Here is a 71,199-nt window from a genome sequence, read left to right as displayed (position 1 = left end):
TATTTTAGGATAAGATATAAACAAGTCTTACATTTGTCTTTTATGTTTATTTATTTATTTACTTTTTTTCCATAAAACAATGCATTTTATGTGCAGACACATAGAAAAGAGTCGAAGAGAAGTCTCTCTGATTGGCGGTTGCCAGACACCACTGAACAAAAGATGCTTTCTACCTTTGAGCCTCTTGCTTATGGAACTAGCAATGTGGTAGGTATAGTCTATCTTTATTGATAGCCTCCATAACCTTATTAGTATAAAAGAATTATTACTAGTATGGCATATTAAGTTTCTTAAGTTATGCTAGTTGTCTAGTTACCGATGAGAATTTTTTGGTGTCCTGAGCTTATAGTGTTGATCCAAGGCTCTTGATTTGTATGCAAAATTTTGCATCATTTATGTATTAATTGGAATAGCTGATCATTGTACACCAATTTTTTGTAAAACTCCATCCTCTTGTTCCTGGAAACTATTCCAAATTCAGATAATTTGTGCCTGATGGAACAATACATATTTGCAGATTCAAGAAGTTTATAATGAATCTGGAGTTTTGGGTTTCTGGAAGGGTGTGTTGCCGACATTGGTCATGGTACGTCGATAGTGAATCCTTTTTCGCACTAAGGGTAGTTTTGATGATTGGTTGTTATTTATCTCAGGTTAGCAATCCTTCCATACAGTTCATGTTGTACGAAACCTTGTTAGCAAAGTTGAAAAAAGAACATGCTAGCAATGGAGTATCTGCTTTGGAGGTATATTTTCTAATTTCACTTCTGTAGTTGAAATGGCCCTCTCAATTTTTCACTGGCATATTTTCTATTATGTTGGTTTTTAAATTTTTGCAACATTAAAGATTGGTTTGTGTTAACTAGGTATTTCTTCTTGGAGCTTTGGCTAAGCTTGGAGCAACAGTTGTAACCTATCCTCTTCTTGTTGTGAAGGTATATCATACCAGTTTTTGCACTGTGTTGGCTTATATAATAACTGGTTATCAATGATGTATGATTTTAATTCAAATATTAGATAATTATTTGTTCTTATACATATTCAATTGACACTAATCAATATGTCTGGTTTCTTAAATCCATTGTGTCGGCATATCTTTCTTGTTTGTCATGTCTTTGTGTTAAGAACAAAGGGATGAGAGGAGCTGAGAAAAGTAGATGAGGAATGTGCATCCAAAATATTGATCTCATTTTGTTACTTTTGTTGCTATTGCAGGCAAGGCTTCAAGCTAGACAGGTTAAAAATGGAGACAAGAGACACAATTATGAAGGTTTAAGTTGTGACAGTCTTTTCTTATTATACTATGAATATGGTTCACAATCCAATTGCCGTGTGTTTTATCTGTACTTTTTGGTCTGGTTTTCCAAAAGTGATGTTAGGAGCCCTCCATTGCTAATTCATTATAAAACTCATGTGAGGGACAAAATCAAAACTATAGTGATTTAAGGACTAAGTTTGGTAAAAAGTAGCGGACTATGGACAAACTAGCTAATAGAAGATGAACTTACAATGGATAACAGATAAATAGATGACAGCGGATTGAATTTGTTGTGTTGTGGTTGGTAAAATTAGCTGTTGAACTAGCTTATGAATATAAAATGATATCAAAAGATATTTTTTTATTAATATTACATATTTTCAATTAAGATAATAAGGGTAAACCAGAGAAAAAACGCTATTTGAAGTAGCAGATAAATAAATACTATAAGCAAGTAAAAAATCGCTATAAGTGTCCTTAAATCTTAGCTCAACTAGCAAATGCAGATATTGCTAGGTTGAACGTCTTGTCCCGGGTTCAAACTCGGGACCTCACAGTTGTGTGAATTAATTAAGGTAAAATTTATCATCTCTTGTAAGACAAAAAAAATCGCTATAAGTTCGCGGAAAAAAAAAAAAAAAGAATTACTATCAATCATCTCTATTTTGATTATGTGAGCTCATTCATTATAAGCTGTCTGCTATATGCTTGTGATTCGGGCTTGCCAAACAGACTATAATTCGAAACATTATTTGCTTCGTTTCTAAAGTTACATGTTCTTCAAATTCAGGTACATGGGATGCTATTATTAAGATGATCCGATATGAAGGGCTTAATGGATTTTACAAAGGCATGGGAACCAAAATTGTACAAAGTGTTCTAGCTGCAGCCGTTTTGTTCATGGTGAAGGAAGAACTTGTTAAGCAGACTCGTTTCTTGCTTACAAAGCCAAAGCCTCTTTGAATGGGGAATCACTTATTTTAATTTTGCCCATAGATTGATAATTCACGAACCATGTTTATTTGGCATATTCATTCTAGTGATAGGAAATAGATTGTGGCATTGGAAAGCTTGCAACTCATTTAATAGAAGATTAGAATATGGCTTTCACCTTGGATATTATTTTAAGACATGCTCCTAAATGGAATTTCGTGTTTAAAAGTACATGCAAAAAGGCACGTGATTGTCAATTATAATATTTATTTTGAGTTTTATAATAAAAATTTGTGTTCATTATATGAAAGTTGTATTGTTTTTTGTGGCATAAAATTGTATTTAAACGGTGGAGAACAGAATTTCAAAATGAGACTTATTAATAGGTGGAAAACAATCTACCAACAATTTATGAGGGTTATCAATATATGAGTGTTCTTGGTGATTTGGTAGAAATTGCTTAGTTAATTCTATTATTTGTCCGATAACAAACAACTTTCTGATTCCATTAAAATGTCAAACACTTAACACATATCACACGCACATATTAACTACATCCACATAAAAATAATCACAAAGAATCGTATAAAAACAGAGTGCTACGTATAGTATATTTAAATGTATCTATTTGGTATATAAATGTTTTGTTGTATATTAATGTGTTCAACTCTTCAGAAAAAAAAATGTGTTCAACTCTTCAGAAAAAAAAATAAAATGTGTTCAACTCTCATTAGTCATCTCTCGAGATATATTTCATAGCGTTAAGTAGGGAGATATTTAAAAATTATCTAATAATTTAAAATGAGTCTTATATTAAGAGATACATTTTTCTCCAAATAAGATTTTTATATATTAAACTGAATTTATTGAAAGTATCATGATGAAACTCTTGTATATTAGACACATTTATTCATTAGGTTAAGTCTTGAAAGGTAAGTAGTAAATGAAGTGTTTCACCGGTCATTTTTAATATTAATGGTGTGGTGATGATTGCAACCACTTAATTAGTGATTTGAGACACTCTTAATAATAAAAGTATTGTAGTTCGAGAAATGCATGCAAAAACAAAAATAATTAGCTTATGAGTTTAATGGTCATACATTATCGAGAGTAAAATTATTTTATACTAATATCCAATAAAAAAATTATAATATTTCTATGTCATACTATATATTTCAAAATAACATAAAAAGTTGAGCGATGTAGCGAAATAGTAGACTCTTATTGAATGTCAATGTAAATTTTTTTAATTCCTTATCCTAGTACTCAATAATTGTCCAAAAATTAATTATTTGTTTTTATTTTTTAAAATCTTTAAACAGATTATTAATGTTTATGTCCATCATTTAACTCGTTTTGTTTTAAATTTCATTGACCGATCTAAATTGAAAATTATCCTCCTAATATTTACCTATCCGTTTAATTGACAAATTAAATCAAATTTCTATCTAAAAATAAAATACTTTGAAGATCATGTCATTCTCAAATACTCCTTTTGATCCAAATGAAACTCTCATATTCTTCCATATATTTGTTTCCAATAAATATATTTTAAAACAAGTTAACACTGACACCTTGTTACTATACAAATTTTTATTTTTATTTTATTACTTCTCTTTAATTTTCTCTATCTTCCATTCAAATCAACACTTATATATTACATGGATTTTATAATCTTTCTATTATTTAAAAACAGAATTAATAGTTATGTAGTTACAATGTATATTAACACATCAAAACTATTTATAAAGATGATTTTAGAGTTAATTTTAATAAAAATCAAATATATTTAATGATATAATAATTATGATTTATTAATAGTATAAAAACTATTTAAATTAAATTCTTAAAAATATGTTTGACACCTTATTTTAATATAATTTGCAATATTATATTATTTCTCTCTCTTTCTAAATCAAAACAACACTCATTAGATTTATTTTTATACAGAATCACTGATGTACAACTTTTGATGTCCAATATCATTGCTCTTCTATTAGTGTCTAATTTTTGTATCAAAACATAATTTATTTATTGCTTTATATTTTTTGTTCCAATTGGTGACTCGAAGTGGTCATATAGCCAACACCTTATGGAATAAGTTGAACAGACAGAACCAGATTTTTTAATCCTTCCATGGTGGTATACATTTTTAAGTGTTAGGGCTTTTACTCTTTGTTTAGTACCAAAAAAGGCTTTTTAAGTGTTGATTTTGTAAGATTATTATTTATACTTATTTATTATTTTCAAACTTCAATATAATATTAACTATTACTCATTATATTACCAGTTAATAGTCCTAACTAGTATTTACTATAGAGAATTCTTTTGAATAAATAAAAAAAAAACTATCTACTATAAGATAATCGAAAAATATAGTTAGTTTCATTTAACAAAATTTATTTATTGATTTTCTTAAATTGTATAAAACAACCTTGAATGAAATTTAAAAATAAACAAAGTTATTACTTTTTTACAAAATAGTATCAAATAAGAAGCATCCACGTTATTAAATGTTTTCAACTATATTTATTTAAGCTCCTAAAAAACTATATTTATTGAAGCATTTTCCATTTCCTTTTTTTAGTCAAAAAGGTATTTTCCATTTTTACTTTATTGACCATGTAAATAGTATAGTATTCATAAATATTTTCTTAGTATATTTTAATTTATTAAATAAATAAACCATAAAATTTATTATCATTTTAGTTATTTAGTATGTAGTAATTTGTTTTATCGTCATTCTGACTTAGAGGAACGTGAAAATAGCTTTAAATAGTACATAATAATTTTAAATAATACAAAATTCGATTGAGAGAGACGTAAAATGAATTTAATTTAGATATCATGAGTGTAAATATTTTTTATACAATCAATTAATCATAATTATTATGGTGTTAATTATTTTTTTTATTATAATTATTTATAAAATAATTCACATGATTTGTTAAAATTTGACGACTGTGTAAAACTTTTTACATTCAATTAAAATTTAATAAAATATTATTTAAATCAGAATTTAAAATTCAAATTCCATCAAATGAATAATTCTTAATTAAAATTTATTAATCAATCAAATTAAATTACTAATTTAATTAGAAATTTAGATTAGATGCAATCATACTCATCTGGATCATCCACTTCAAGATCAAACAGAGTCCAAATTAAAATCTAGACCATTAGATATTAACTTTATTTTTTTAAAGATATCATCACATCATCATTTTTCATTTTTGTTTTCCTAATTAAGCGATTGTACAACCTGTCAAAAAGAAATTATCCGATTGGACAGCATGACAATATTTACTCATTCTTACACTAATGAATCGAAGAGTTGGATAATTTAATCCAATTAAAAAAAATGTATAAAAGTGGAGGAGTGCGCAATACGCACACAACAGAGGTTTAATACAGTGTGTGCACCACTACCAATTCAGTTACTGTTATAAATTTCTTAATTCTTCAGCGTTCTTGTTTGGGTCAATTGAAGTCTTTCAAAGATTTTGAAGAAATTCGGACAATGGCATCCAAATCACAGAAGAAAGCCAATCTGTTAGATCACAACTCCATCAAACACATCCTCGATGAGTCTGTTTCTGAGGTTTGTTAAACCCTAACCCTCTCTCATTTCCCCCTTTTCGATCTTGTTTATATTGGACCAATTTTCTCTTCTTTTGTGTTTGATTATGTTTTATCTTTAGTGATTGTGATTGAAGTGGTTCGAATTTTTTGATTGTAGGTTGTAACGAGTCGTGGATATGTTGAAAACGTGAAATTGAGCAATGTGAGGTTGTTGATTGGGTCTGTTATCATCATCATTGCTCTTTTCGCTCAGTTTTATAAGAAGAAGTTTCCTGAGAATAGGGATTTTCTCATTGCCTGCATCGCCTTATATCCTTTATATACATTTTATTTATTTATTTATTTATTTATTTATTTATTGTTTTGTTTAATTAAAAAAATATGATTGATGATATATTGATAATGTCTAGTTAGGAAAAATTTGGGTTGTTTAGGTTATAGTTTGGATGGGATATGGACACCGTCAGAAACGACAAAGACACAAACACTACACTGAAATGAATTAATTGAATGTAATCAATTCGATGTGTCATGTCAGGCACTGAGACACGTCTTGGATTAGAGGTGTATGTGCTTCAAAGAGTAAACATCTAAAATTAAGGATATTTCAAAATAGGAACCTTTTGTTTTGGGTGTAGCAGGGTGTGTGTTCAAATTGGAAGTAGTGTGTATTGAAAATGAAATATACGGGAATTAACTCATTGAAGTAGAGTGGGATGTGGGAATTGTTCAAATTTGAAAGTTGATGTTTGACCAAAAATAAATAAATTGATGAGGTTCCTGGCTAAATGAATTTGATGCTTTATGTGGAAAGGAAAAAAGGGGTTGTATGTGTTTACATGTTTTACTCATTCTTCTGATTGATTGCTGTTTGATCCTTGACTCTCCTACGTATGTAATCTTCAACGGGTTGTTGCAGCTGATCATATACTTTAAGGAGAAGAACGCCATTTTGTTTACTTATCCTCTGGCTGTAAGTTTCTGTAAACATGGCTGAGACACCTCCTTTTAATTATTATAAGCTATATTTATATTTTGCGTAAAAAAAAGTTATATTTATATATGGAGAGTAGATGCTTTGTTTGACTTGCATTGCATTGGTGACTTGTCCTCCTAAGTTTCTTAAATTCGAGGCTTCGTCTACCTCCCTCCAAGAGGGGATACCTAATTTATATATCATTCTATTGCATTGGTGTTGGATATAAAAATCGTAGAATACTTTTGGAACACATAATCTATACTACCACTCACTCCTTTGCATAATGTTTAATGTGTGGTGATGTTTTATGACCCTTTGGTTTCAATTAGTAAAGGTTATAGAGTACTAGTATCTGTTTTAGAATATTTTAGATGTATATTCAATTTTGGAAAAAAAATCTAGATTTTTACAGCCCCCTGTTTTGTGCACTGATTAAACTATTAAATCATTGTTTTCATTTGACCATTTTAATCCACTTTCCAATAAATAAATTGAAATAACATTTAACAATTGTATGATATATCTATAATCTATTTTTGTGTCACTGTGTGTCTGTTAGAGACTAGAGAGAGGGAGTGAGAGAGAGAGAGGAGTATATTCTTTACTTACTGTTTCAATTGGCAAGTTTCTTTTGGTCTTTCTGAGAGGACAAATAACGTTTATGTTTTTGTATGGTTAGTTTTATTAGGATTGTGCAATAGTAAGGCCCAATAATACATACAAATACAATAATTTAAACATGACTGTTTCAGCTCAATAGCCATGATAGAGATGAAGCAGAACACTTGTGTGTTAAACGGGGCATACACAGTTTTTTTTTACTAAGGGGCATACACAAAGTTGACAAAAAGATGAAACTAATCTTTGTTTGACAAGCAAGTAATATTTATCTGATGTTTAGTGTTATGAAACTGTTGCATTGAACATTTGTCATTTTATTATGTACTGGTAAATGTAACCTGGTATCATTGTATCATATTCTCTCTATCCTTTTGTCGGATTTCAATAGTTGATAAAGTTGCTGCAGGATAGTTTTTTCACATGCATTGGGTTAAATAAGGCAAACTAGCTCAGTATGCAGACTATGGCGTGTTCATAAGTTGAAAATTTGACCATGATAGTGCCTTTATCTCTGTTATTCTAACTTTCATTCATTTTCATCTTGAATTTGAGTTGACCAAACTGCTAAAATTCTTTAGGGTTTTAGTTGCTTTGAATCTTAATTTGGATGTTGCTTCATTTTTCAATAGTGAAATAAAGAGAGCAAGTCATGATATCTGTCGATAAGTTTCCCATGTAATGATATTATTATATGTTTACTTTTTTCGTGGACTAAAGGTCTAGACTGTAAATATTTCTTGTTTGTCTTTATAGTGGCTGTGCCAGAATATGTTATTTTCATTTATCTAAATTGATTTAGGTTTGTCTTTGAACTGTGTCATCAAATCAAGTAATGCTTTTGATGTTATTCTCTTAGCAGAAGTTTAAGACATAGACGATACTTAGCTTTTGATGTTTTGTTTTATAAAATTGAATTTGAGTATCGTCTATTATAACTTGGATTTTATTTATTTATTTTTTACAGGGATCCTTTACCAGTACCGGTTTGGAAGTTTCCTCCAAACTGCCTAGATTTTCTGACTTGTACACACTTACCATAGCAAGTGCAGATCCAAAATCAATTTCTGCAAATGAACCAGTACATCTTACCAAAAGTGTTACTGAGTGGTATTTCTCTCTTTCCTAGCATCCCTTATATGCATGTTCGCAAACTGACACCAGACCTATGAATCATTATTCATGCAGTCTATTTTTGTTTGGATTGCAGGTTTACTAAGGATGGAGTCTTAGTTGAGGGCCTCCTCTGGAAGGACGTCGAAGCTCTGATAGCTCAATATACAAAAGAACCAAAGAAGAGCAAGTGATAAGGAGACTACTTGGTTCTGCCGATAGCTTTTTTGAGGACAAACATGTATTTGGATATGGTTTACATTTTTCTATACATTTTAAACACCTAAAATGAAATTGAGTTAATCAAGCTTTCACTAAATTTAGAACACAATTTATTCTCATTTTTCTTCTTAGTTTATTTTACAGGAAAAGGTTCCTAAAACCATTTGATGGTTCTCTTTCTCTATATTCTTTTATTTTTAGACTTTGGTAGAAAAATAAATTTAATTAGCGAAGCTTAGTATATAGGAAGAGGGATGAATTCGAGGTGGACCATCCTCGAGGGTGGTCCATTGGTAAGATACATTATCAAGTTATTAATCGGTTTACATTAATCCTAAAGGTTGTGTTGGGTGGCTAGTTTAACCAAGTGTTCTCATGTTGGGTAATTTAGGATCTCAACTTATTGTGGGTAATTTTGTGCTCTCGATCCACTCTTTGCTTCAAGGTTTAATTAGAGTACATCAAAGGTGGTGGTGCAATTTAGTCCGTCGTATTTGTGAGCTTATGCATTTAAACTGGCAGGTCCAGGCGAGCCATATTTGGCGTGAAGACAGTTGTAGCGTGGATTAGCTAGCAAATATTAGTTTTTTCTTGAATTTTTTTGATGTTCTAGTTATAGAGGCTAGAGAGACTGAATAGTGAGTTGCTGAGTCTATTTTTTGATGACATATCTGGTGTTTGTATGTCTTGAAATATTTTTTTTTCACCTTGGACTTTGCCCTATTTTATTACCAAAAAAAGACTATATCATTTTTGCATCAGAGGAGTTCCACCCATGAGTTTTAATCTGGCCATGGTGTCGACCAAAGTCCAAAGGTGCTGTCTTTTTTGCACACCATCAATCTAACACTACTTCTCTTGATAAAACTACTTGCTCTATGCAAGTGCCAACGTCAAAGGGAAATTGTGTTTAGGCAAGTAGCATTAGAGGGACCTACATAGAAGACCCGTGAAAACGATGACCCGTGCATAAGTCATCAATGGTTCTCTGATTTATTCGAGCCAGTCCCTACCACAATAATTTAGCTCATAAAAATGAAGTGCATTGCATAACCATCCACAAGAAAAATAAGTGAAACGAAAATTAATAAGGAGGAGCCGAATGACTTTAAACCATTAATCATATTGATCATCTGAGATGAACAATTGCTTAATATGAATTGATCATCTCCAACTTGATGAACATGTACTGTCTTTTTTATCTAATTTCTTGTAAATATTAGTTCATCTCATTTTGGTAAATACTCATCTAATTAAAATATTAGTTCATCTAAACACTCATCTAATTAAAAATTCATTTTTTTTTATTGTCTTATACTTTATTAAATGAAATGAATTTGTAGGTGAGTTTTACGTTAGACCGTCTTGATAAGTTGTCCATTGTAGATTAATATTTAAAAATTATAAGAAATTTTAATAACTGTCGATGATACACTTTACAAATAATAGTTTATGACAATCCTCGTGTTTATGGTAAGACAATGTCCTAATTGATGTCGATTAAATACGAGATAATATTGTCACAACTTAAGAATTAACTGAAGCATCAACTAATATCTCTCAATTGTGATTTTCTTTTCTGCAAATGATTGCAGTGAGGAAATAAATGTTACTTAGCCATGAGTCCATTAACTACTTCATAGAATATTAAGTTTTGAGTGTTTTTAAACTACTAAACTAATAAATACATAAAAAGTAAAACAGAACGATAAAAGGGATAAAAATGTGTAACATCCTAAAATTATAGACTAAAAATAATTAAAATTTTAAAATCTAAAATAATTTAAATTATAAATTATTATTCTTATTATTAAAAATTGTAACAAACAAGCATATTATTATACAGCAGACTATTTGAGGGGAGTTTTGTTTGTTCCTACATATGTGGCTCATATTGTAACAAGTCTATTATTATAGAAAATACAAAATACCTTAAATATCAAAATTATTAGGAGCTGAAATGTTACATATAGATACTCTTAGTACACTAAAAATACACTAACACTATCAAATAAAATATGCTCCACCATCATTCCCACGGAAAAAAGATTGAAAAGAACAACACATCAGGGCTACAATAAGTGAATTAATAAAAAGAGTACCAATCAATTTCAATTCAGTTTTGACTCAACAGGTGAGTAATTACATTATTTAATCACTATTTTGAGAATTTTGGATGAAAAAGAGTTAGGTGTTTTGAAATATATTTTTTATAAAATATATTTTGTCGAAAATTTAACTCTATTAAAATTGAGATTTTATGAAATATAATCTTAAATTATGAACTGATTTATTTATTATTTTGTTTGTTAAATTGTCGTTTATTTTAATGATTGTTTGAATATGTATTTTTTTAAAGATTGTTTTATGATGTGTTTTTGAATGATTGTTGTAATTATATATTTAAAGAAATGTTATATTCTAAATATGATTTTATAAAAACGAATCTTATATTCCACTTGAGTTGAGTTTCCACATGGATGAATATTGTACCACACTATGAGTTAGATGTTCCATATAATGAGAAATTACTCACTTCATAAGAGTAATACATCTCCATATAACGATTGAACCTAATTGAATTTATTTATTTATTTTCTGCATAATAAACAAGTGTATTTGATTATTGTAGATGTGAATATTGTAAATTTAAGTAGTTGAGTTTTATATTAATAATTAAAAGTAATTGGTTGTTATAGAAATATTATTTATGTTTCTAAAGAATATTTTTTTGGAAGAATGCAAATGTCATGATTATTTTTTCAGTTACCGTGTCAACTGAGAACAATATTTATTTTAAAATTGTGTTTATTATTCACTTATATTTAATATCTTATTAAAATATTGTTTTAAGATACTGAGACGGTTAAGGGGACGTCGAAAGTTGAGAAGTCCTACCTCACTTGAGAAGAATAATTTTATTAGATTATATTAGTAGATAAAAAATAAATAGACATAGTGTGTACATCATATTTTATTTTAGGATTAGTTATTAAATGTTCAATTTTAAATATTTGATTATTACATTATTTTCCGACATAAAGATTTATTTTAAGAATTTTATAATATTATTTCTTTCAGACAATAAATTCTATACTATTAGTACTTTAATATCAAAGTTTTTCGTCATTATCTCATAAACTTATTTGATTGATTGTTTGTCTTTGAATTTTTTTACAAGTATTTGTAATTACCAACGAATGTTAATCCTATTGGTCATAATATTGTATCCTACAGAAATAATGTGCCACTACTCCTAATAAAAATTTATGACGCTCCATAACTATACTTATCTATTTTCCTTCGTTTGATTTTAGAGAATTCAATTAATCATAAATTTAATTGTTTGTCTATTCTAATTAATAAATTATTTATTTTTAAGTATAAATAAATACATATATTTTTTTTATTGAATCAATATCATTTCAATAATTTTCTTAATTATTGAAATGAAAATGAAAATAATAATTAACATATAGTTTTAAAAGATTATGAATGTAATAGTTGAAAATTTAAAATATTGATAATATTGATTCCAATATATATTATAATTTTTTGATAATAGTATATTATTATTACAAAAATGATATTATATAAAGAAAACTTCTTTAATTCAAATCTAAATTTTTTCAAAAACTCTCATTTTTTATTTGAATTAACTAATTGAGAGTGTAGTTTATGTATACGTTGAAATTGATTAGTGAAAACATGTAATTTTATTTATGATAATAGGATAAACAAATGTTTTGCGAAGGTTAGAAACGCCTTAAAAAATTTCTTAGGGTGGACCCACCGATCACTATCACCGTCCTTACGCTGTCGTTTTCAAGACCTAATCAGTTAGAAGGTCGGCCCTAGCATCCTACGTGGCACAACTTCAATCTGACGTGGAAACGAGACCCCACCAACTAGTACGTCCGGAACTCAAACAAATACCCAAAACTCATTCTATAATTCATTTCACGTCCGCCACGTCACCCTAATTCGCCTACTATTTATGGAACAACTCGTCCGTTTTATATCTGTTTCGGACATTGCTTATTACCACCTGTTGCAGATATTATTTCTCTCTCTAAAACCGTTTATTTCTCTCTCTAAAACCCTTTACAACGCTATCTTCATTTCTTTTCAATCTTTCTCGTGTAATTGTGTGATTTCTCGATAACGATTCGAGGCATTGGATTCCGATTTTGTGACAAAAGCTAGGGTTACGGATTTTCCTAATTTTCTTCGGATTAATTTTTCGGATAATTGTCTTGACATGGCGAATCGTAGAGAACGAGATTTGATTCAAGGCGATGGAAAAGATCCAGTGGAATCATCGAACGGTGAGGATTTCAATTTCGACGATTCTTCGTCTGTGGAAAGTGGATCCGGCGCGAGTAGTTCTTCGCCAGGAGAAGACGGTAGTTCGAGGAGTGAGGTTGGTTTGACGGAGCGTTTGACGGATATTATTGTTGATGAAGGCGACGGTGATCTGCTGATTCAGCAGACTTATTGTGAAGACCGGCTGTTGCAGTGGCTTCAAGCTCTTGATATGCAAGTTATGGGAGCGTGTCGCGCCGATGAGCGGTTGAAACCTTTGCTGAAGATGAACACTGTCTCTGGCGTTTCTGAAGATCCTTTATTGACTCAATTAATTCAGGTGAGCTTCGTCTCGAGGCTTTGGTTTGATGAATCGTTCGTTGTCATCGTGGTGATTATGATTACTATCTTCGAGTTCTGTGTTAGAAATAACACGATGATAGAGTTGAGGACTTTAAAGAACGAAACTAACACAGACACAACACCACTGACTCTAATTTAAGAAAATGAATTAATTGAATGCAATCAAGATGTCAACGTCATGTCAGACACTGGAACACCTCTTCAATCAATAGTATCGTGCTACTGCTGTTGAAGATGGGTCTTATCAATGAGTTTGACAGAGGAAATAATTCCTTAGGATTCATATTGATAAAAGATAAAGAAATGAATACAATGAGTTTTCTATGTATAGAGAAACTAAGTAATAACTAACTCAGAGCACTAACTCTAACAATCTAATTGAATCATTATTCAATTTGAACAAACTAATCCAAACAATATTCTTAACATTTTGTGCAGCATTTTGAGCTGTCCGAGGTTGGTATGTTAGCTAGATGCTTCTGCTTGCCCCTTGTTTCCATCCGTGTTGGGAAGATCAATAAGGAAGGCACTCGATTGTGTCCTACTGCCAATAGGTAATAATGTCATGTGAAACTTGTGTGGAAATCTACCTATTGTTTTCCCTCTTTGAAGGGTACACATTTTTTCAACTCTAAAATTTTGATATTATGCTGTTCGATTAGCAACTTATTTGTGTTATGCATTAATAGGATTGAGTATATGTTATTACTTAGTCATGCAATAGCGCATTGGTGTCATGCAATATTGACATTAGTATATTCATCTTTGTTTGTTTTTTGCATGATTAATTCTTTCAGCCAAGGTAATTGAAAAAAATTACGATTATTAAAATTTATTAATATAAATAGCCTTAGTAACCGATGTACAAGATGGCCACAACTGGAAGTTCCTGTGAGTGGTGACTACTAGTTGCTGGCACCTTCAGCCAAATAGGGAGTGGTTTCCCTTTTCTGGCAGCGAGAAAACAAATGCTGGCTCCACAGTCGACACCATAATGGGAAATGAAATATGGGACCATAGCCTCCTATCTATGGTAGTAGCTATTGCAGCAAGAGAGCTTATGGAAACAACTTGTGACATGATCATAAGTTGTTTTCAGCTGATTCTGATTATGTAAACAGTTATAGCTTATATAAAAGTTGTTTGATCACATTTTCTCTTTGACTATAAAGTTAGCTTATATATAAGTGCTTACATAAGCTGTTTATCCAAATTGCCTGGAACAATTTTTGCTGTTAATTGCTGGTACATGCAGAGAGAAGCTCTTTCTCTTATGCAAAGTTGTTCCTGCATCTGAAACTCTGTTTCAACTTCCAAAAATAAATTATGTATAAATTTTCTTTTACCTGGCCTCCACATATGTGAAGATAAGCTCTTCCTTTAATGAAAACCCGTCCAGCCTTTGTGGGTGTAGTGTGTGCGTTTTACAATCACAGCATTGATGCTGAGCCACGGCATGATCTGTTAGTAAGGAAGAACAGAGTTTGCAGCCATAAGTCTGTAGCTGTTCGAGTTAGGGCACTCAGGGCCTTCTGGTTCTGGAAGAGAAAAATGGTCAGAAGTAGGCCTGATTAGTGCAATCCTTATTTTATAGATCTAGTTTTTTATATCAATCAGGTTGAATGAGTTTATTTACACTTAATCCATTGCCCAACAGCCATTAATTAATATACTTGCTCTGTTCTATCTGTGATATATATATATGTATATGTATATATATATTTAATCAAGTGATTGAGCTCAAGTGATTAATGAGCTTCAATTAAGGACAAATCGTTTGGAAGAACCCGAGTTCGCATCCTGGTTGGAACAATTATTGACCAGACTTTACTTACTTCCCAGATGAACTCTGGATTACTAGGGTCCCATTCCCCTAGGAACCAAAGCGTTAAAACAAAAACAAAAAATATTTTTGTTTTTATTGTTTCCTTAAGTTTTAGAAGTTAAGATTTAATAATGTTGTTTTCCTTGTAGATTATTCCTTACCACTGAATTTAATTGACTTGTGCACGATTTCATTTATGGCTATCTGGCTAATTCTTAACTGTAATTGTTTATCTACTTGTTATAGCCAATTACTTGTGCATTTTGTTTTGCTATGTTGCTGTTCTGAAGATTGAATTAGAATTTACCTGTCTGCCACATGCCAACTAAGATGTCTATTATATAGCAATTTTGCTTTCCATTTCTTCTTACTAGCTGTCTGCAGCACAAGTTTGCTTTGTATTTTTCTTTACTTGCAGTAATATAAACCTATTGAAATATGTAGATTTTTTAAATAATCCTTAATAATTACTAGAGTCTGTAGTTTAGTTCATTGATGGTCATATGTTTGTTCTTCCAAGTAAAAATGTCTTTTGACTTGTAGGTAACTGGGCGTATTCTATTATGATCTCTGAAATAAGAGGAAGTAAAGGTAGTTTCATGATCCTATATTATATATACTACTGCTGGTTGGATTTTTAGATCACTTCACTATAGGTTTGAAGCTTTTGTATGGGATGAAGTAACTCATTGACTAGGGTATATGCAAATTAGTAAATTGTCATTTATCTGCATATTTGTACACAGTGATTTTCCGTATTTGATACTCCATGTATTCTGTGCCTTTCTGTGTATATTTGATATTCCATGTTATACGTTGAGATGCTTAGCATGTTATTTCTTGTGAACTCCTGCCTCCCTAAGTTTTGCATCAATGTGATTGCTTAGGCAAAGATTGTCTGTATTAGCCAGATTTGATATGGATTTTGTTTGGCATATGGTTCTTTTTTTCTTTAATGTTTGTTCTAAAGTCTAAACTGAACTTCGAAAAATATTTAGTAGAAAGTGTTTAGAATTATCTTTCTTTGAGGAACATTTTCTGTATTTACAATGGTGAAAAGGGTTCAATTTGTTTGTCAGAAAGGTTGACCAGTTTTTGATGTGGCTGCATTTCTATCTGAAATATACCTTCTGGTCACTGATTATGAGTTTTCAGTTGGAAGCAAATGGCTGTGTCCTTAACTGTTGTGTTTAGTATTCTATTACAAATTAGAAAATACTTGCGCCTTGAAAGATACCAATGATTTTCAACTTCTATGTATTAGGAACTGTATACCTTGGTTAAGGTATACTTATTGGAAGGAAAATAGTGGGGGCACAATAATTTTGACAAATTCATTTGGTTTCTATACCTGATTTAGCTTACATATCAGAAAACGTTTTGATTGTATTTTACGTTCCTAGTGACGAAAACATAGTATGTGCCTGTGTTGGGAGGAAGGATTATTGGTATATCTTCGTTGTTTTAATTTATGTTTATTACATGAACTTACATGGTTTATTGGAAGGTTTTTTTAATAAAAAAATTGTCAGCTAAGGTTTTGGACTGTGAAGGCTCTGCATAACAATTGCTTGATGTAAATTTGATAATGTTATTTCTTGTTAGTTATCTTTTTAATTATAGTTTTGTAAGGTAACATCTAGCCTTGACGTGTTCACAGGGGTAACTTGACACTTGTTCTACTTCCAAGTTCTGATCTTCGTCTCTCATTCATTGGGGATGATGGTAAAACAGAGAGATTATTCCCTCTTTCCAGCGAATCTCAATCTTCTGCTGTTGTGGTTGAGGGAATCCCTACTGACAGTTCTGGTCGATCCTTCTATGTGACAACTCCTGATAACAGAACTTTTTTCTTCTGGTGCTCTGAAAAATCTAAGCTGTTGGGAGTTGAATTACTTGCAAAGGTAATTTTTGGTAGTCTTAGCTTTTAATTAGTGCATGGTGTTAGATATGAAAAGTAGTCTGCATTCTTCCTGGTTTCTTGTTATTTTTGGTAATGTTTTGAATATTTCCTATTATTTATATTTTGTTACAAACTCATTTTCCAATAAATCAGATGAATGATTTACTCAAGAGGAAACCATCAATTGCTGAATTGAGTGGCATTAGCAAGTCGCGGCTTGATTGTTTTGCGACTCAGCTTCGTGCTTTCCTTGTGGGGTCAACTGGGGGAAGTAGTCATGATAGTTCAGCCTGTGCTTCAACCTCTGCTAATTCCACAACATACAGTGATGTTGCTTTTGAAAATACACACAGTTCATCATCAAAATTTCCACGATCTCGACATATTGTACAGACAGCCAAGGGAGATTCAATGCTTTACCCGAGTATTCTTAGTCCAAGGTCAAGTTCTTTTAAAGAGGTTCCCCCAAGAAACTTGTCTTCCCACAGGATTGCTGCTAGGGAGAAGATTAAGCGCCGTGGTGAGAACCAGCAGCCAGCAGTTGACAATTTGGATTCATCATCAACCTCTGATCACGACAAAGCTTCAGAAGTTACAAAATCTCTTGCATTCTCACCAAGTTTTATGGGATCAATGGGAAAGCTGACTGTTCCATTCAGCCTTGGACCGGGTGGGGAATCCCCCCTTGTGGTGCCCCCTCTTTTTTCTCCCTACTATTGTTGGTGTCCTCCTGGGATTTCTACCTTTCCATCCATCGCAACACTTCCACAATCTCCCGACTCATTTGCTTATTCACAGCCTCTTGCCTCTGGCGCCTCTCTATTACCCAACAGCTTCTCAGCTAGCCTGTTTCAACCAATACAGCCTCTCAATCTTGGTTCCTCAATGGACTTTCCTCCATTTTTTCCTGAACCATTAGTCAGAATGTCATTACCAACTTCTCAACAGATTCCCACTTTTACACCACTAATGTGTGATCCAATTGTTCACGTCCCAGTAATTGATGTCTGTTCTTCGGGGCAGGGCTATCTTGTGAGTGCTGGTCCTGCAATGTCAACTAGTATTCCACCACTACATCCAAATCTTGTGAATCCACTGATTTCTGAATCTGATGCTGTGGTGAAAGGTGCAAGAGAGACTCTAAGGTTGCTGATTAGTGGTTCAAACCAGGGTAACCAACAGGTTATGATGGACCCTTTACCAGCAATTTTAACCAATATGGATGAAAAACAAAACAATGTACTTGTCACTGGCAGCCGTGGTCTTTACACAGGAACCAGAGATATAAATGTTATCGCAAATAGCATTGCTGCTATGGGATTAGTATCATTATCTTCTGGGGTATCCAAGGGAGACAATGAAGGTGATTCGGAGGTGTGTGGCGGCAACTATGGGATTTTGGAAACAATGAAGAAATCCAATGATACAGGTGGTGCCTTTTCGGATGAGGGCGGGCCTTCTTTGGATTCCTAGTAGTAATAGTCTGGAATGCAAATTATGTTTTTCCATTTGTTGTTCTCTCGTCCAAAAAATGTAGATATGTGCTGTAGTTAAGCCCTTTTGAATGGAATTAGTACAAATTTCACGATTCTTAAGCCGCGATTCCATGTAGTATGCCTTTATTGATCTTTAATTGATTAGAAATTGATGATTACTCTCTGGCCTTCGTTAGTCAAATCAAGATTTCACTTAGAATTACATTGATTATAATTGTAGGATCGTTATATATTCTTTTTGTCGTAAAAGAATAGTAGGATTGTAATATGGATGGAATAATCTTTTACAAAATTATAAATTATACAAAAGGTTTCAGATGGGTTTTGAATTTTGAACTACTTGAATTTGAAAATTGAGATCAAAGGAGCTACACGGATAAGATAAGCATCTCTAACCCTCCTCAGGAGATGAAATTATGTTGTGTAAAAGGAGTTGAAATGCAAAATTACAGGGCACTTAATTCCTTGTAATATTTGATGATAGCCTTGAATCTCTTAATTCCGTAGCAACAACAACATAGTTCGTCTTGGCTCTTGAATTTTATTTCAAATCTCAAATATGGCTGTTTCGAGAAATTCAGTTCGTCTCAAAATAGAATCCTAGTTGTTCACTATTATTTCTTTCAATTATTTAGTAATCTCACTGAACTCAATACATTATTGTAAGAACTTTATGAATACAGACTGCCAGTGGTCATAGTTTTTTTTTAAACGAATAGACTAGTCATTAATTACTTCATTGTCTTAAAAAGGATGGAATGAAAATGAAAATTGAAAAATGTGACATGTGCTTTTTAGTGTGCGTTTGATGCATATTTTCGTAAAATAATAATGTAAAAAGAAAAAAACACTTTTTAATGTATCATTTTGTTTATAGTTTTTTTAAAACCGAAAAGTTTACTGTTTAATTTGAAAATAATATATAAACTGTTTAAATTGAGCAACTGTTTTTAATTTTAATTTTAATTTTTGTTATAATAAACAAACGTAAAATAACTTCACATTTTCTTAAAAGTATTTTAAAATAACCTCTAAATTATAAAATATCAAAATAATTTTTTTAAAATCACTTTTTTTAATTACACAATGGTAGGTTAACATTAGGCTATTACGTGAGAAATTGATCATCCACCTCTTGGTGCAACTTTTGGGCCAAATGGAATAACCATTTGTCAGAAATTAGGGGTCATACTGTCAGGGACCACGTTACCAATCCGGTATAAATATGTACCCTTTATCAAGTTGCAGATTTATTTTTGACAAATATCATGTTGCAATGAATTTATTTTTCAAAGCATACAATAGCTTTTTTTTTTTTAAAGTGTAGACATTATGATAAAAAGAGATAACGTTTATCATTTATGAAAAATAAATGATGAAAATAAATTGAAAAGAGATAAAAATCAAAATAGATATTAAATAAAAGATAAAATAAGAAGAAAAAAATTATTTAAACCAAATTATTATTATGGTGCATATACATGTTCACTTTTCCATCATATAATTAATTGTCCATTAATTTATTCAGAACCATTTTTGTGTTTAACATTACGTGTACCAGTGTGTTTCCTCCTTTGGGCTTTTATTGTCCACCTTTCTTCAACAAGTTGACCACAAGTTGCCAAAAAATATATATTTGTTGAGATAATAAATTTTATTATAATCAACTTTCAAAATTGTCAATTAAACTAAAACTTAAAAATCAAACAAAACTATATTTAATGGTCAAAATATTAATCTTTTTTGTATTTTTTTGCATATGAAAGTTTGGCCACGCAATTTCTAAAATCAGCATGTATTGATACATTATAAAAGACCTAAATTCCTTACTCATAGTTGTTTTATAAACTAAACACGTCAAAGTATATAACTTGAGTTTAACTATTTTTTATAATCATATAAATTTTTTAAAGAAACTAAAATTCATTAAATTATCAATTAAGTATAAGATGAATCAAAATAATATTAAATTAGTCGATGCGAATACAACTAAATCACATATGAATGGAGAAATAAACTCTAACAAAATAAATTGAAAACAAATAAAATTCTTAACTTAGTAAAAAATAAAATTATGTTTTTTTAAAACTCTTTAAAATAAAAAAGCACTACTAGGGTTTTATTTTATTTTAATAGCTCAATTTAAAATAAAAAATTATCAATATACTCTATTTTAAAAATTATATATTAAAGCGTATTTTTTATTGACTTAGTTATCTTTTATCTTTTATTTTTGTTTTTTTTTCGATATGCTTTAGAAAGTCATTATTTCAAAAAGTGACTTCTATTATCTTTAAAAAGTCCGCATTTTAAATGACGTTTTAAGAAGAAAAAAAATAAATTAGGAAGTCATCATTGCAAACTCGACCTTATTTAAAAAATTCGTCTTTACAAATAACGAATTCTAACTAAATAAAAAATTAAGATAGTTTGGTATATAATATTTAAAAGAGAATATATTTATAATTTAAAAAAAAAATTGAAGTATTAAAAAAAAAAAAAAAACGCATTATTACCAAAACACTCAAAAGACTCGTTGAAATTTGTCGACAATTGATTAAATTCCAAAAACCCTTTGTGATGCGCTTTTATCCGCCATCAAACTTGCAATTTAATTCTATAACAAATAACAAAAAGCTTCAAAGAACTAACATTTTAATTAAAGACAATTGTTACGATCCTTTCAAATTGTCCAAATATAAATTAGTCAAATAACATTAAGAATGTCACATTAAGAATTTCACATAATTAATACAAAAAAACTCATCTACTTTGTTGATGGTTAAATTCATTTGAAAATTTAGTCAATCACTTTTAAAGAGTCTTTTCTCTCCAGCTACTAATAATGCTAGTTGAATAGAGGATCAAAATTAATTTCGAGTTGATTTTATTTATTTAATTTAAAAATAAAAAATTGGAGTTATGCTAACAAAGCTACAAACACCCACAAAAATTAATCGACCATTAAGCAAAGTTAGTTCTTAAAAGTCGCCAATGTTTTAGCAAATTAAAAATCAGACACTCCTTCCTCAAAGATAATATTGTTATGCATCAACTATAACGACCAAACAACCACCAACAAATAATATGTTTAACATCCTATGTTTCTTACCCTTAAACAGCATCACAACACCTCATTTTGCACAAGTGGTATATAAAGCAATCACCAAACATGAAACAACCACCAACAAATAATAGATTTTATTAAATTATTCTTTTTTATTATTATAAATATAAAATAGAATTTATATTTTGAAAATTATGTAGAAAGTAATAATAATTGAAAGCCACAAATTAAAAAAATAATAATTAATGACATTGAAAATGACTAATTATAAAATAATATTTTTTTATTAAATGACGTTGATTTACCACTAAAAGAGTATAGTGAGATATAAAAGTCTATAATGATACGAGGGTGTTCTCTAAGTGGAGGACCACTTCCTCACACATTCATAAGCAATCTGTTTTTATTCCATTAATGGCCACCCAGCTGTTGGATGTTGCATATGTTGGATCTATTTGGCATATAGATTAGTTTCTTCTTTCACAGAATATAGATTAATTTCATTATTTCTAAATTATTTATATCATTAATAAAAGTTTTTTTTTCTAGTTTAGAAAATTTGACCGGAACTCATATATATATCAATAAATAAACGTATTTTGAGTTTGAATTCACCTTCCACTTATCAAATATTTATACAGTTATTTTCTGACTACTCACGATATTAATAATTTTTTTCTTTTTAAAAAGTATATTTGAAAATTAATCTATTTTAATGTTTTAAGGAATAGATGATGTTTTTAAACAAAATGTATTTCGTAGTCATTTAAACTGGACATATATATATATATATATGTATAATTAAAATTTAACTCCTAGCCACATATTTTAAAATTTTGAGATTTCCTTAACTCATCAATAGTTAATTTTATTATCTGAATTTCTGAAGTCAAGAACCCTACACAATAAGAACATATACTTTTATTATCATTTGGTTCCTTTTAATATTTTTTCCAATTAATCTGCTATAACCCATACTTTTATATTTTAGTTTTCTAAACCAAAACTAGTTGTTAGTTTATTTGGATTGTAAATCTGAGCTATAATTGGATTTATATCAAACTATTATCATATGAATAAAATAGCAGAAATTTTTGAAAAAAAATGCTTATAGACAGATCAAGCGAAAGATTTCCAACATTAATTAATACATTATCGTTATGTATCTCTCCAGTTGATCAAGTAATGGGCCCACCTCGGACCATTATAGACACAACAAAAGCATATATTATTTTCGGATTAGACTCCTCATAACAAAATCCTTGAAATTGAGCAAATTACTGTAGATTAAATAATAAAATAAATAATATTAATTATCAAAGAATAAATAAATAATTAATATTATGATCAATTATAAAGTGATTATAATATCAATTATTATTTCATTCATACATTACCGATTTCTAACTTTAAAGAAATCAAATTCACTATTTTTTATAATAAATATAAATAGTTCATGTTGCCGAAGTCATAATTATAACAAGGATATTAATAATATGATTATATATTTTATTTACTACTTTACATTTTTTTTATATAAAAAGTGATATTTATTCATTCTATCAAAAACAATACAATTTAAAGTCGTTGAAATTGAAAATGATGAATAAACTCATAGCGTCTAGGTTAATAGTATAAGACGATATAATATCTACAAAAGTGACAATGCTTACAAATATGATAAAATTGAAGTGTTTGGAATACTCGTGTCTCCAGAGTTTTAACGTCGAAGATACCAAAGTCATTGACTGGATCTGTATTGGTACTGGATCGAAGTTTGATCTAGCAATCTAATTCAAAGGAACATCACAACAAGACGAGAAAACAAACAACACCAGAACAAGAAGAAAAAACAAACAAACCTCGTACTAAGACAATGAACTTACAAATGAAGCACGTAAGAAAATTAAATGTGTAAAAATTATTAATTTAAATTAAAAGAGAGAACAAAATGGTTTAGATGAATGATTTTGGATCAAACAATGAACCTAGCTAAACCACCCCATCTTTCAATATAGGAAGAAGAACAACAAAAGTGGGCGACTAGGTTTTACTTTCTCTATGTTATATTAAAGAGAATAAAAAATGTGTTTAAATCTTAGCTCAACTGACAAATGTCGATATTGTTAAATTGAACATTATGTCCTACATCGGGATCTCGCAATTGTGACATATGGTGGTAATTATATCATGTCACCTATAGACTAAAAAAAAAGAGATTAATAGCTATGCATTTTCGGTGTAAAATTATTTTACTCCGAAAGTTAATGAAACCATTCATAGTGTACTTATTGTTTCAAGCAGTTACAAAAATACAATGACATATCAAATTAATGGTTTGGATTTATTGTCGGTGTAAAATTAGTGCATAGTCTAATTTTTTTCTATATTATAATTTTGATAACTAAGATTATTGAAAGAAAAAAAATTGATAATTAAATGATTGAACTCAAGTGGTTAATACACTTCAATTAAAAATAAATTATTTGAAAGAACTCAATAATAAATCGTAGTAGAAATATTATTAATAAGATTTTCTTTTTCCGTAAAAGAATTGTGGAGTATTAGGACCCTCTGTCAAAATTTATTTGTAAAACAATATTAAGGTTAAAAGAATGTTATAAATTTTATAGAAGGAAAATGATATTAACTAAGTAAAACACATATAAACATTTAGCAAAGTTAAAGCAAAATATTTGAGAGTTAAGTTTACATTAATTAAAGGAAAAGAAGATATCTAAATACTTGCTAAAATAGGGAAGAAACATCAGAAAGGAAATTTTTTCTTTTTGACTAAAGTAGAGGAAAAATATTGGCAGATAAGACAAGGGTTTTAGTTGTCCATTTTTATTTAACAATTCATTTAGTATTATTTTTTATTTAGAAATTAAATATAGAAAATCTATATTATAAGTGTATATATAGAAATTGTAAATTTAATTTTTTTTAAGTTAAAATTTTGTTCTTTTTATTATAATTTTTTTATTTTTTTGAATCTTTAACAACCTTAACATTAGTATCAAATAGTAGTATATGTTTTAAGTTTTAAATTGTGGGTTTTTTTTTTCTTTCTTGTCTTTTTGACCGAAAGTGTGGGTCTCTTCTCTATCAACAAAAAGGCAATAGTTCTACTTCCTCTATCCTAGATGACAAAATAGATGGGTGAAATAAACTCGATTGGATAGAATAGATGAATGAAAATTATCAATTTACTAAAAACAATTTTATTAATTTCAATCTAATTTATCCATTAAAAATATGAAAGCATTTAATTCGTCTCGTATATAGTGGATTGATAGAGTTGCACCAATTAGTTACAATGCATTATTTGAATTGTACCAAGTAAATATTACTCACTTCCATAATAAACTATTGTATTCGATAATTTCATATAAATTAAAAATAAAAGAATAAAAACATTAAATAGAAAGAGACAAATATGAAACTTTGCTTATTTTCTGAATTTTTATATTGATTAAAATCTTAAAAAAGTTTAAGAAAAATAAAAAGTCTAAAATAGTTCAATTCTCTTAAATAATGAGGGTTGGAATGAAAAAGATAGAAAACGACTCCTAAAATAACTGATTAACAATGTAAAGACGAAATCAAAAACTAAAATTAAAGAATCAAATTTAAAAATATAATTTAAAAAGGAAAAATAAACTTTCAAATGTACTATTTATAATTTAATTATAAGATATATCTAAAATTAATATTATCAAACAAATATAAAATGAACTAACTTATATTTTTGAAGTCGCGTTTATAGAATTAAAATAATCAATTTTTTATAGATGTTTCAAATGAACAATATATATAAAAAAATTATAAGATATACCCAATGATGATATTTGTCAAACAAAACAAATATGAAATAAAATAATATTTATTTTTGGAGTTAAGCTCGACGATATTTCATAGGATTAAAATCATCAATTTATATACGAGATAAAATTTCAGCAATCTCATCACCGATATAAATGCTCTTGACACCAGAAGATGTAGCACATGTCGTAACACTTTGTCAATCAATGGTGCTTAAAAAAAATCAAACAAATTAATTTTCTAATAAATGCTTATTTTATATTTTACTTAGTTAAAAGATATTTAAACTCAATATATAAAGTAAAAAAGACTCGTTGTAAACTATCATATAAATGTCAATACTAAAATATAGAGACAAATATTATAATAACATATTAATATCAAAAGTTTAGCTTAATCTCTAAATGTATAAGTAAAAATTTAAGAACCAAGATTTCTATTGGTCCCCTACTAACTCAATCCTTGACAATAAACATGATGCTTTGCTTGTTTCTAAGAAGAAATTGTAAAAAGAAAAACATGTGAGTGAGAGAAGAGAGAAATAAGCTAGAAAAAGAGTAGAATTAAGTTATTGTTTTGTATAACAAAAGAAAAATAATGATTTTGTGGATTAATAAAAATGATCTTGTCTAAATAAATGTCAAAAAAATTGTTGGTTGTGTTTGTATTTAATGAATTAAATCACAAGATTAATTTACTGCATAGTTTCTTTTAATATCTATCATTTTGATAAAAATTAAATATTTTATTTTTACAAAGATTAAATAATCAATTAATAACTTTATTAAATCAACCAGATTGTTGTCCTCTATCCTCACGCGCGTTCATAAACTTCGTACTTTTCTACAGTCATTCCCAATCTCAGAATGTACAAACCAATTCCTATTTAAGAATTTATTTGTTACTATATATAATAAAGTAAATAAAATTCAATTATATTATATTTACTAGTATAGGCAAGTGATAATGATATTGTAACTAGAGATGCAATACCGTTTCTAGTTAAAAACCAAATGAAACAATCGAGGAAACAATTAAAATGAGACGTTTTAATGTTAATTATTTATGATTATTTATTATTTTTTTAAAATAAAATATTTTTACTTTTTTATTGTTTTATGAAGAATTAAAAAGGTGATAAAACCCATTTGTTTTAAATTTTTCTTTCGAGAAGAAGTAGCTATTTCTCTTTACTCTTTTGTTATTATCTCTTGCCACTCGAAATCTCTTAAACCAAACACAGTGTAACAAATTAATATAGATAGAAAATAAACTAGAAATTAACATTACTTGGAAAAGAAGAAAAAAATAAAACACAAAAATTAACGGTCACTAACAACATCTGATAGAAAAATCTGAAGTCAAATCTGGTTTTATTTTTTGGTTTCATTTGTCTTATTAGTGAACTTTTTGTCAAAACTTAATTGGAGCATCATGAATAAAATCGAATATTTAATTCTTATATAAGACCTTAATGTTAACTGACATCAAAAGAATTCAAAACCAGCATGACAAAAGCACTAACAAGTTGAAGAGGTTCAATAATTTATCATTTATTAACTGTCAAATAGTAAGTTGAAATAATTTAAAATAAATCACAATAATTTGGACTAGTAGTGATGATTCACCAGAAATTTTACCTTGAGGATTATATTAGTGTCGAAAAGTTAAGGGTTCTCTTTTAGACCCTTAAAGGAGCAATTACGATTACTTTATTTTAGAATATTTAATTTTTTATATTTTATATATATGTTAATTTTTTAAGAAGAAGGCTTTTGTTGTTGTTGGGATAGATAGCAAAAGTTGCAATATTGCAAATTACGGCAAAGTTGATCAAGTTTGGCAGTGAACGGCTGCATGATTTTATTAAGCTAAATCAAAGCATATTAATTACTTTTCAAATAATCTTCTAGATGTTTGTTTGACAATTACCTTCTTTTTCTTTGAATCTTCAACCCCACTTGCTTTTATTTATTTATTCAAATACTTTTTATTTTATTATTGCATAAGAAATTGTTTCTATTGTATATGTTTTTTTTTTAACTTTTGATATGTGATAGAGTGAAATTTACATATATGATTATAATGAGGAAGTATTAAGTTTGAGTCACTAATAAAAATCATCTATTTTATTATGGGAGGGTGACCTTGCCCCTCTCTCCCTTTTTTTTATAATTATTTTTATAACATATTTTTAAATAATTGTTTCATTTTAGTTTCAATAAATATTGAAATATGTGTATTAATAAATCTAAAATATATGATTGTCACACTAATTTAACATTTGTTGTTTTTATAACTATTAATTTGTATATTAACTCTATATCAACACGATTTTTAAAATTTATATTACATCAATAAAATATTTTTTTTGTTAATAAATCCAGTATGAAGTGATTAATATGTCACGTTAAGTTGATGTTACGTCATATAGATCATTTAATAGTAATTAGAAACATTAAAGAGACTACTCATTTATTTTTCTTTTTTATTTATTTCTTTTTCAAATTTTTAAATCTCTAAATTATTAAATAAAAAAAATCATAAAATCCTTCAATTATACCATCCAAATCACTTCTTTCCTTTCTTCTCCTAAATTTATAGTCCTTAAATAGAATATACATCAATATAAAACTCATTCAAATAATGCATCAACGGTAAATATAAATAGTTCTAAAAAAATGTTTAATTTCAAAATAAAAGAAGACAAAATTACTGTTTTTTATTTATTTTAATTTTTTACACATAAATCAGTTATGTAGAAGAAATATTTTTGTGATTACTTGTCATAAATGTTAACGATAAGATTTGAATCTAGAATCATTTATTTCTCCCACACCTATGCTAAAACTTTTATATGGTGGTGGATGAATCTAATCATCTTTCTACTTTACCCACCACATGTAATCATTTTGTTCAAATTTAGTTGTTTTCAGTGCAAGCATCATGGAGAATAATTCAAACTATTGACTTAATTTTTATTGTGATCGTATAAAAATTAAATGTGATCCATTATTTAATATTCCATCCATTCTATTTTAAATATCTTATTTATAAATATTTTTTTGATATCAAATTATTTATCGTTTAAGAATACTACTTCCTCTAATTTTAATTATACAAAGAAAAATAAAAAACTTCGATACCATTAAATTTATTAATTACTGTGACTGTTTGTATATTTTTTACGAATATACCTTTTATAGAAAAGTGAGACATTAAATACTCTAACTATTATTTAGAAAATAAATATTGAAATTTGACAAAATAGTCATTTAAATAATAAATACATCTTAAAAGTTATAATTTTTTTTTTATAAACAAGATTTAAAAAATTAAAAGATACCTTCACGATAAAAAAATGTTTACTATTTTATTATAGATGGGGAAAAATCGGAGAATTTCATTTTATCTTTTGGAGATGGAATATCTAGAAATTTTATCTTTTGAAGATGAAATATCTTCTAGATGGAAAACACTTTAGACTCTCTAACAGAGTATTGAAATATGTCGACTTGATTTAGAATATCATGCATAATGTCTTATCTATTAAAAGATATCTTATAAAGAGAGGTGTGTTGTTGTATCCTTGATGACCTAGGCATATGCCCTTGCATCTCACATGTTTGGTTTCATTCCTGTTTGGGAATCAAGTTTGATAATTCTTATCAAGTTTGATAATTCTTACCACTCTTTTCATAGATTAATTTGAATGTTTTATTTAATCTCTTTTTACGTAACTATATTTGATCATAAATCATTTTGACTTCAGTCTACTTTTAATGCCAATTAATTTTACAAATTAATTTATTTTAAATCAATTTTTATCTTCGTATAACTAAAATGTTTTAAATATATATTTGTGAGTAGATTTTTTAAAGAGTTTTAAAAAATATAACTTCGTAATTTATTTTAATTTTAAAATATATCTAAATATAAATTTAACTCTTCAAAATATTTTCCTTCAAAACTCATCTTACAAATACATTATATTCTAAATGAAAGATTCAAATTGTACTATCAACTTTGAGTGGAATCCAAATACTTTGGAGTGATAGAACACCATGAGATGATCCATACATAATTGTCCTTATATACCCAAAGATGTCACACTTCCAGAATTTTTATTACATAATAATAAGTAGAATAATTTCCTGAAAAGAAATAGCTAGAATAATTTCCAACGGTGTGAGTTTTGTCGTTTTGTTCGCTATATATCTAGTTGTAGTTTTTACCCATTCTCTCTCACTTACTCTTATCATCTCCCACATACTCCTTTTAGTAGCATTATTATTATTATTACTACAATAATAATAATAGTAACTTGTACTTAAACTCTGACCTCTACTTTTAAGTTTTTCTCATACTTTACGGGTCCAATTCAATTCAAATCCCTTTCTCACAGAAACTCTTCCATCTGTCACCGTCCGATACCTCCTTCTCCACACAAATCTCCACCGTTGATTAACTCCTTCTCCCACTATGTATTCCACACACCCTTTTCCTCTTTCATTCTCCGATTGGCCGGTTCGGCGGTTCGGTCCCGATCCAATTGGCTCGTTTTCAGTGTCAAAATCTCCCCTCTAATCTTCTTCCACAACCACCATCAACTCCATCGTTCATCGCGCTTAATCCACTAACTAACCTTCTATTTTGCGGCGCTACGTGTCACCCAATCCGAACCAACCTCTTTTCTCAGCTTCGTAACCGATCCGTAATAACAACTTCACAAACAAACAAACCCGAACTCTTTCGTAACCGTCTCAACAAACTACCCGAGATCTTCGGTAACCGTTTCACAACCGCCTTAACAAACTTCCCGAGATCTTCGATAACCGTTTTCGTAACTGTTTCAACAAACAATCCTAGATCTTCGGTAACCGCTTCGCAACCGTTTCAGCTATGGAGGAAAAAGCCGCGTGCGGCGGCGTTGGTAGGACGAGCACGAAACTTTCCGACGTGGTTCTCGACTGCGTGATGCCGTACATCCACGACCCGAAAGACAGGGACGCGGTGTCTCAGGTGTGTCGGAGATGGTACGAGCTTGATTCGTTGACGAGGAAGCACGTGACGATTGCGTTGTGTTACACAACGACGCCGGATAGACTCCGGCGAAGGTTTCCTCACTTGGAGTCGTTGAAGTTGAAAGGGAAACCTAGGGCGGCGATGTTTAACTTGATACCGGAGAATTGGGGAGGGTTTGTTACTCCTTGGGTGAAAGAGATTTCCAAGTATTTTGATTGTTTGAAATCGTTGCACTTTCGTCGTATGATTGTAGCTGATTCTGATCTTCAGATTCTTGCTCGTTCGCGATGTAATAGTCTTCATGCTCTTAAGTTAGAGAAGTGTTCTGGATTCTCCACTGATGGACTTTACTATGTTGGTCGCTTTTGCAAGTAAGTACTTTTTTTTTTTTTTATAACTGGAAAGTAACTTTTTTTGTTAATTGATTAAAAAGGTTTTAAGCTATGAAGCATTTAAATGTAACACTTACACGTCCACACTCAATAGAAGTCATTTAATTAAATGTAAGATATTGCATTGGTGTTAAACAATGACACATGTTATATGAAGTGTCAATGCTAAAAATAGATATTTTAAGTGGATTGCATTGTAGATAATAATTATGACCAAATCGTAGTCACAAATACATAAAATTCTTGATGGTACGCATATATCTGGTAGTATACCTATTCCTAAATATGAGAATAATAATACACCATATGATCCTAAATATAACAAAAAAGTTGAGTTATTGAAGGTTAATGTATTTGGTCCAATACAATGGTTTGTGAGTTTTTCATATATTTAATGTTTTTTGGGAGTGCTTGGTTTCAATCTTTCTATTTATTTTTTGGGAGATTATTTTTTCGTCTGTATTTTAGGAAATTTCAATGCTTCATTTGTAACGCCATTTTTTACTATAAACCCGGGGTGTTTTTATTTGTTTTGAAAATCCTCTGTTTCATTAAAAAAACAAAAACAAAACTACTCTGTTCTGATGCTGTTATGTTGCATTTAAGATTGTTTAGAAAGGAAGCTTTTTTTCTTTCCTTTGTCTATCCCCTTTTCATAAGATAGCGTGCCTCATTTTAATATATTATTATTTCACATTCACAATTCTTGTCGTATTCAATACACAATCCTTAATATTCTAGAGAACTGGGATCAAATGCGACTTACTAACTTACATAATAAATCTTGATGTTGCAGTCTCTAAATCGCATTAAACCTTGATGTTACAGTTGATATTCAAATCTGAGCCTTGAGAATGCAAATGTATTCTGAAACTCTTGATGGAGAGTTTTGTTGTCTTTGTCACTATGTGTTCCTATAAAATGAGTGGACGGATCTTAATAATGTCAACGTTAAACTGAGTTATCTCATTTCATTGCTGGAGTTCACTCCAGCTAATGAACAGAACATTTTAGTGATTGATCATTGATTAGTAGGACTGAAAATGATGGAATTATTAGTTTACTATAACTGTTCACTAAAACTACGCTGACCAATTCCGTGTAACCTGTTAGCAACATTATCCTGAAAGTCCTCGTAGTCCTTTGTCTTGTATGAAAGTTCAAACTTGACTTTTTCATTTGATCTGCAAAAAACCAATCCTACTAAATAATTCATTAAAAAATCACCTTATACTTTTAACCTTTTGTCTTTTCCTCTCTTCTCTAGATTTTGAAAAATCTCTTGTACTAGTATAGTTTGAGTTTGTCATCTCAATTTCTTACCACATTGTTTTATGTTGGATTTTTACTACACATGATTCAAATTTATGGTATATGTCAATTCAGTGAGAAGTCACAAGTTGTCTTAGTTAATATACTTAACTTCTAATCCTTGCACATCTTATTGTATTATTGTGTTTGTGACTGCTTTATTCTCTGACTTACCACCAAACACTTTTCTGCCTATTTTTCCAAGCTGTCTTATTCTAAGCATATGCTCCTATAACTCATTAATCACTTACTTTTGATTGTTACGCCTTTTCACGATAATTAGCTTCTTTTTTTTTTTCAATCTTGGAGCTTCTACTCTAATCACTAGTTAAAATGGACTCTTTGCAAAGATTGCTTCTAGTGTAAAGGCTCATTTAGGCTCTGTTTAGATAAACATCTTAATTAAGCATTTATTACGTAAACATTTATCATATAAGTGTTTATATATAAATTATTTTTATAACTAAAATAAAATAAAATGAAACACTTTACATATAAGTTTTAAGCTATTTTCATAAGTTATCCTTGAAATCTTGTGAAAATAAACTCTAAATAGTTTATAAACATGTATAATTTTTTTTTTAAGGAGTTTTTGGTCTAAGTAATTTTTCAACTGTATTGGTGTAAGTAATTTATTATTGGAACTTGTGACTTATGCTTGCTTTTAAATTAGTGATTACTGATTACTAAACTGTGACTGAATTTTCCTTTTCGGCAGGAATTTAAGAGTCTTGTTTATGGAGGAAAGCTCAGTTGTCGAGAAAGATGGTGAATGGCTGCATGTGCTTGCTTTAAATAATACAGTTCTTGAGACACTTAATTTTTACTTGACTGATATTGCCAATGTCAGAATTCAGGACCTCGAACTTATAGCAAAAAATTGTCCCAACTTAGTCTCTGTGAAAATTACTGATTGTGAAATCTTGAATCTGATGAACTTCTTCCGATATGCATCTTCTCTAGAAGAATTTTGTGGAGGTTCCTACAATGAAGATCCAGAAAAGTACTCTGCTATATCATTACCAGCAAAGTTAAGTCGTTTGGGTTTGACGTATATTGGAAAGAATGAAATGCCGTTTGTGTTCCCTTATGCAGCAATGCTAAAAAAATTGGATCTTCTCTATGCAATGCTAGATACGGAGGATCATTGTACATTAATCCAGAAATGCCCCAACTTGGAAGTCCTTGAGGTAAGATTCTAGAACTTTCTCTAGTTAAAATTTGCACATCCTGCAAATCCTTGCTATGATTCTTTTAATCTTTAGTTTGGTTGTATTTCAATTCTAGTTTTCTAGCCTTCAAAATTTATCCATCTACCTCTCCATAAGTTTGCTTGTATGACTACAATAGTATCGGCTATATTTCACACAGTTTTAAATTGCGCACCAATCCTTGATTTTGTAGATAAATATTGTGGATGGCCACTATTGTAGTCATACAAGCCTCCAAAATCTTTATGTTTTTGTTGCAATTATGGTTGTAGATTGCAATTCAAAACTATACCACAAGTATTAACATGCATATTGTATTGATTTGAATCTATATTTGAACAAGGAAACATGAAACTATAAAAATAATAAAATACAGTGAAATGGATGTGGATATAAATTTTGAATGACGAGGACTACATTTGAGATGTTAATAATGAACCAATAATATTTTCCTCGTGGACAGTCAAGGAATGTAATCGGAGACAGAGGATTAGAAGTTCTTGCTAGCTGTTGTAAGAAGCTGAGAAGGCTAAGGATTGAAAGAGGCGATGACGATCAAGGAATGGAAGACGAAGAAGGCATTGTTTCCCAGAGAGGACTAATTGCCTTATCACAAGGCTGTCCAGAGCTTGAATACATGGCTGTTTATGTATCAGACATCACAAACGCATCTCTGGAACACATCGGTACTCACTTGAAAAACCTTTGCGATTTTCGCCTCGTCTTGCTTGACCGTGAGGAGAAGATAAGTGATTTGCCACTTGACAATGGGGTGAGGGCATTACTGAGAGGTTGTGACAAACTTAGAAGATTTGCCCTTTATCTCAGACCTGGAGGCATAACTGATGTCGGCCTAGGTTACATCGGACAATACAGTCCAAACGTGAGATGGATGCTACTCGGTTACGTCGGCGAAACCGATGCAGGACTGTTGGAATTCTCCAAAGGTTGTCCAAGTCTTCAGAAACTTGAAATGAGAGGGTGCTCATTTTTCAGCGAGTATGCACTAGCTATTGCTGCAACTAGGCTAACATCTTTGAGGTATCTATGGGTACAAGGGTATGGAGCATCACCATCTGGACGTGATCTTTTGGCAATGGCTAGACCATATTGGAACATTGAGTTGATTCCTTCTAGACGTGTGGTTGTTAAGAATCAACAAGATGAACTTGTTGCTGTTGAACATCCAGCTCATATTCTTGCTTATTACTCACTTGCTGGTCCAAGATCAGATTTTCCTGATACTGTTATACCTTTGGATCCTGCGGCATATTATTAATTAGACTGTCACTAATGGTCATTTTACAACCGTCTGGTGAAATTTGAATTCCTTGAGGTTATAAAGCTAAACTTTTACCATTGAATTAACACCTCAAGTGATCCTGCAGCAGCATATGTTGACACGTAAAGTTGTATATACAAATTTTTTCCCTTTCTTCTTTTGAAGTCCTTTTGTTTTTCATTTGAAAATGTTGCTTGTAAGTGGTTGAAGTGTTTTTTTTAGCTTTAGAGGGTTTCAATTTTCACTGTAATTCCTAGACAATAGTCTTGCAATAAGCTTGTGTTCTTTTTTGTGATTCAGATATGCTTCTATAACTTATGCAGCTAGTTTTCCATTGAAGATGCTCAATTTTGTGAATACAAAATTAAGGATTGTTTTCATATGTTATTTATTATTATTATTAATGTTATTCTTCTCTACTTTTCTTTTGCATATTTAATTTGTAATCTTGCCCTTAATTTAATGTGTGAGATTTAGCTTTCACTAGGGTATCAAAATGGTTTTGCCACACGTGTGAGATTTGCTTAGTGTGGTGGACCATTATTTTTTTTTATGACTAAACATCATATTGAAGAAGACAAGTATCCATAAAAAATAAAAAAATCAGAAATTTTTAAGGTGGTTGAAGAATCCAGATTTTTGCTTTATCTAGTGGTGGAATCTATGACACATGTTTGTGTTTCTGTTCACCAGACACAATTAAATTAGGAAAATATCTTTTGTTATTGGCATCAGTGCGGTTACTGTTGTCACCACCACAGCTTCAATGTCACCCATCACCAATGCATGAAAAAGAATAATATGCAAAATTGAAAAATACATACATGGAGTGTAGCTATAATAGTGTGCTTTTTAAAAGGTTGACTTATATAATTCTTTAAAAGCTGCAAAAAGTTGGGAGTCTCCATTGTAACTATAATGGGTGTAGGGCAAAAATAAATACATGAGTCTCCAATGATAGTTTTGCCATTGAATAATTCTTCTCTTTATATCATTGCCTAAATTGTTGTATCAAAATTTAGAAAGAAGCTTATTTCAAAAAAAATAATATCAAGGAAATGAAACAAAATTGTTGTTGGTTATTGGTTGTTCATACCGATACCCATGCAAAAGGAATAAAAACATAATATAGATAATGATTCTGTTTGTAAAATAGCAAAAAGTGTATTACTTATGATAAAGTTGGTACTTACTCTCTTAAAAAAATTATACAAATAAGGTATTGGGCTGAGCTTCCCCACCCCACTTACATCCACCATGTGCCTGTATTTGGGCAATGCAAGTAATTTGTATCCCGGCAGATATTGTAGAAAATATTGAGTCTGAAAACAATAAATATTAATTAAAATATTATAATTAAAATTTTTAAAAGTCATATAGTTGTTATTAGAGTTTAACACAATTCGTACATAGTAGTAGATGAATTGTAAAAGTTAAAATTTCAATTCTCATATGTTTTATAATTTTCACTAGTCACATAATTCACACAAATTTTTAGAACTTCACACAATTTAATTAAATAAAATATATCCAATTTACAATTTTTATTTTTGTCGAAAATTTTCTTCTTGAAAAATATATCAATTTTTTTATGTTTAAATATTGTTTCTCTCCTATAAAAAATACATATTATTAATTAAAACAATTCAAAATTAAAAAATAGTATAACACTATATCATATATCAATGATTAATATGTAATTTTGTCTGTTTGATCGAAATTAGTTAATTTATCCTCTGATATTAGATAGTTTATGTATATATAGAATTTGTTGTATTAATTTTATTAGTATAAATTCTAAGAGATGGAGAACAAAGAGATCAACATAGGTGGAGAGAAGAGATGCAATATGCAGTTAGTTTATCAAAATAGTTAATAATCTATCATTATTATTTTAATAATATATTGTTATTATATATTAAAAAATAATTAATAATATATAATTATTATATATATAAATACAAAATAAAAAATACAGAAAATGTCGTCCCTGCCCGCTCCTAAAAAATCTGTTTGTCCGTATATATTTTTATATACATTATCATAATTTAAGCATATAAGAAAGATAAACATTATCAAAACAAAACAACATATTAAGTTAACATCTGTACCGAATAAAATTTATGTTAGTATTGTATAGTATAATTGTTAACGTCGATTTTTTATTTGATAATCTCTTAGAAAATCAACAAGGAATGTCTACCATATAATTTTTTTTACTATAATGAGTTCATCATTAAAAAAAAAAAATAATAAAGAAAATATAATCTATCTCATCTCAAAATAATAAAAAATATCATAGTATACATTATATATTAATAAAAATAGTAAATATAAGCAAATACAAAGGACCGTCAAGGTACTCTAATACCATTCTAAAATTATCAAATATCAATACAAATACTAATATTAATTTTAGTGATCTTATATTTGGTTCTACCCTAAATTTATCTGCAATGATACTAAATGAATTTCTATTATTTTAAAACCTATATTTTTCAATAAAAATTAAATTGATTTATTTTATTATCAATTAAAAATAAAATGTTAAACAAAAGCAATTACATTTACTTCAATAAATAATTTTGTATTCTAAGATGTTAAAAAAAAAATTAAACAAAATCTACAATTTTACTAAAATAATATTCTGGACTTTAAAAAGATCCTCATTTTAAAATTATATTTGTACTAAGGCTCAATAGGTGTTGGGCCAAATCAAAATAAATTCCCTGGATAATCACGTGTGTGAGTATTTTTGACATCCTACAATAATGTAGACTAAGATATCTTTCGGCTGGTTATTAAGTGGATATACTCTTAGATGATATCCATCTACACATTCTTAATAACAATATAATACACAAGGAAGTTGTTATGCTGCAATGCATTTTAGTAACCCTTCAAAAGTGTTAGGGAAATTTTCGAAATATATTTGAAATTCTCTAATATCTATATTAATGTAACAAAATTAAATAATTTAATGTATCACTTGGTTAAGTGGTTGTAATGTTTGAGTTTAATTTAAATCAATGCATCTATTAAGTTATTAAAAGTTACAATCTTTCTCAAAAGGTGTTTTCTTTTACCAATTAGTATGAGTTGAAGAGTTGTTTTCTTTCACCAGTTGGTATGATACTTTAGAGACATAAAGAACACAAAATAAACAATAAAAAATTCATGTTACATGAGTTAAGATTATGTCAAAAATATTTCTGAGTTATTTCTTCTTTTATCTAGTGCACGAGAGTAAACAAATGAACTTTATTATGTAAACTATCACTAATCGATAGAGTTGATGTGAATATGCAATTTACCTCAAGGATTCCAAAGTATTCTAAAGAGGATTCTCCGATTAACCCGTTTGCATCCAATATATATAGATTGGTAGGGCGAATCGAACCTAAAACTTAGTATAATACACACGCATTGCAGTATATCCCCAACAAAAGATCAAATAATCTTTAGGTTCAATTTATCATTTTATTTATGAGACTGCAATTTCGTAGAAGAAAAATACTCATATGTGACTATGGTGAAAAGTACATACAATTAATTTATAAGCGAATATGAATTACATTTTTATACTATAGAATTTAAATGATTATGCAATTCGGTGCTAATTTTCTTCATCATAATTGATTATTATAAAAGATTGAATTTGCATTCGGTGCTAATTTTCTTCATCAAAATTGATTATTATAAAGGACCGAATTTGCATTTAATGAAATTGGTTCAATTATTGTAATGATGTAGCACTAATTTTATTTCAAGGCTTTGCTATGTTAGTGATATAGGTTGTATACGAAAGCACCATTTTTGAATGTTCAGTTTACATATTAAAATTAGTTAAGTTTAAGTTTTAATAAAATACAAAAGCAATGCGTGTTTAAATTTAAAACTCAAAAGTTGTGTTTTGCAAAGTAGACGAAATCCTATAATATTGTCTTGATGGTTAGAATTCAAGCATAAAATTACATGTTTTAGCGTCGTACTTGATGCATAAAAGTTCACTATGCTTCTTGATTGATTTTTATGAGTGATGGCTTGCCATATTCTTAGAACAATACATACATACAAAAATTGTACTCTAAAATTTGTTAAAAAGAAATTGTGCATAAATGAAATGTTTTTATGATATATATAAGGCTTAACAATTTAAGTCTATATATAATTATATATATGTTGTATTTAAATGCATTGATGAGTTGCTTTTACTTGTACATGAATTCTAGTTTTATCATTCTGTGATAATTTTCAACATATAAAGCTTATATGTTAAATTTAACATGTAATAGAAGAAGATTCATATATACATGATTTATAAACTACAAGTTTGAGAATTTTATTAGAATGAATATATTTGATTTATGATGTATATTTGTATGCTATTTTATTTTAAAAGTAGTATATATTAAATTGTCATAAATATCAAGTTTATGGTTTTAATGATATTGTGTTTCATGCAAGAAGTCTTAAATTTAGAATTGATTAACTCAAGTTATATATGCATGATAGTATGAAAGTAACTATCAATTTCTTGCTTATTTTGATATTAAAAATAATTTGGATATATATTTTAAAATTATTGTAAGTTGACAAATGTTCATGGAAGAAAGTAACAAAAAGTCTTAATGATTTTATTCATTGTTTGTTTTCTATTGTAATACTTATTTGGGTTTACCATAGAACATATTTAATATGAAACTTAAATTAACAAATATAATTGATGATGTATGTATTAGTTATAATATAACTATGATTAAAAAGTTTATTTAATAGAAATAAAATGAATTCTTATTTGTTAAAGAGTAGATGACTTAAAGGTTTGGACCCACCTTATGATATTTAACTATGAGAAATTTTTATGATCATGTTTTGTTAGCTTGTGTCAATATATGTTTAATGCATTCAATGTATTATATCTTGGACTTGGATATATTGAAAAGATAATTAGAAATTTAAATGGAAATGCTTATTAAATATAGTAAAAGATAAAATGACATAAAAGTTTGTATATGTGATAATTGATATGCTTATTAATTGTATGTGATACAATATGACGGGATTAAATGACAAAAGGGTTATAGTTTGGCCATAGTTGGTCAACACTATAAATAATATAAAAAGTAATCGGATGTTTGATATAAGTCGTGACTTGTACCAGACCTGATACAACATAGGTTGTTGGAAGGTTAAGTCGGTATGCAAACAATTTAAGGAAAGAACATTGACATGCTATTAATAAAGTATTAAAATATATGAAAAAAACAATTAACTATAGTTTAATCTATAGTGGATATCCTTCAATTTTTGAAGCATATACAAATGTCATTTGGATAAATCATATTGAGGATCATGCTTCCACAAGTGGATGGATCTTCAACCTTGGAGCATATGCAATTTCTTGGGGTTCAAAGAAATAAACTTGCATTGCCGACACCAATATAGTTGTATAATTTATTGTTCTAGCAGCAGCTAGTAAAGAGGTTGAATGACAGAAATTTGTTGTATGAGATACCAATTTGGTCAAAGTCAATAGCATCAATATCCATACATTGTGATAGTCAATACACACTATCAAAAACATATAGCCAAGTATATAATAGAAAATCAATACATGTTGGTTTAAGACATAGCTATGTAAAGAATTTAATTGAGTGATATCTACAGTGTTTGTAAGAATTGAAAAGTATCTTGTAGATCCTTTAACGAAAGGACTGACAAATGACATGATGTTGAAAATATTATTAGGGATGTTATACAAGCTCATATCTAGATAATCACCAATGTTGGAAACATCAACTCACACTTGAGTAACATCAAATCTTGAGTTCAATGATGAAAGTACACTATTAGAGTGATTGAAGTACTTGACAATAGATACATTCCAAAGGATAAAAGTATTTGGAGCATAAAATAAAAGTGGTAGGATGAAGTCTCCTCTTAATGGACATATAACATGTATTTGTTGGAATGTATAATTATGAGTGCATTTCTGATATAGTCCACCTATATGAGAATGAAGTGGGCCGCTTCATAGAGTTCAAAAGCTTAACTCTTAAATTCTCACGAAAAGGATATGAGACACATGGTCTTATCAAATGTGTCATTTTTATAAATGTCTCATCTAAAGCTTAGTGTGATACATACGCTTTGGAATTTATTTGTGCAACCTTTATCATCATCAAGTTTATCCTCTTTTTGTTCAAGATTTGTAGCATACCCCCAACAAAAGATCCAACAAAAAGTTTTTTGGCTTAATTGCAGTTTTGGTCCCCCTATTTTAGCTGAATCGCGAAAGTAGTCCCCCCATTTTGTTTCTCCCCAGTTTTGGTCCCCCAAACATAATTTTGGTCAAAAACTTGATGAAATTTCATTTTTTAAAGCCGTACTACACCATTTATAATCATAGATTCCAGGTACAATTGTTGCAAATGAGATTTTGAGGCATGTTGTGACTTAAATAAATGCAAAAAAAAATGAAATTTCATCAAGTTTTGGATCAAAATTCTGTTTGAGGGACCAAAACTGGGGAGAAACAAAATGGGGGGGACTACTTTCGCGAATCAACTAAAATAGGGGGACCAAAATTGCTATTAAGCCAAGTTTTTTTTATTCAAAAGTTATTGTAATATTACATCAATATTCCCATAAGTTTGTTAACGTAGCATTTGAAACTAAAGATTAATTTTCATATGATATCAATATAAATTTTTTTAGTTGTTTTTGAAAAAATATTTAGTATGTATATATAGCTATATAAAAATATAGTTTAATAAATATTTAATTGTTAGTAATAAATAAACCTCAATAAATAAAATTAATATGTGCACAAAAAAAAATTTTTTACGTTAGTTATATTTTGTTAGTATCATTTGTTGATATTTAATTGTTAATTATAAAAAAATTACAAAATATTAATATTTTGTACTTAATAATTAATAGTGATAAAATTTAAATTTAAATAAAATATTTATTAATGCGGTTTATATAGGTTATCTAAAGCACAATCGAGTTATCATGAGTTTAGACTGTACTAAAAAGTCCCATTCTAAATTTAGACTTAAAATTGATGTACAAATCTTGTACTTTTCAAACCTCCCACTATTGTGTGAGATTCTACTTTTGTGTGAGATTCTACTTTTCAGACAGCTCAATCGAACTCTAAACTTTTTTATTATTCTACTTTTTAACTCTCTCACCATAGTCACCAAATCACCTTATATCTCATATGAACCCTCTAGTGTGTGAGATTCTACTCCAATTTACACTCTAACAAGATTTCTTATTTTATCCTTTCGATTTTCAAGATAATGAAACTTTAATTAACATTTTGAACATTTTTTTTATCAAAGGGAAAGAAAAGGACAAAAAAAAAACCTAAGAAATCCACTGCCTAAAACACCCCAAAGGTGCTCGCAAGCAAGAAAGTATACAATTAATTGAAGTTCAAGTATCTCTCTTGATCCCTTTTAAAATCAACTCAGTTCTATTATGACAAATCTCTTAAAGGATGAAGTTCATATTTTCATCTAGGATAGTAGTAAAATGACAAATAATAATTTGTCCTTCTATATACTTTTGTTTTAAAGAATTAAAATTAATACAAATAACTTTCCTTCAAATGTTAAAAATTTCAAATTATAGAGTAATGTATTATTGGATACAAATGTTTGCATATACAAATACTGTTATGTTTATTTTTATATCTATTAACTAACAAATAGTTTAAATAATTAGTTATTTAATCCGCATATATTTATTAAATTATCCGTCTATCGGCAGATACTCAATTATGTTTTTATTTATATATATAATTTTTTTTTTCTTTTGAAAGATTCTATATATCTTGATAATTAAGACTTCATTAAAGATATAATATGGTTCACTTGGCTACCTCACGCTTTGGTTATTATATGTACTCTTCAGATAAAACTTAGAGGCCCATAATGGTCCAAACAAAAAAAACAAGTCCATTAAGTTGTTTCATAGGTAATAGAAGTGATTAATTAGTAGAGTGCTTGTTGTTGATAGGAAATGTTTAATTCAAACTGTTTTTACTATTATCAGTTTAAGGGAGGGATTGTTGAATAACATAGCATTTTCTTAATCAGCTAGATTAGTTGATAGATGATTTTTTATAGTCATATTTTTTTAGAGAATAGTCAAATGTTAGTTAATAGTAATTATGTTAGTATTAAGAGTTTGAACTCTAGATTTGTTTTTTCTCACAAATAATAGGTACATCTTGGATAGTCTTTAATTTCACAAGCTATTAAGAATTATAAGATTTTTTCTGATATTATACATTTATTATATTTTGGGTATAGATTCAACTTTTCTAAAAGGCATTAGATATAATATTCACCTACAGTCCATCAGTGTAAAAAGTGTTATACAGTCGACAAATCAATACCATATATATATATATAGCTCTAAAAGTAGTTATGGTTAAAGTAAATATATATATAGCTCTAAAAGTAGTTATGGTTAAAGTAAATATTTTTAATCATTCGATAGTTTTGATTAATTGACAGTGTAAAAATATTTACACCAACAGTATATAAATTAAAGGATTCATGAGTGAATAACTATAGAATATAAAATAATTAAATTCCTTTATTAATGAATAAATCAACCATTATACTATATGTAGATGCTGATTTCTTATGAAGACTAGATATACATTAGTCTTTTCCAGGATCAGAAAACATTATGCACTCTTTATTCCTAGTAATAGTGTTTCATACCAACAAAATTGTAAACACTGCACAAGTTATTGGACTCGCTAGGAAAAACAAAGAATAAAAAAAAAGCATGATGCTTCACAAGACTATAGAGTAAAAGAAAAACAGTACTGCCACCACATAAAAGTTTAATTGGACAGTCCAAAAAAAATATGAAAGAAAAGACATAATTGGATTGGTTAAGAAATGTGAATCAAATTGGCATATGCTTACATGAATCTGCCTATATTCTGGCCCAATGAAGCATGTGATTCTAACTAAGTGGAATGCAAACTCAGATTCTACTAAAAAAAGTGATTCTCATAAAAAAAAAAGGTCAACTTGGCCATATTGCATTCACAAAGAAAACAAATGATTAATAGCAATCTCATTGATATAAAAAAGTTTACTGTAAAATATGCTTCTCAAAATTTTCAGTGGAAGTGCTTAAATGAGTCAGCCACATGAGTGAATGACCTGGCTGCTCAAGATATATAATTTTTTTGTTGTGCTTGCTTACATGTATAATTAGTATTTTAATTTTGGAATATCTAATAAGCTAATTATTATTTGTTATAATTTGGACCTATCACGTGGAAGATATTATAAATCAGCAATTTTGAGGGTTGTTTGACTATTATGGGTCAACATTTGCGTCAATTTTAGATGTTATAATTTTTAGAGGAGGATTAAGATTCTATGCACTTTTGTCAAATTTTGTGGTCATACTACAATCAATAGATTTTGGTTGTTGAACTAAGATCATATAGTTTTTTTTTTACTCTACTGAATTATATTTAAAATATAATTTAAGATACGAGTCACATGATCTTCATTTAACGATTATGATTTACAATTATCAAAATTTGAGCTTAGAGAATCCAAATTTGAGCTTAGAGAATCCAAATTTGAATATAGACTTCTCATTAGAAGCAATTACAAATTCAAAGTGATAACCATAACATATAATTATCAGTGATGTTTGTCATGTTGCTTTTGAGACTTATTAGCATGCCTAAATGGGACATCATATGATGCAAATTGGTACTCCAAAAGATAGACATGATCACTATCATAGTTAAAAGACAGAGAGAAATATAAAAAGCATAAAAGAACAAGTCTATTCCAAAAACATCATATTTAAGGATTGAAACATTATTGCAGCTTCCTTAAGCTTCAAGTCATCTACATTAATCCAACATAACAATGCTTTAAGTAGTGAAATTTCATTGTTTTTGAGCATCATAAGAGTTGGAAATCACAGTGCATGAATACCAAAAACAGCTCCTTTATTGAAGTCTCTAGAAGCCGCCGTCGCCGCGAAACCCGAAACTTTCATCTTAGCGTAAGCTTCATGAAAAGAGCAGTCATAAAGATCCTGCCCTTGAATTTTAAGGCTCTTGGAAGTGAAATCATCACTATTTGGATTGAAAGCCATGAGTGATCCATCATTGCAGTGACTACTACTCCAACCCATTTGTACTTTTGACATGTTAGGATTAATGTTCTTATTTGATGAAGAAGTTTGTGTGAGACTAAGAGTTGTTATGTCATGAATGCTTGGTCTTCTTTTATCTTTTCCTCCAGAAACTTTTTGCCTTATGTAGTACTTCTGTGCATGGCTTGCTACTTGTGTTGGTGTCTTTGTGACAACAAAATTGCGAGATATGTTTCTCCAATCTCCTTTTCCATACTTTAGAAGTCCCATCAGAAAACGTCTATAGTTTAAAAGAGGAAATTTAAACAACTCAAATAACAGTTATATCGATAGATAAACAGATAGATATAGATTAAAATCAATAAAAAGTACTTTATAATATGGATAAAGTCATACAACTTATCAAAACTCATGATCAAATTATAGTATTTAAAAAAGGTCAGCAACATCAAAGTTTTTGATGTCTCTATGAAAATAGTGCTAGCATGTGATTGTTATGTTTCTCAATCTCACGTATTGCAACATGTCTGTGATTGTTGCCACAACTGCAATTAAAACGACATTCTTCATTAGATTGACACGCATTAAACTCCTCTAATGAGTAGTATCAATTGTTGATAAACAAATCAATCATAGATAGTTAAAACAACAGTACCGTTGATTCTCTCACTTTATAAGAGCAAAATTCTATTAAAAAAGCAGCAATCAATTGAAACAACTTTGACAAGAACAAAAGAAAGATACAATTAAAGACTAAAGATTGATGAAACTGACTCACCTATGTTCCTCTTCAGTCCAAGGAACACCTTTCTTCCTCTCATGATCAGAACCTCTAACACTTAAAGCCCTTCTTCTACTTCCATCATAGTTGTGATTATCAACAACCTCAAAGGTGAAAGAAGATGCAAAATAACCAGGAAGAGGAACATTTCCTGCTTCAATTTCACACACATCTTCTTCCAATTCTCTATATTGCTTAATCACATCAAACACAGTCTTACCAGGAATCATCTCAGCCACTTTTATCCATCTATCAGGTGTATCCTTATCATATATAGCAAGAGCACTTTCAAACTTTTTGTTATCTTCTTTTGTCCATTCTTTCTTGTAACTCTCTTCAACAAACCAATTTGAATCCAACATAGAATAAGGAGAATAAAGGGTTTCCAAATCCATAATATTATCCTTAAACCACAAAAAGGTTGTTTTTAAAACACAAGAGAAACACAAAAAAAGAACAAATTATAGAAACTTTGATTATAAGAATCTTTTTTACTTGTGATGATGATCAAGATAAAGTTGAAAGAATCTATCAAATTCATGTACACCTTTTATAGAATCATAGAGAATCTTGATGAAAATCATGATGTGCTAGAATTTAGTGTGAGTGTGAGAGTAATGAATTTTGAGACTAAACATTTTTTTTTTTATAATTTTGATTAAACCAAGAATTTGATAGCAACTAAAACCAACACCCTTTTAAAAAAGATTGAATTTTTGAAGTGAGATTTAAAAATTGAGCACCACAAAAAAGAGATAGAAGATGTGGAAATATAAGAACACAAGAGGAAGAGGGTGAAAGAAAGGGTGTAGAAAGCTAAGATCCAATAATGAAAAAAAAAAGAGAGATTCTTTTCAATCAAACAAAGGAAAAAGATTGATATATAACTATTTCACTTTGTCGTTTCTTCATGAGGAAGCAACTATAAAAGCAAAAATGCATTTACACACACATATAGTAACATACATGTATTGAGAGTGTAGAAATTAGTGTAAAGGATTGGATTTGGATTTCTTCATAGTTATGAAGTGAGTTCAATAAGAAGAAATAAGAGAATTTGATTTTTGGGGTGGCTAATTAGTTAAGATAATATAATAAGGTTGACTGAAATTATAGTGTGACATGAGCTAGTAGGTACTAGGTTGTAGCTATAAGCCTATAACTAAAGACAAAGTTTTGTCCTTAATTATAGTATTCAAAGGAGTTTAGATTATGATATGGAACAAAAAAATAGTAAAATATACATACTTTTTAGGGTAAAGTATAAATTTATAATTCACATACTGATCTATGGTTTGAAGCTAATGTCGTGCAAGTATCAAATTAACCTTAATATGGTGGGTTGTGTTGTTATTATATTTTTTTAGAAAGAAAAAAAAAAGAACTAAAAAAACCCAAATTAAAAAATATTGGAGCTTAATAATGATGATAATAATAAAGAAAAAACTAGTGTCTTAGAAGTGTATATAGATGAATCTTAACATTACATTAACACTAATATTAATATAATCTACACATTTTTAGAATACTCGTTGCTGAAGCACTAATTAAAGAATTAGGATTTTTAGTTTTTTTATTAGAAATCACAAAAAGAAAAAATATATAACAAAGGGATACTACTAGGGGGTACAAAATCTATTGTCTTGGTCCGTAAGCAATTAATCGAGTTTAACTATAACTTAAACAAAATGGAAACATCAACGTGGATAGAGACTCGACTGAAGGAGGGACTAGGTTTGGGTTGACTTCGATGTCCCATGTCTCATCCCTTTAATTAGAGAGGACACGAGGTTAAGAAAATTATTCATTAGATAGACAATATATTTTTCGGTAATAATATGTTGAAGTTACTACATCATATGTGTTGTTTTATTTTTAGTGGAATTATCAAGCGATTGAATAATCGTTGTCCTGAAGCTTACTAAAGCTTGTGTCTCACCCTTATGGGTAGTTTGATTGGTCTAAAGAACATTCATATGTATAACTTTTGTTGTGTTCTTGACACAAAAGGAAGGGGGTTGATTCAATTTCATACATGGGACACTTTTTTGGTATAATTGTATTTTGTGCAGTATTATGTGCTTACTACTATTTGATGCCTTAGGTCAACTCAATTTTATCTTGTGGTAGATTGTGTAGAAGTCTATTTTCATTAGTATATATTACTGTTATATATGTTATATATTGTGCAACCAATTTGACCTTATCTTATCTTGTACGAAACTGTTATTATTAAACTTATACCTCATCGAATTTTATCGGATTAAAGATTAAAGTTTAGTCTAAAAATTAGTCTAATATAATTTTAGAATCGAGTAAGGGACATATCCTCTCTTTGTATACCTTTAAATATTACCTTAATCTTTGTATACCTTTAAATACTACCTTAAAAAATCAGGTGGCCTAGCCAAATATCCTTATATTAGCGCAGGAACATGGACAAATATCTCCTATAAACATACATATTATATATTATATTCCATTTAACGCGTAACACTTCACAATTCATGCATTTTTTTATTTGTTTCATTTAATCATTATTTTTTGTTTCTCTTTGTAATATACTATGGACTAAAACGAAAACAAAAGTAAGTGCATTACAAAGAATAAAATTTAACAATGAAGACTGAAAAATATAATTATTTCGTTTAAAAATATACTATCATAAAAAATACAGTTATGTTCCGTCTAAAAATATACTTACAAAAATATGCTTCTAACTTTTTAAAAGTATGGAGTGCAAAAAGAAGCTCTCTGATAACTATTGTAGAAATTTGAGTGTCCATGGCTTCCCTTAAACCTATGCCTATTTTTTTATTTACATAATTGTTTGCCGATTAAAAAAACCATATTAAAGAAATGCTGACTAACAACTAGTTCAATCCAGGGGCAAAACAAAGTAAGTTTGTAAACAAGTTTGCAAAATACCTAATCCCAATGAGCTGCATGAACAAGACAACACGATTTACCCAACACTAGATCTTATGATTGAATATTAATAATAATGATTAAGATAAGTTGTATGCTCAGCCACTACTGTTTTTTTTTTACTTCATTCAAAAAATGCCCTTTAACAACAAGAATAATTAATTCTTAACATACAAAATGGTAAAGTTGAAAGAAATTACGAGAACGAATTTCCATACTACAAAACATGAGACTACATTGACCCACTTGATATAAATCATATAACAACCAGTTGGTTTTATAGTTATTTTTACATGAACTCAATAATTGTGAAATGTTGAATCATTAATTTCTTGGCATGTTAACAAGATTGAATGTAATGAACTTCAAATGTCACGGGTTAACTTCAAAAAGTGTGTAAAATTCAGTACTTCCTCTTTTCTTTTGCGCGCTTACGAGAACTCTGACCTTGGATCTTCCACTTTTCATTCCCGCCTGGTCGTCTATGCTCTTCAATTTCTCGAACCTTCCGCTTCCTAGAAAAGGAAAGAAAAAAAGTTGCTATGAGGTAAAGTGCCTAAAAGCTTAGGAACAACCAGGAACAAGTTTCTAATATCAATAAAGACACTTTTTTAATGCATTGAATGCTATTTCGAACATAACCAAGCAAACATGTCTTCCACTGCTTAAGTTACCTGTAAGCTGCAAGGTTTTGATCAGAAAGGAACTCTTCTGCAAGTGTTGCTTTCCTCTCTTTCTTATTTAATCTTCCAGAGAAGTAGTCCACTGAAGTTTCTTCAACTGTTCCCACCTGATCATATTCAAATGACAACAAAATCTTAAAGATGTTCATCATAAATCGAATTTTAATGAAACATTAAACAACCCTGAACTTGCCTGAAAATACTTCGGAAGAGCCTTCTTTTTTGACTCACACCTCTTGTAGTGCCGTTTTGGATCAAGGACGTCCCTCAACTGTGAACATAAACCAATATATACATATTAAAGTGTAAGAATCATATTTCCCAGAAATGAAGGCATGTGAAATTGTGTCCACGATAAAATTAAATAGCTTCACACAAATTGATGGATAATTGATATCCAAGTTGGAAAATATTGTATAAATGTCTACAATTATTTTAAAATGTTTTGACATAAACCAGAACTTGCCTGAAAATACTTCGGGAGAGCCTTTGATTTTGACTCACACCTCTTGTAGTGCCGTTTTGGATCAAGGACATCCCTCAACTGTGAACATAAACCAATATATACATATTAAAGTGTAAGAATCATATTTCCCAGAAATGAAGGCATGTGAAATTGTGTCCACGATAAAATTAAATAGCTTCACACAAATTGATGGATAATTGATATCCAAGTTGGAAAATATTGTATAAATGTCTACAATTATTTTAAAATGTTTTGACATAAACCAGTGAACAATGGTCTTAAACATTTCTTAATACATTCTCAATGTACACATCCATCAGCATTGTAGTTTATGTCACAATGTAAGGAAAATCTCCAGAAGGCTTTGAAGGCCGGCATCAATATTCTAACCAACAATATTATAAATTCAGTATATAGATCATGGAAAACCTTCAAAAAAACTACTCTCCTAAATTTTCATCTCTGCAGAAAAGCAGTATCCTGCACTCGTTTTTCATTCTTTCTTATCGTCTAGGATGCTAGTGCACATGTATGTGATACTTATCAGCTTAATCAAAGGACATATCACATCATCATAATGAAAATGAATATATTCCACGTCATCTTGGAGGGAGGGGGATAGAAGATAATGTCAATTACATTAAGTAACTTCAGCTCTCTCTGCAACTCAGGGGTGATGGTTTGAGCCGGCATATCAAACCTGGTAAAGATTTAAATATAATTAGATAATTCCTAATATGGTTTCCAATAAAAAAAACTCAGAGAGAAATCAAAGGAAATATATAACTAAATTCAGATTAATAAACTTATATTGATTAAAAAAAACCTACCGCTAAATGCACAGTTAAGTAGTGTAAAAAAGATATAGACAAACAATTAAACAAAATATTTCTACTTTGGCTGCATTCACAAACAGTAACTTGCTTTAGATCATAATTTATTTGCATACCAACTTTTCCCAGCAGTATCCTTAGCTTGCTCTCTCATTAACTTGTTTAATTTTCTTGGATCGTTCGGAGGAACAAACAGCCCATTGATTAATTCTGAATTGGGTTTCCAAAGGGTGCTACTTGGTGCCTTGGTTTGAGATTTGGCATGAGATGCATCATCTGTAGTCTTTGATCGAGATGGAATAGTAAACTGTGGTTGCCATGAGAGGCCAATCACTGGCTTTTTCTCTGCCATTCCTGAATCAAAATGAAATGCACAGTGAAATCTATAGGCCTAAAAAATTCAAGACTCGAGCTGGATGAAAATTCATAAAACTACATTAAATAATTCACAAAATGCATTGGAGAAAAAGCCAAATATTAAATCATGTGAACTAAATAAACCTAAGGCCTAATATGACTCTTTAGATGGCAGAATCTATCAATGATTTCAAAAGTGGGGACAGGGATGACAAGAAGAGGGAAACCTTAACCTTAAGAGTTCATTGTGATTTTGGTAAATTAATAATTATTTTACAAAACAGAATTTTACACACAGATGGAGTTAGTTTTATGATGGTGCTTATGGGACTATGGGCAAACAGGAAAAAGAATTGTTAAAAATTAGTTAGCTATATTTTTTAGTATTTTGTTTCTTTTAAAACATTAATCAGATTCTTTCACAAGCTTTGGGAGTTCGATGCTCTATTGCCCTCAAACACAAATTTTGGGTAAAGTACATTCCTCTTCCTTGGGAGAAGCTTCAAGTTTACTGTTTTCTCTTCTGTTTCAAATATTATACTCCCCTCTATTATACGATAGATTTGTGCAGAATTTCAATTCATTTTAAATTTTTTGTAAATGAACTTCTAATTAACAATTTTTCTCTGTCTATGATACTTAGCAATGAAAGCAGCAAGGTTTTGGATATATCAACTTTGAAGCTTTAGAAGATTAAATTAAGAATTTGAGCAAATGCTGAAGAGTTCTTTTCATATTCTGAAGTCTTAAAATCAAATAGCAAGTGTTCAAAATTAGCTCTTGGTGAAATCAAAAGTTGCATCGAGCAAACTGGTTCCAAGGAGAATATAGTCGACGACTTGTAAGAGGTTTGTTTAATTTAAATTAATTAAAACACAGGCCTTTGACCATCCTGACCTGCTTCAGGCAGTGTCGTCGAATAGCCGCCATAGCGGCGTTATAGCATTAGCGTAATTTGAACAAATAGATATTGCTCTGCAATACGCTATTTACTAGAATGTGTAGTTAAATAGTTGCTATTGCATAGCAGAATTTGAACAAATCGTTACTACTCCACGATACACTATTCAGTACAAAATATTGTCAAATAACCGCCTTAGCAGCACTATAGCACTGTAGCTTAGCGGAATTTGAACAAATTGCAATTTTCTTTGACAACATTACTCCTATACCATCCTATCCTATATCATCAATCAAAACATATCAGAATCAATTTTATTTTCCTAAGTGCTTACCAAAGTAATTGCTATCAGAATCAATCAAGTGAACTATACTATTCGACATCACATTAAATTAGCTGCTGCATATACATATTCCTACTATTAAGGATGTTATTAGAGAGCTTAATTTAAGTTTTGTAGCTAAAAGATTGTAAAACTCTAGAGTTAACCTAAACTCATGAACCCTAGCAAACTCAATTAGTAGCTAACCTAAACGAGATATTCTAATATTAAAAATAATATTAGGAAAATCGTGCCGCTTTAGCGAGCAATTGCAGCGCGAGTAGAGTGCGTTGCCTTTTGCTTGCAGGTGCGGCTATGGAGGCTGGAAATCACGCTGGAATCGTATCCTAGCGCGCTCTAGGAAGGAAAATACAGAAAAGAAGGAAAAGTTGTAATTTCTCACAGTGAGTGGCGGTTTTCTTTGTTCCGACGAGCAAATCCGGCTTGGTTTTCCGGCGAGTTGAGTTCAGTAAGACCACAATTTGTTGTTGTGATGAAGCTGCTGAGTTAATCGTCGTATAAAACTATAGGGTTTTAATTGTTTTTATTTCTTGAATATAGGGTTTTAATTTTATATTTTTTATCAAAAGGATTTTAAATGTTAAAATGTGCTTTTTCTATCTTAGTGAATGACGACGACGGTAAAGTGTACTGGGCTTGGGATTAGAATTTTGAAATGTGCTTTTTCTATTTTACTTTCTACCCCACATTTTATACTCCTATCTCAAATTTTACACAAAATACCTATTTTAGTTTTTTCTTGTTTATCCCACTAACTTGGGTTCGGGAAACTTCAAAACAAAATTTGCAACACGTAAATGTTCACAAAATTCGAACTTCGTATATAAAAAATACTTTTTAAATTTTTCGGATTATAAATATTTTTAAAATATTCAAACATTTTATTCCAAAAAAACTTGTTTTAAATTTTCTAAAATTATTTATGTTCTGAAAAACTTTAAAATTTTCAATTTTTTTGAAACATAAAATTTGAGTTTTTTTAAAAAAAATAAAAATAAAATTAGTTTTATATTAAAATATGGAGTATGAGTATAATTGATTAGACATAGGGTAAAATTTTCTAGAATATTTCTTATATTTTAAATAATAATTTAATCATTGACAAAAAAAAATATTAATTTAACTTATATACACCGTTTGGTTAATAAAAGTTGATGTACTTGATCTTCAATTTAGACTAAAAGACATTTATTTTTTTGACTCACTTTCTCTTATATTTGGAATCGGAGGAAGTACAAGTCAAAAGCTTTAGATTGAGATTTCATTATTTTTATATCTATCTTATTATAAATCATTTTTAAACATCAAACTAAAATCGACTATGTGATCTTGGATTTGTACATATTAAGCATAAATTTGTTAGTCTTTTAATGAGTGAAGAAGATGATAATAATGGTGGCATCTACCTTTTACTCCAAGACGCGAAAACAAACAACGTTGTATCAAAACAACGATCAACATAATGTTGCACTCAGACGATGATTTATCTCAATAAAACACGAAATAAAATTAAATCAATCTTAAAACCACTTATTTAAATAAGTTGATAGAATAACACGACTTAGAGGGGTGATTTCGGATCAAAGCATTAATTTGGTCCATGAACTATCACTTTCACTTCATATTGGTCCCTAAACTATTAAAAACTACTAAAAAAATCCCTAACTTATTCCTCAATTCAAATATGTAGTCCCTTCAATTTTCTCATCTAAATATTTATCAATTGACTATTTTTTGGTTGTTTTGTCATTAAGCCGTGATTTTAAACTGCATTCGCATACAAAGTCATTGCAATTGCAAGCATTGTGTTTGTTAGATGAACCACTACAACTGAAATATTACAGTTGTATTATGCGATGTAGTCTACAATTTAAAATTATACTTTAAATTATGAAAAGAAATTAACTAAACGAGTAAACCAATAAGAACATCATACCAATAAACTAATTAAACTAGTACACCAGTTATTCTTTTAGGTGGGTGTTTTTATCAAAAAATCTATCTTCACATTTCACTTTTCTATTTGAAACATTCTTTTAAATTTTCAACATATGTATAATTAATTTTAGTTTACTAATTCAATAAACTCTTCTAACTTAGTAGTTTACGTAATACTTTTTAATTTATTGGACCGAAAACTAAATAGATTTTTTTGTAACAAAATTAACACTATAAATTTCTGATTATCTAGCAATAGTGTTTATTGATCATTTATTAGTTAACAAACACTAAAAACACATTTTTATGAGTGCATACTAATATACATAACTATTCCCTAACACTATTGTTTCTATATTTATTTTTTGTTTACGATATCTTATTGAAAAATATCAGAGTTTGATTCTGAAAATAAAGATATATGAATTACGTAATGAGGGGTTAAACTATCAATTGAGCGCCTGTAGCTCAGTGGATAGAGCGTCTGTTTCCTAAGCAGAAGGTCGTAGGTTCGACCCCTACCTGGCGCGTTTTATTTTATTATAATCTTCAAATCAAAATGAGTTTACACACATTTACATTTTATCCTAAACTTGAAATACAAAGGAGGAATCAAATTGTTTGAATTGCTATATCAGCAAATTTTGTATTCATTTCAGCTACAAATCCAAAATGTCCACAAAGAATTTGATGTCTCTCTCCATGATGCCCTGAAATCACCTCTCTACTAATATACTTTACACTCTCTTTGTTGTTTCCAAATTATCATTCTTTCTGCAACAGACTCTAGCACATTGGAAGGTCATTTGGTGGTGGAAGTTTAGACTCATTGGGTCCTCTCCCATTGTCTACTATGAATGCCATCTTTAGCCCCCATGTGGTGTGTACTTCTAAATGGCAATGTAGGAACCAAACACCTTCATAATTCACACATAATATATACAACTATTTAGTCCACGTCGTTTAAATGTCATAACAAACTAAATGTTGATTATGAAGCATGACTTTAATCAATATACACTTACAATGCAAACTAACAATATTCTTTAATTTTCAACATCTATTTTTGGAAGAAGTGAAATTTTTGGTACCTGGGTTGTCTGCTCTGAATCTGATAGCAATCCATCCAGCATTTGGCACAGACAATGTGTTTCTTTCAACTGGGTCAACAAGATTAAACCTTAATGGATCCTTATCATGATCAAAATTCCCTAAACCTTGTCCAACAACAAAGAAATTATAACCATGCAAATGAAATGGGTGATTTTCTGGTGCTATCATTGCAGTGCCTTGTAGAACAATCTCAACACTTGAATTAAAATTCAATCTATAAACTCTTGTACCGTTTTCGGTATGAAGATTATCCGGTTGATCAGCCCCGGTATAATCGAAAACCAACGGTGGATTCGCAGGAAAATCATCAGTGAAAACACCTTTTATGTTATAGTAATGTGCTTGAAGAAGTGATATAGTAGGCATTAAAAATGTGACATTATTAATAGCAGAAACAAGCTTGTTTCCACTAGTACATGTATCACATGGATCAATGCCAACAGTTATAGCAAATAAAAGAGATTGGTCAATTTTTAATGGAACTTTTGTAGGATATTGTTTTGAATTAAGGCTTTTAAGAGAATCAGTGAATGTTTTTGTTAATGTTGTTGCATTCAGTGGAGGAATGTTTGTTAAAATTGTTTTAGTATCAGGTTGTGTTCCTTTGTAGTGAAGTGTAGCAATTGAAGTAACATTGTCAAAACCAATTGGTGCATCCATGAAAGGAGTTGTTGCTATTAAGTATTTGCCAACACTTTGGTTTGTTGTTAAAAGAACATTTGTGGTTTGTCCTGGACTTAGAAATATTGTGTCTGTCTCAAAAGGTTTAATGTAAGATGCATCTGCTTCAACAACTGTTAGTTTGTGTCCTGCAATTTTGAAGAATAGTTCGTCGTTTAATGCGGCGTTTATAATGCGTAGAAGATAGGTCTTTCCGCGTTCTACATGTAGAGTGTAACCTGCATAAGTTCACAAAGCTCAATTTTTCAAAATAGGTCTAAACATGTAGAAACATGAATAAATTTGTATCATCACGTTTGTTTTTGTTTTTTTGTTTTTTTTTTCTCGAGTTTTTTTTAAAAGTTATGTGATTGTGATTGTGATTGTGATAGTGATGTGAGCTGCGACATCAAAGTTTTTGAAGTCTCTGACCTCTATGGCCAATTGAAGTTGTATGTATCAATTGTATTTGACTATGATTCTCCACAGTATCAAAATATAATAGAAGCAATTTTGTAAATGGTGAATACCTTGAGACATGCAACCGGGAACCGATCCGGGGTGACCATTGATGGTATGAGCATCTGAAATATTTGGTGGCAGACCAGAATTTGTAGCCTGATTAACCACAGCTTCAACATCTGATTTCCACCATTCACCTAAAACTCATACAAATCAAGATTAATTAACACAAACAAATATAATACACAACTACTAATTGCTAAGGTTAAAAAGAAATTAGTACTATATATTTTTCTTATGAAATAGTTAAATTATAAATAACAACAAAACATACCTAGAATGATGATCTTTTCTTTATCAGGTTTAGGAAATGGATAAGGAATATCTCTTTTAGGCAAAATGACAATGGCACCATGCATTGTGGCTCTAAGCCAAGTGATATGAGCATGCCAAAGAAGTGTGCCTCTTTGTCCTGTGATTGTAAAGTTGTAAACAAAGCTTTGTCCTGTTTGAATAGGGCATTGTGTGATATATGCTGGCCCATCAGACCAGCATGTCCTAAGCTGTTTGATTCCATGCCTGTTGTCAAGACCACATTTTTTTATCAAGCTCTTATGACATGATCTGTAAAAGATCTTATATATAAGCGTTTATGCTATAAGCACTTACTTAACCTATTTATCCAAATTATATTTGATTTTGAGTTGATCTACTAGTATAAAAACTTGTTACACTATTTAGGGTGCTTACGAAAACAGTTAATGTCATGTCCATAAATTAATTTTAGTTTATTTCTATAAGCTCTCCAATATATATATATATCTTATGCAAACAATTAATAGTTTATATGAAAACAGGTTGACATTATTTTATCTTTTGTTATAGAAATAGTTTATACATAAGCACTTCTATTATAAGTGTTTAATTAAAGTGTTCATCGAAACTTAAGGCTATGGAAAAATACTTCATTGCCAATTATTTTCTAAGTTAAGAAGATGAAAGTCTCACCAGTGGATTGTAACATTGTGTTTAACATGGTTAGTGACCCTTACTATTACATTGTCATCTTCCCTTGCATAGATAGTTGGCCCTGGGAATTTTCCATTGACAGTCACAAATGATTTTGTTGAGCAAAGCTTTGTTGAATTCTTCAGTACCACCTGTATACATTGACCAATCATGAAGTTCAGCAGATCCTCAGTAATAAAAACTCGACTTGTAACTTCAAGAGACAAAGTTTAAATTCTATAAAAATCAATAGTATATAAAATTCTACTTTGATAATATCTTTACGTGGATTGTTTTTATTTATTTATAATTATTGTCACATTTCACTAAAAATGAACCTAAAAATTTTGGCATGAGAAGTGTACTTACATTAAAATTATAATGACGCACCAAGGATTGAACAAAGGTTGGAAATAAAAAAGCCACAAAAAATATTGCCACAAGGCGTGGCTCCATTCTCGTAAGCAATTAAAATTTTTCTATGTCACTTAAATTCTTCTTTGACCCTTTATTATTAATCTTCTATAGTTTGAATACTAATTTGTAAGACCAAGAACATTAACATTTATATAATGGAATAATTTGTGATGTTGTGTCGTTTTACATATGGTAGGTGACTACTAATATGGAATATTTATAATTTGTAAATTATACCAAGGTTTCTTGCATGCTACATAATGTAGTCCTTATCATTCCTATGTGATGAAAAATATTGCTCAGCTATAAATACTTGTTTTTCTCATTACCAATAATTTTTTTTTTTTCAATTTTCTTGACTATCTTTTTCCCTTGTATGTATGTATATATTTCAAATTTCAAATTTCAAAAGTTATTATTTTCTTCCATAATATATACCTTGCAATATTGGATTGTAGCAGTGAGTGATGATAATGTCAAGTAAAGATATATGATGTACCATCAAAATCAAAACATACCAGAATGATTCAAATAGCTTATCTTTTTCAATTTGAAATTTTCTAATTCCTTGTCACAACTTGCTGCTTTTGTACTTCACTAAATTAATTTCACCTCATTAATTAGGCTAAGATCAAAACTCACATTTTTTGCATTGTAAAATAAAATTATATCTTTCACTGTTTCACATCTGTTTCCAACAATTAGTTGAAATTGAAGAGGTTTAATTATTATCACTGTTAAAGAAGTTTATTAAGTCATAATAGAGTTTAACAATTTTGGAATGAAGAGGCAGCTAACTTCTTTCTTGTATTGAATTGAATTATGAAATAAAAACAATGATTGAAAGTGATTCCACCTCTTTTATTGATGTTAAAAACAATACTCATTGCATAGCCACTTGTGCATATATAGATATGTTTGACAATTGAGTACAACCACATAAGAAAAGGACATAAATTAAAATCTATAGTGTAAGACGATGTATTAATATTAGTCAAAGTCATTTTACTCATCACATTAATTTCATGTCTATGATCACTTCTTTCTTGTGATTAGAAGGAGTAAGGGTTATTTTTGTAAAATAAAAGTAACGGGTTATTTTGGTCTTTAAATGTGTAAGTCATTGTCAACACAATTGTTCATGAGAGTATCAAAATTATAAAAACATATTTAAAAGTGTCTTTTGAAAATCCTTTTAATCCTTCATTTGTCTTTCGTTAGTTACTTTAGTATTTGATATGACTTCTGTTAATCAATTTGTTGTATAAAACTGGTAATGAAAAAGATATTTAAAAATATTTGATACATTTGAAGACTAAAGTGACGACGTTTCACACTTTTAAAGGACTAAAATTAATGTTAGTAATTTTTAGTAATTTACATATGAATCTTTTTCACTGTGGTGGTGAAACATTTCATGATGCAGCTACTATAGCACTCTCAATCTTATTAATACAAGATTTATAAATAAATCCTAGATAATCAACTAAGCTATTTTCATAAACATCTTGTAGAGGATTTATCTCAAAAGACCAATGAATAAGAGTTGATTCATCATCTCCATAGTCAACTAGTTTAAGTGAATTTAAAGATCCATCCAAACCAACATTGCTTGCTTCCATTTTATAAACATAGCTATATGATGAAGAGTCCAATGAAATTAACCTCTCTTTGATCCATGACCTTTCTCCATCTTGTTGAGGAAACATGAAACCAGAAACTAACCTAACATAGCCTTGTTTGTCTTCATCTCCAGATAAGGTTGTGTATTTTTCTACCATTGGCATCCATTGAGGAAGGTTCTTAGTTTGTGAGACTATGGTCCAAACTTTTTCAATAGGTGCACAAACTATTCCACTAACTGAACCATGCCATTTACCATTTCCCAATTCAATAGCCTGCAAGACATGAATTATAATGTTAAATTCAATTCTATAAAAAGTTGTTAAATTCAATTCTATAGAAATTTCAGCATATTTACTTCAACTAAAGAAAAGAAAGTCATATCAGGACACATTTACATACCATGTTTATTTCAATGATCCTATCCTCTCTGGGGTTGACAACTATATTTTGTAATAGCTTTCTACAGAAAAATCCTTATGGTTATAATATGTGAATGCAGCATCTATGTTATAAAGTAATCGAGAATTTCAAGGAAAATTTTGACATATTCATTTGAAAAGACAAAAAAGTTAGGGTGCTTTCATTTCTATATTGATAATTCCAAAGACAGACTTAGGTGTTTCCTCCATTTCTCAGGTACTAAACATTTACATGTTATTTTGACAAGATGAATCTGTTTTTTTTTACAAGATGATTGTTTCATTAAAATATACAAAATTATATAGGCCGTAAACGTCTAAGGATGAGTTTGGTTGAAATTTTAAAAAGTGTCGCATTGTTTATAATTGTAAAGGAAAAGGAAGAAAAATATTTTATATATATATATATATATATTACAAAATTAAAGAAACCAACATGTTTACTGTTGACAAGTATCAACAAGTGAGATTTTCTTCTAATGCTGGATATATATATATATATATATATATATATATATATTTCTTGGTTATAAATCGCACTAGTAAAAAATATATTAAATTTATATCTAATTATTCGTATACTAATATCTAGCCATAATGAACAGATTGATAATAGAAAAGAAGATATGAATGAACATTAGGAATCAATTGTTGGTGGTTCAGATTTTTAAAGAAATCATGGCCCATGGGTCTCCCCCAAGCATTTTTTTGTGGCAGCAATTTCTCGTTAGTACGAGAATCATTATCAATTTTTTGTTGTTATAAATCATTACCAATTTGTGAAAGCTGGCAAGTTATCTAATTCAAAATTATTTAAATCCATTTACTTTATCTAAGAGTGAGAATGTTTAATGCAGTGAACTCTACTATGTCAAAAAATAAAATTCAGTGAACTCTAATACTATAGTTATTAGTAATTACTCTCTCAAAAGTAAGAGGGCAATCACTATTTGTTTTATTTGAATAAAAATGAATATCTTTCAAAAGGGTATTTAGTAGATTTTGAATAATCCAGAATTATATATCATATTTTTAAATAAAAAATAATAACTTTTGTAAGATTTTTTTTAAAATTACATAGAATATCCTTCTCTTTTGACAACACAAGAGAAATATTAACATGTAAAAATATGCATACATTAACACATAAACATAAGATATCTCAAAATATTATCATAAAAAATACTAATACATTAATATAAAAACAAAATTATAATTATACTAATTTACTAATAGATACAAATTGTTACAAATATAAATATCATTACATATATCTTCGTATCAATTAACTATCGAATAATTAAAATATCTATTTATTTTATTTAAAGATACCAATAAACTATCTTGCATGTATCCATCACATATTTTTATCTGCCACTATTAGCGGATAAGTATGATTTTTGTCATTTCAAGTCATATGAAATTTAAAAGTTTTTTTTTTCCTCATAAAAAGAAGAAATGCAAGAGTATCTAGATCTAATTTGAATATTTATAAATTTTGGCATCTTAGATGATTTGATGTAAATGTAATATGAGTTGAGTACTCGTTTCAAATTAATGATTGAGATCCATAATGCATCTATAACTATCTGGGAAGTATAAGTATTGAGACATAGATCAAATTGATATTAATATTGACACAACGATATTAATAATTATTTTATAAGATAAATTATTTAATATAATCAATAAATTGATATCAAACATTGATACATGTTTGACATTTAAAACATGTGTTTGATTAGAAGTTTCTGGACTATATAAATAAATGTGTTTTACATTATAAATAAAGATAATAATGTTCTACTACATAGACTAAATCTAGGTAAGACAACGGTGCACGTGAGACAGATTTTGCCTCCCCCACTCCCATATCCGATTAGTTACAAAAAATCTACACCCGTCTCCGTTTCTTATTGGATGTAAAATTTAGTTCTCTATCCTCGTTCGCGACGGGATTTGGAGTTTTCCGTCCACACCCGAACCAATTCTTATATATATATATAAAGCTAAATACCACATGTATCCCCTTAACTTAATTTCAGTTAAAGTTTATTTTAATTTTAAGTGATAATTTAATCTTTTATGTTTTAAAATATTAACAATATTATCCTTTATTTTTGCAAAAATTCAAAAAAATTATAAAAAATTTCAAACAAACCCTATAAAATTAATTATCATCTCTAACAACATCAAATAAAGAATGAAAATATGAGTTTATTTGAATATTTGAGTTACAAATTTGATGAAATTTGTATTATATTGAAGAATATAATTAATTTTATGGGTTTTGTTTGAAAATTTTGATGAAAATTTTGAATTTTTGTAAAAAAAAAAAGGATAACATTGTTGATATTTTAAAACATAAAAGATAAAATTGTCACTTAAAATTAAAATAAAGGACCAAATCGAAAAAAAAATTACTAAAATATTAATTAAAATTAAGTTAAGAGACCACATATGATATTTAGTCTATATATATATAAAATAAATTAGTTATTATTATATAATAATAAAATTAAAAAAATACTAAAATCATATAGAGAAAAAATTATAATTTTTAATATTTAAAAATATGGAATATATATATATATATATATATATATATATATATATATAATTTAAAAATGACAATAATATTACTAGCAAGATGAATTCAGATGCAAGTGCGGGTAAATATCAACAATCCAAATCCGTCCATGTCCTCGAGTTTTAATGTTGGAAAAAATCCACATCCAAGCAAAACGAATTTCTTCATCTAAATCAAGACGAGTTTGAATATATATCCGCAATTACATATATTTTGTTGTCATCCTTAATTGAACCTACAAGTCTACAACTAAATAATTACTATATGCAAAAATATATGTATCAATATATGTATCGTTCATCTTAAATACAAACAAAAATCCATTAATATATCTATATTTAGTGATAATTTCCCAAAAATATGCTTGTGTTAATTTAATAATGTTGTAGAAGATGATCATAATTATTACAAGTTAATAATTGTATTTGTTTCCTATTTTCATAAAATCAAAAAAATTAAATATATTTAACTTTCAAATTTGATAATTATAAAAATATATACTTTTGTTTATAGTAAAGTTGCGAGAAAGTAATGGTTAAAGGTGTCAAATATTTGAATTATGATCCTCTTCCATGTATTCTTCTCCTTCATCTTCAACCAAAACAAATACAAGAGGAGAAAGAAAATCAATAAAATAATAATAATAATAATAATAATAATAATAATAATAATAATAATAATAATAATTAAGAGAGATATATTGATGAAATAAATAATTAGAGAAAAATAATTAAAGGAAAAAATTAAAATTGTAAATATTGGTTCTTTACTAACTGATGAATGAGTGATGTTGATTGGATTTGAAAGGAAATAAATTTGGATTTTCCCCCATCGAGTATGTTGATGATGCCATTCCATTTTAATCAAACTTTAAAAAAAAAGTATATTTTTGTTTTATAATTTGAAATAATAAACTTAAATATAAATAACTCAATTAAGATCAGAAGATTATCCAGATTTCCAGCTGGAGAGGGAACCTTGTGATGTGATTGCAACGAGAAGAGTGGATTATTTCGTGAATTATTTTTATGAATGATTATTATAAAAGACGGTGGAATCTACTCAATCTAGAATCTAGCCACTACTTTCTTTATACCCTCCCACCACTAGACCATTGACAACTGGACTATCTACACACTCACATCATATCATTATATACACGTTAATAATGTCACCTAGTTAACAAATGTCACATTACAACAACACTCACCAAAAACAAAGTTGTTTCTTTGATATTATATGTAATTCAGTACTTGAATTATATAAACTTCTACTTACAAAAAATATCCTAAAATATTATTAAATTTTAAAATGAATTTTAAGCGTTGTCCACTTTAAACCATCATTTTGGTCTCACCAAAATACCGATAAAAAAACGAAATATTTCTTATTCTAACACTCCAATGAAGGAAAGGCACGTTAAATTGAAAGACTTAGCTGTACATTATTCTATTTTAAACATCATCATCTTTCGTCCATAATTCACTTTGCCACATCATCATAATAAATTATAATAATTTATTTCTCATATATATCCTCTTTTCTCTCTCTAGTACTCCACATGTAAATGTTCACAACATGTATTACTTTTCTCACATGTTCTGTTAAATCTCTTATGTTTTAGAAGCTTATTATTCAGAAACAAACAACAATTTTTTGGGTCAGTTTCTACTCTCTTTTCTTCACCTTTATTTAACCAATTTGAGTTTTGTTAGTTATGATGTGAAGCCATGTGGTTAGAAACTAAGAACTTTGAGTCACATCATATCATATGCCAGCTGGAATTTGGTCTGACAAAATTTGTAATATTTTTTAATATTCTTGTATTAGATTCAATCCTAACTCATTGGTAATGCTTAATGGAACTAGATGGTAGAAGCTTATAGAACAAATGAACAGAAAAATTTAAGGGAAATTTTCATTGTTTAGTATATCATTGAAATTGATGATATGAAATTAATGATGAACAAATTTCACTAATATTTCAGGATAGTTGAAATAGCTTGAAAAGTTATCATGTCTGCTTATGGCCATCAAATGGAGCATATGTATTCTACAAGAACTCTCTCAGATGGTTCTGGTATGTAGTATTAGTTACAATTGTGCTACTTTTCAATGAATTCTCATTTTAGTCTCTGAAATTATAACATTTATGAATTTGATTTTTGAAAACAACAAAGTTTCAAAATATTTATGAAATTGAAAATTCTTGATTCTATTAGTCTTTTTTGTCAGTTTAAAAATCATTTCGGAATTTTATTAAATTCAAGAACCAAATGAACTCGTTACATTTTTCAGGGACTAAAATGGTGAATCGGTCGTACTAAATCACATGATTAGTCTCATTTTGATGATTATTTGTTCTGTTTTTTGTTTTTTTCACAGAAATGAGAAGCAGTTATGTGTTAGAATCTGGATTCTATATTACATCTTTTTCTGCAACCATCTTCATTGCCGGATTTTCTACTATTGGACTTTTATTAATTACTTTGCTGGTTTCACTCTCAATGATGCTGCAATCATGTAAAAGTAGCAACACTGGAATTGTTGAGTTTAGGAAAATAAATGATGAATATGCTTATTGCAAAGTTTATTCTCTGCATACTAAGCTCAATAATTTGGAACAACATAATGTTCCTAACATTTGTAAGGATTTAGCTGTAAAGTATATCAAAGATGGTCAATATGCTAGAGACTTGGATTTAACCAAATCTGTGATTGAAGATTATTTCAATGGTGTTACATCATCAAATGATGGCCTTGATGTGGTGTTGATGGATATAGATGGCATTTTTCCAATGAAACCTCATTCCTCCAATTTGTTTCAAAGGTAATGTTATCATGTAACCATATGTTTTTTAATTCTGCTTATGAGTTCTGAAGAATGGATTTTATTTTATTGGTTAAGTTTTCATGTTGTGAGGAAATTTTAAGTCAAACAATTTGAATTTGATTTTCCAAATTCAAAATCTTAGGTGTTTGATTTTTTGACTATGCAGATTCCTGACTGCAAGTAATTGGAATTCAGATTTTGCAGAAATTTTACTTTCTTGTTTTCTTTATCACAGTACATTTCATCACTTTTCAAGACTTAATTTCATATAGAAAAATTTCAAGTAACTTGTAATCTCAATCTTTATGAACTTTGTTTATTGTATTATTAGTAGATCCTTTTGTCATATATGTACCATGATTCTAGATAATGTAAAGTATACATAAATGCTTAGATATGTGACATCTACAATTTTGGCGACTTAATTATTATTTGTTTGTTATAAATGGTTTGTTACTCCAACTTGTATTAGTTTACTAATTTAAATTGCTGGATATAAAAACTCTCAAATGTAATTATTATTATACATTTATTATGTAATCTGCATATATTGTTAGCAGTAAATTGACAATGTTTTGTTTTGGTGTTGGATTTCATTATAACAGCATTACCAATTGTATATTAGAGGCAAATAATTTAAAGCGCATGGTAATGTTGAGATTATACATGAACCTTCAAGCTAGTGGTTGGTCTATAATTTTGTTATCAAGAGAGCCAAAAACACAACAAAATGTTACCATCAATAATCTTGTCTCTTCTGGATTTAGAGATTGGTCTTCATTGATGATGAGGTTGGTGATCTTCATCAATTAATTAATATGTATTTAGTTTTTTTTTATATATTTAAGTTCAGAAGACATATGTGAGAACGGTATTCTTTTTTAAAATTCATGAAGGGAGAAATTATTATTAATAATGGTGATACTAATGATTTAAATTATATCTTTTGAAATTATGATGTCAAGCTCAATGATCTGCTTTTGTTTTTACAGAGCAAATGATGAAAATTGTACCAAAGTAAATGAGTATTTTTCTAAGCAAAGGAATGTGATAAATTCAAAGGGGTTCCGAATAAAAAGCATCATAAGCAGCCATGTGGATATTTTGACAGTTGCATATGCAGATATAGGAATAAGATTTTTTTTGCTACCAGAACCTATATATGACATGTTTGATCCTCAAAGGAGAGCATAGATGCTGGATATTAGTTTCATCCTTATAGGAGGAATATGGAGTTTTGGGTTCCACTAGTATTTTTTTCTTGTAAAAGAAAATCATATGTATCTTGTATTGTTCATATCTATCAGGGGTGTTCTGTTACATATTAGCCAAACGACAAGAGGTGTGCTTGTAAATTTGGGTCAAAACAGAACATAGGCCTTTTTAAAAAAATATGTATGTAGTATGGGCCTTTTTGTTGCGGTTGGAAACATGAAAAAGTGCAAACAAGGTCAACTCTTGCACAAAAAAGCATGATACAAAGAAATATTTCATTTATTACGAGTGTTATTTAAGATTTTTACATATATATTAAAAAATATAATAATTAAAAAAATATTATTTTATTAAATTATTTATTTTAACTATCAATAGATTTTTTATTATTATCAATGTAAAATATAATAATGTTTTGAAAGTTGTGTATTTAATAATCACTATAGGAAAAAAATAATTAAAATTACATTAAAAATTATAAATAATTTTTATTTTAAATAAAATGTTATGACATTTATCTCATGTAAAATGTTACTTTAGATTATTTATCATTGAAGAAATTGCAAATAATAAAAAAGTGTAGCTACTTTACTATATAATTCTCATAGATTATTGTGTACTCATAATTATCACAAAATATATTAGTGACACATAATATAATAAAATTGAAAGTGATTGACGTAATATTAATTTGAATTATAAATAAAATAAAATATTATAACATTAACGATACTTATTTAAGATTTTTTTTTGTTAGTGTAGTTAGTTGAGATATATGAAGTTTGAAAAAATAATGTCTAAAATTTAAAATATGATATTAACATAACATACCTGCAATTTATAAATAAATAAATAAACATAACATATTAATATTATTGATAAAACATAAAAATTATTAGTATTATTGATTTAGTCAATTTTTAATATACAATATAAATATTGATGGAGATGAATTAATAAAAAAAACTAATTCAACAATTAATTAAAATTTTAATAATATTGATACGCTATTTGTTCTTCATATTATTACGTGTAAGTTGTCTCCTCTACAGAAACTCCTTCAAAAATACAATTCCTGTATTCAAACTTCCTTAAAAGAGACCCAATTACTCAAAACAAAATAATCTAAGTTCAAATAATTCAATTACCAAAAATTTCAAATAATTAAAACTTCCCGCGAAAGGAACCCAATTACACAACAAAAGAATCGTATTCATGCTTCATTAACACATCGACTCAAATACAATTCACAAAAGTTCTCTACACAACAATTTGTTTCTTTTTCATTTAGCTTCATACATCATCCTAATTACAAACTCAAACTCTAATTAACTAATCACTTAACCTAAAATCATTAACATCATATCAGTCTCTACGCCTTCCTGGACTAAATCCTAAAACCAAAACAACATTAATACAAAAATTAAAAAAAAAAAACTAATAAACCATGCAACACACCTTTACAACGAGCAAAATCAGAAACCCCACGTTAATCCAATTCATCACACAAGAACGCGATTCTCCAGAGAAATCGATTCTATACTTTGCACTACCGTTAGGGTACAAAACCCCCCAATTTCTCCCGTTTCCTTCCTTATCAAAAAGCTCGTAAAGATAAACACCTCGAACTCCATCTTTCAACAATGGCGTTCCGGCACCGGACATAAGATGCTTCACCAATCCCCTCAGATAAATCTCCGCATATCCAGAATTCGCATCAAGCTCATTCCCCGAACTAGGCCATCCCGTTTCAGTAACCACTACCGGAATCGTTTCGTAACCCGCTAACGCCATCGCGCTAACGACCGCGTCAACCATAATATCAAACAAATTCCGGTAACGAACGCCGGTCGTGAAATCGTCGCGGAAATTAAACGGATGTTCTTGAAAAAGCGCAATTCCGAGAGGAATCTCCGGCCGTAAACGGTAAAGATTGTAAGGGTAAAGATTAATCAAGAAGGAAGAATTCGTGTCGGTCAAGAATTGAAGCAACGGTCCCATTAGGTTAACGCCGGGAGGTTCTTGAAACTGAGCGGAAGACGGAGGAAACGGAGAAGAAATGGCAGTTACGAAAGAGAAGGAAGTCGAAACGGAGATTTTACGGATCCCGAGATCGCGGAGTGACACGTGTACGTTGGAGATTGCAGGGAGGAGGTTGTTGATGGATTCGGGGTAAACGTCGAGGAAGGCATTGCCGACTGAGATTGTTGTGATTTTGGCGCGTGGGTAGAAAGGAAGCACGTGAGTGTAGATCCAGGCACGTGCAATAGAGCGGTTATTGGCGATTGGTGTGACCATGTAGTTTGGGATGGTGAGAAAGATGGAGATATTGGTGTAGAGGAGGCTTCGGATGATGGATGGGTCGGGTTCTTCGAGACGGAGAGTGGTGAGTTTGAGATTTTCCATGGCGGTGGTTATGCGGTCTGGTGATGATGGTGACGGTGGTGGTTGTGAGGGTGGTGGTGGTGATGGTGAGGTTTGGCGGGACGTGGAGTATGTGACGCCAATGGAGGGGAGGGTGGTGGTGGTGGTGGTTGTTGTTGGGAGGAGAGAGAGGAGAAGGTAGAGAGAGAAAGTGAGGGAGATGAAGGTGTGAAACATTTTGGAAGAAGAGATGGATGGTAGTGATGAGAAAGAAAGATTTTAGGAGAAGTGGACTGCTTAGTTAGTTAGTTTAGTTAGAGAGATTTTCATAATGTGGCGGGAACCACGCGATTTTTCTTTCTTTTCTCTTGATTGGATACTTTCAATTCATTTGGTATACATATCAATCATCACTCATATATCACCCAGGTTCAACTTTCTATATCTTAATGTAGATTCATATTGCAATTCCATAGCTCATTAACTAATTTGTACCAACATTGATTCGTTAGTGTTAGTGTACGTATACAATTAGTAATTTGTTAATATTATATAGAGAAAAACGAATTTTTGATCTTCCTGTCACTCTCCACTTCACCCACTTAGTAAACATTATACTACCTTTTCTTTATTATAAGTATCCATTTATTAAGAAAATTTGATAAAATAGTTAATATATTTATTTTATGTGTTAATGTTTTTAAAATGATTTATGTATTTGAATGTGTTAAACTTATTTTATTATATTCCAAGATAAATTAATAGTTTAAATAAGAGGTATGTTTGAAAAAAATAATAAATACATTACTAAATTAAAAATTTGCTTATATCTAGAAACACATCTTGTTTTCTTAAATTATATTTATAATTAAGAACATATGTAGTATGTAATAATGCATGCATTGTTCAAACTGTTTTCTTTTCTTTTTATTTTTCCCTTTTGGCCCAATCCAACTCAAGACCCTTCCTAATGCAATAGTTTTGGATTAGACCCAACCATGCCCAGACATAAAAGATAGAAAAAAGAATTATCTCAAATAATAACCTAGTTTATTATTATCCTAATATTGGTCAATTTTACTATTGATTTGGTTTGTATATAATTATGAGATTTGTTTTTGTTTGTATCTTTCAATTTTGTTGTTTGTTGAATTTTATTTTTAAATTTCAAACTCGATATAAACTACAGAAATGGGTTCGAGATGAACTAGTTAAATTAGAATTGTTATTGTTATTACACATTTAAATCATGAAAGTGATAAAAAAAATGACATTTATTTTGGGATGTGAAAAATATAAAGAATATAAGAAGCAATTGAAGCGCAAAAATATGAGGTCCTTAAAACAACCTAAAAGGTTATCCAAATGCAAATCGTCTAGGACAACAATAGTACTAACAATTCAAGAAATATGTATGACAACAATAGTATAGGATCCAAAATAAAAAATGCAACATCTTATGAAATTGATGTTGGGTGATAAATAAGAATGGTATGTGATTCTAATATTAGAGATATATTTTGAGCTCATGGTGCATATAGAAAGATAGTGTAAGATGTAGTTATTCTATGGAAGAAAGGACATCCAAATGTATCTTTTCTAATTGATAGAAAGTAGGGGTGTTAAAAAAACCAAAAATTGAACCAAACTGCAGAACTGAACTGATCCGAATTGTTTTCGAACTGATTTTTTAAAATTAGAATCGAACCAAATCAATTTTTAGTTCGAAAAAACCGAACCGAACCACTTTTTAGTTCAAAAAACTGAACCAAACTAGTTTTTAATTCGAAAAAACTAGAACTGAATTTATTTTTTTAGAAGTAATTAGTGGTTATTATGTAAAAATTAGTTTAGAAACCAGTTCGGTTCGGTTAAAAAATAAACCGGTTCCCCAATTTATAAACCAATTTGGTTCGATTTTTTGAAATGAAAATCAGTTCGGTTCAGTTTTTTCAAACTAAAAATTGATTCGGTTCAATTTTTAAATGGTTCTAGTTCAGAACTGAACTTTATTCACCCATAATAAGAAGCGATTTGGTCCAAGTTTAATAGTGTTGATTTCAACAGAAAGATCTATATTAAAGAACAATTGCATCAAATAGTTTTCTCACATACAACTTCATTGTATTGTATCCACCTGCATATAAGGTAAATTAAAATATTTATGAAAAAAGACAAAAGTACGACTAATTTTTTTGAATATCCAACTAAATGTGCATCATCTTTCTTTTAGTAATCATCTTTCTTTTAGTATATTGATTCATTACATCAATGTCATTCTACTCTTCTTTTTACATCTATATCAACATGTCATGAAAAAAATAAGATAAATCTTTCTAACCCCTCATCTAGTCCAACAACTCAAATTTAAAGTATCATGATGAAATG

The 71,199-nt window shown here is 29.2% G+C and overlaps 9 protein-coding genes and 1 non-coding gene across 14 annotated transcripts in view; 6 read left to right on the top strand and 4 right to left on the bottom strand.

The window, feature by feature from the left end:
- LOC101493478 (peroxisomal nicotinamide adenine dinucleotide carrier) overlaps window positions 1–2,501 on the top strand; it is a 5,654-nt gene extending 3,153 nt beyond the window's left edge. Inside the window, exons 6-11 of the mRNA XM_004490898.4 lie at window positions 97–207; window positions 518–586; window positions 654–746; window positions 867–935; window positions 1,216–1,270; window positions 2,049–2,501. Coding sequence (XP_004490955.1) covers window positions 97–207; window positions 518–586; window positions 654–746; window positions 867–935; window positions 1,216–1,270; window positions 2,049–2,221 — 570 coding nt within the window. The 3' untranslated portion in view covers window positions 2,222–2,501. The remainder of the gene's footprint in view (window positions 1–96; window positions 208–517; window positions 587–653; window positions 747–866; window positions 936–1,215; window positions 1,271–2,048) is intronic.
- A 3,081-nt stretch (window positions 2,502–5,582) lies between these two features.
- LOC101493148 (signal peptidase complex subunit 2) lies at window positions 5,583–8,824 on the top strand. Its single transcript, XM_004490896.4, has 5 exons — window positions 5,583–5,792; window positions 5,931–6,082; window positions 6,665–6,746; window positions 8,338–8,480; window positions 8,581–8,824. Exons 1-5 carry the CDS (start codon window positions 5,712–5,714, stop codon window positions 8,675–8,677), a joined length of 555 nt encoding a protein of 184 aa, XP_004490953.1. The 5' UTR covers window positions 5,583–5,711; the 3' UTR covers window positions 8,678–8,824.
- A 3,896-nt stretch (window positions 8,825–12,720) lies between these two features.
- LOC101492819 (uncharacterized) lies at window positions 12,721–18,755 on the top strand. The gene is made up of 4 exons (XM_027331946.2): window positions 12,721–13,350; window positions 13,812–13,927; window positions 16,859–17,102; window positions 17,255–18,755. The coding sequence occupies exons 1-4, from the start codon at window positions 12,967–12,969 to the stop codon at window positions 18,572–18,574; spliced, it is 2,064 nt and encodes a 687-aa protein (XP_027187747.1). The 5' UTR covers window positions 12,721–12,966; the 3' UTR covers window positions 18,575–18,755.
- Window positions 18,756–30,251: 11,496 nt separating this feature from the next.
- On the top strand, window positions 30,252–35,090 carry LOC101492486 (coronatine-insensitive protein 1-like). Its single transcript, XM_004490895.4, has 3 exons — window positions 30,252–30,885; window positions 32,936–33,407; window positions 33,892–35,090. The coding sequence occupies exons 1-3, from the start codon at window positions 30,392–30,394 to the stop codon at window positions 34,705–34,707; spliced, it is 1,782 nt and encodes a 593-aa protein (XP_004490952.1). The 5' UTR covers window positions 30,252–30,391; the 3' UTR covers window positions 34,708–35,090.
- A 9,442-nt stretch (window positions 35,091–44,532) lies between these two features.
- On the bottom strand, window positions 44,533–46,724 carry LOC101492144 (transcription factor DIVARICATA-like). Its single transcript, XM_004490894.4, has 2 exons — window positions 45,653–46,724; window positions 44,533–45,154 (listed from the first exon to the last, which is right to left on the bottom strand). The coding sequence occupies exons 1-2, from the start codon at window positions 46,048–46,050 to the stop codon at window positions 44,695–44,697; spliced, it is 858 nt and encodes a 285-aa protein (XP_004490951.1). The 5' UTR covers window positions 46,051–46,724; the 3' UTR covers window positions 44,533–44,694.
- Window positions 46,725–48,798: 2,074 nt separating this feature from the next.
- On the bottom strand, window positions 48,799–52,689 carry LOC101491816 (rRNA-processing protein fcf2-like). 2 transcript variants are annotated; one of them, XM_073364885.1, is made up of 7 exons: window positions 52,549–52,689; window positions 50,682–50,919; window positions 50,372–50,432; window positions 49,754–49,810; window positions 49,460–49,480; window positions 49,258–49,373; window positions 48,799–49,098 (listed from the first exon to the last, which is right to left on the bottom strand). In XM_073364885.1, exons 2-7 carry the CDS (start codon window positions 50,915–50,917, stop codon window positions 48,987–48,989), a joined length of 603 nt encoding a protein of 200 aa, XP_073220986.1. In that variant the 5' UTR covers window positions 50,918–50,919; window positions 52,549–52,689; the 3' UTR covers window positions 48,799–48,986. The 2 variants fall into 2 exon arrangements, with proteins under 2 accessions (XP_073220986.1, XP_004490950.1); XM_004490893.4 differs by lacking the exon at window positions 49,460–49,480 and having other exon boundaries at window positions 49,733–49,810.
- Window positions 52,690–54,538: 1,849 nt separating this feature from the next.
- LOC101491505 (laccase-4-like) lies at window positions 54,539–57,902 on the bottom strand. The gene is made up of 6 exons (XM_004490892.4): window positions 57,717–57,902; window positions 57,348–57,499; window positions 56,674–56,918; window positions 56,408–56,536; window positions 55,196–56,116; window positions 54,539–55,021 (listed from the first exon to the last, which is right to left on the bottom strand). Exons 1-6 carry the CDS (start codon window positions 57,801–57,803, stop codon window positions 54,891–54,893), a joined length of 1,665 nt encoding a protein of 554 aa, XP_004490949.1. The 5' UTR covers window positions 57,804–57,902; the 3' UTR covers window positions 54,539–54,890.
- On the top strand, window positions 54,562–54,634 carry TRNAR-CCU (transfer RNA arginine (anticodon CCU)). Its single transcript has one exon. It is a non-coding gene; the product is annotated as a tRNA-Arg (tRNA).
- A 5,999-nt stretch (window positions 57,903–63,901) lies between the features above and the next one.
- LOC101490227 (uncharacterized protein At2g39920-like) lies at window positions 63,902–66,729 on the top strand. 4 transcript variants are annotated; one of them, XM_004490889.4, is made up of 5 exons: window positions 63,902–64,059; window positions 64,388–64,479; window positions 64,785–65,229; window positions 65,838–66,023; window positions 66,225–66,729. In XM_004490889.4, the coding sequence occupies exons 2-5, from the start codon at window positions 64,416–64,418 to the stop codon at window positions 66,424–66,426; spliced, it is 897 nt and encodes a 298-aa protein (XP_004490946.1). In that variant the 5' UTR covers window positions 63,902–64,059; window positions 64,388–64,415; the 3' UTR covers window positions 66,427–66,729. The 4 variants fall into 4 exon arrangements, with proteins under 4 accessions (XP_004490946.1, XP_004490947.1, XP_073221679.1 ...); XM_004490890.4 differs by lacking the exon at window positions 63,902–64,059 and adding an exon at window positions 64,064–64,201; XM_073365578.1 differs by lacking the exon at window positions 63,902–64,059 and adding an exon at window positions 64,129–64,248.
- Window positions 66,730–67,593: 864 nt separating this feature from the next.
- On the bottom strand, window positions 67,594–69,379 carry LOC101497481 (glucan endo-1,3-beta-glucosidase 12). Its single transcript, XM_004490997.4, has one exon. It carries the CDS (start codon window positions 69,046–69,048, stop codon window positions 67,885–67,887), a length of 1,164 nt encoding a protein of 387 aa, XP_004491054.1. The 5' UTR covers window positions 69,049–69,379; the 3' UTR covers window positions 67,594–67,884.
- Between the last annotated feature and the right edge of the window lie 1,820 nt (window positions 69,380–71,199).

This window comes from Cicer arietinum, chromosome 2 (assembly GCF_000331145.2).
Source record: "Cicer arietinum cultivar CDC Frontier isolate Library 1 chromosome 2, Cicar.CDCFrontier_v2.0, whole genome shotgun sequence".
NCBI lineage: Eukaryota > Viridiplantae > Streptophyta > Magnoliopsida > Fabales > Fabaceae > Cicer > Cicer arietinum.
This window is presented reverse-complemented; position numbering and strand designations above follow the sequence as displayed.

Excerpts from the sequence above, each read along its gene's own strand:
- LOC101492144 (XM_004490894.4), bottom strand. The coding sequence starts at position 46,050 with ATGGATTTGGAAACCCTTTATTCTCCTTATTCTATGTTGGATTCAAAT. Across the intron at positions 45,155-45,652 it reads TGGACTGAAGAGGAACATAG|ACGTTTTCTGATGGGACTTC; the intron begins GTGAGTCAGTTT and ends TTTAAACTATAG.
- LOC101490227 (XM_004490889.4), top strand. The coding sequence starts at position 64,416 with ATGTCTGCTTATGGCCATCAAATGGAGCATATGTATTCTACAAGAACT. Across the intron at positions 65,230-65,837 it reads TCCTCCAATTTGTTTCAAAG|CATTACCAATTGTATATTAG; the intron begins GTAATGTTATCA and ends TCATTATAACAG. Across the intron at positions 66,024-66,224 it reads TGGTCTTCATTGATGATGAG|AGCAAATGATGAAAATTGTA; the intron begins GTTGGTGATCTT and ends TTGTTTTTACAG.
- LOC101492486 (XM_004490895.4), top strand. The coding sequence starts at position 30,392 with ATGGAGGAAAAAGCCGCGTGCGGCGGCGTTGGTAGGACGAGCACGAAA. Across the intron at positions 30,886-32,935 it reads TATGTTGGTCGCTTTTGCAA|GAATTTAAGAGTCTTGTTTA; the intron begins GTAAGTACTTTT and ends CCTTTTCGGCAG. Across the intron at positions 33,408-33,891 it reads CCAACTTGGAAGTCCTTGAG|TCAAGGAATGTAATCGGAGA; the intron begins GTAAGATTCTAG and ends CCTCGTGGACAG.
- LOC101493148 (XM_004490896.4), top strand. The coding sequence starts at position 5,712 with ATGGCATCCAAATCACAGAAGAAAGCCAATCTGTTAGATCACAACTCC. Across the intron at positions 5,793-5,930 it reads TCGATGAGTCTGTTTCTGAG|GTTGTAACGAGTCGTGGATA; the intron begins GTTTGTTAAACC and ends TTTTGATTGTAG. Across the intron at positions 8,481-8,580 it reads ACCAAAAGTGTTACTGAGTG|GTTTACTAAGGATGGAGTCT; the intron begins GTATTTCTCTCT and ends TTTGGATTGCAG.
- LOC101497481 (XM_004490997.4), bottom strand. The coding sequence starts at position 69,048 with ATGTTTCACACCTTCATCTCCCTCACTTTCTCTCTCTACCTTCTCCTC.
- LOC101491816 (XM_004490893.4), bottom strand. The coding sequence starts at position 50,917 with ATGGCAGAGAAAAAGCCAGTGATTGGCCTCTCATGGCAACCACAGTTT. Across the intron at positions 49,811-50,371 it reads GAGAGCTGAAGTTACTTAAT|TTGAGGGATGTCCTTGATCC; the intron begins GTAATTGACATT and ends TTATGTTCACAG. Across the intron at positions 49,099-49,257 it reads CAAAACCTTGCAGCTTACAG|GAAGCGGAAGGTTCGAGAAA; the intron begins GTAACTTAAGCA and ends TTCCTTTTCTAG.
- LOC101492819 (XM_027331946.2), top strand. The coding sequence starts at position 12,967 with ATGGCGAATCGTAGAGAACGAGATTTGATTCAAGGCGATGGAAAAGAT. Across the intron at positions 13,351-13,811 it reads TATTGACTCAATTAATTCAG|CATTTTGAGCTGTCCGAGGT; the intron begins GTGAGCTTCGTC and ends CATTTTGTGCAG. Across the intron at positions 13,928-16,858 it reads TTGTGTCCTACTGCCAATAG|GGGTAACTTGACACTTGTTC; the intron begins GTAATAATGTCA and ends ACGTGTTCACAG.
- LOC101491505 (XM_004490892.4), bottom strand. The coding sequence starts at position 57,803 with ATGGAGCCACGCCTTGTGGCAATATTTTTTGTGGCTTTTTTATTTCCA. Across the intron at positions 56,537-56,673 it reads AGAAAAGATCATCATTCTAG|GTGAATGGTGGAAATCAGAT; the intron begins GTATGTTTTGTT and ends TATGAGTTTTAG. Across the intron at positions 55,022-55,195 it reads ATTCAGAGCAGACAACCCAG|GTGTTTGGTTCCTACATTGC; the intron begins GTACCAAAAATT and ends TGAATTATGAAG.